The sequence below is a fragment of the Triturus cristatus genome, chromosome 12 (genome assembly GCF_964204655.1).
Source record: "Triturus cristatus chromosome 12, aTriCri1.1, whole genome shotgun sequence".
NCBI lineage: Eukaryota > Metazoa > Chordata > Amphibia > Caudata > Salamandridae > Triturus > Triturus cristatus.
The window spans coordinates 374,321,706-374,393,794 of NC_140595.1; the positions used below are offsets into that span (position 1 = coordinate 374,321,706).

At 44.0% G+C, this 72,089-nt stretch overlaps 2 long non-coding RNA genes across 4 annotated transcripts; one reads left to right on the forward strand and one right to left on the reverse strand.

Annotated features, from left to right (window-relative positions):
- Positions 1-18,804: 18,804 nt before the first annotated feature.
- Positions 18,805-20,890, reverse strand: LOC146775995 (uncharacterized). Its single transcript, XR_014971988.1, has 3 exons — positions 20,745-20,890; positions 19,316-20,412; positions 18,805-18,971 (listed from the first exon to the last, which is right to left on the reverse strand). It is a non-coding gene; the product is annotated as an uncharacterized LOC146775995 (long non-coding RNA).
- Positions 20,891-22,549: 1,659 nt separating this feature from the next.
- Positions 22,550-35,600, forward strand: LOC146775996 (uncharacterized). Of its 3 annotated transcripts, none has more exons than XR_014972141.1 (4): positions 22,550-22,705; positions 25,428-25,476; positions 26,321-26,518; positions 34,627-35,600. It is a non-coding gene; the product is annotated as an uncharacterized LOC146775996 (long non-coding RNA). The 3 variants fall into 3 exon arrangements; XR_014972140.1 differs by having other exon boundaries at positions 26,321-26,356; XR_014972142.1 differs by lacking the exons at positions 25,428-25,476; positions 26,321-26,518; positions 34,627-35,600 and adding an exon at positions 23,050-23,184.
- The last annotated feature ends 36,489 nt before the right edge of the window (positions 35,601-72,089 follow it).

Sequence of the window (72,089 nt, forward strand, 5' to 3'; positions counted from 1 at the left end):
GGTGCCAAGCGTCCAATTGCCTCGCAAACCTCTGCTAATGTGAATGGGACCGCCTTAGATTCATTACTTCCAGGATAAACAAAGTGCGATCTCACACCAGGGGGTGCGCTGTAGAGGGACTGGAAGTGATTCTTCCACATCAATGGGGAAATAATGGGCTCAATTGCAGAAGGCAATGCATCTGAGCCTGTGTTCACAAAGCGCCAGAATGCTCGGGAATCACGTCGTACCAGGGCATTCTTGAGGTTTTCCCATTTATCATGCTCCCACTCACTTTTTGCTTGACTAATCAGGCGCTTGTAGGCCGATATCCTGGCCCTAATCTCGTCGCGTGCCTTCCCCTCCTTGAGTGAGGCCAATAGATCCGATTTCGCCTGGCGACAAGTGGTATTGTACCAGGAGGGGCGCTGGGAGCATTGATTTACCCCTTTTGGGGTGGTGAAGAGACTTCCAGACACTGCCTGGATGAAGTCCTCATGAAGCGAACCCCAGAGTTTCAGAGTGTCCTGGGTAATGTCTTTGTTCCAATAATTCGCATGCTTTGGCAAGTGAGGGGGCAACACGGGCATAAAGCCTTGATAATTTCTCTGGATCAGATACTAGTCTCTCCCACTTGACTCGTCGTCGGTTACTGGTGAGAGATAGTCCCGTCTCGAGTAGTGGTAGCTGCACACACCTATCCTCAAGACCAGGGAGATTATAATCGAGTTCCAAAGCATCGTGGTCACTATCCCCCCTAGGGACTACACAAAAATCTCTGATGTGTGACCACGAGGCCATAGGAACAAGAATGTAATCAAGCCTGGATTCCCTACCCACTCTATTATATGTGTGTTTCGGAGGGATGTCTGACTTTATCCGACCATTGCAGGCCCGTATACCATATTTTAATGTCAAAGAAGTAATTTGGACAACTAAGGGTGTCCAATTTCTTGGGCCCGGTGCAATCAGTGGGGGTATAGACCAGAGCACATCCTCTTCGTGGGCTAATCCATCCAGTGGGCCGAGGAGTGGCTCATAGTGACAATTAAAGTCACCGCCGATTAGGAAGGGGGTGGCATCGGGGATTTCGCTTAATACGTCCGCAAGCTCCGCAATAGTGCGTGATTCTTGCATACCAGAGACTGGTCTGGAATAGACATTTATCAGCAAAAGCCTACTTGAGTTTTGCCATACCAGCAGGACAACTAAGATGTCCTCCTTATCAAAGGGAAGTAGGGTAGCCGTGCATCCCAGGTCGGTAGCCACCTAGATTGCAAGTCCTTCCGAGGGTCGTCCTTTGCCTCCCCATTTCGCATTATTGGAAAATGTGGCAAAGGCACTGTGTAGCACCTCCTCCCGAGCCCAAGTCTCCTGGAACAAACATATATCTTTAGCCTCGACATATGAGTTCCAGTCTGGGCAGTGGAGTTTATTAGACAGTCCCGCCACATTCCACAAGAGTAGCTTCAGTGACGGGGGACGAGCATTATTTGATGATGAATTTGAGGGTGAACCACTACTAACTTGAGAACCAGATGGGGTATTGGTGAGAATATTACCCCGGTGAGCCTTCTCCGACTCCTTATTAGAGGTTGGGAAGGGAACACCCAAAATTTCACTCTCACCAGGAATAGAGCTCTCCTCAATGGTGAGCACCGCTGTGAGAGGCATCGTGCAAATTTGGGATGGAGTTGGGGCCAGATCTTCATTCTGGTCTCCCCTGCCCATAATACTCAGTCAGTCTACCAGGTCTAGATTACTGTATCTGTTGTGGGTTGGGAAATAATCATCGTGACGCGTTCTCACATGGTGGGGGGTCCCAAGTTTCGTGTTGCCCCATTTGGCCCCTCTTCTATCTACTAATTCCCAGCCTTCTTCAGGGTGCTCTAATCTTGGCGGTGGATATAAAATCCCTGTTTCTCTAATGCTCCTTTTAGGCCTGTTTCTGTTTACTGGTTCCCATCCCTCTTCTACCTGCTCCAATCTAGGGGGTGGATAGAAGAAGGATAGCGGCAAGACTTGAATTTGGGTCCCTTTGTCACGGTATGGCCAACTGCAGATATAGGAGACAGTCCAAGGATCCCTGAAATTTACCAGGACACAGTCTCCAGGAATAGATTTCCTGGTTGAGCCAAGCCATGGTACTCTTCTTACCATGAGGACCTCACTCCATGCGCCTTCAGGAAGGGGTCTGTTTGTAGCGAGCCAGTTAATAACCTTGTTTTTAAGAGATTCCGCGGATTCTCGCGCGGATTGCTTTAATTCAGGGATGCCTGCCAGTATGATTATATATGGACTTGCCTCTGGTGGCAGGTTTAATATCCTTGAATTATTATCATTAGCATTACCCTGGGTTTCGCTTTCACAAGTATTTGCTACCGTATCGGAAGGTTGCAAATTGATGTTTTGACAAGGGAATTGGGTTTTAGTGTGGTTAACCACAGGGGCCGTTTCTTTAGCTATCGGGGCTGATTGATCTTTCAGAGTGGTAAGGCTCAGCCCTCTTTCTAATGTGTGGGTGTCTTGGGACCGGGTGACAGCTAGTTGTCCCAGTACTTTTTCAATCTTATTTAGGCAAGATTCCATCATTGTTAGTCGTGCTTCCAAGGGTTTAAGCACTACCCTCATCAATGCACGGATATCAGAAAGAGTGATATCCTCCTCCTCAGAGTTAATGTTAATGGTGGTATTAAGGGGGGTCTGCCTTGGTGTTTTGGGGATTGATGGTTTTTTTTGTACTGGCATTTTTTGCCCTTTCTTAGATTCACCCTTTTTCTTTCCATCATGCGGGGTGGGATTCTTACCGGGATTTGGCTTTCTCCCTCGAGAGCTTTGTGCCCTCTCTTTACTTTTTGGAATTGCTCCCTCCCTCTCTCTCTGCCTTATCTCCTTTTGCTGGTGAACCCTAGTCTCTATAGTTGCCTCCGTCAAAGGTGGGACAATATTTAATGGAGTTGGAGGCAAAGGGGCCATTAAAGAAGGTAGGGGTAATAAGGTGAGATTGACCGGGGCCGAAATGTCACACTCACTATGAGTAACAATAGAACTTGACAATCCAGCTATATCGCACATATCAACATCGTCGTTGTCCCTTTCCCCGCTATCTGGTAATATATGTTCAAGTCTTTGTACGGGGGTTGTTACATGGGCGAGAGGGCCCAGGGACGATCTCCTTACCCACTCTATATCTTGAGAAATTCGTCGTTCTAAGGTGGAAATTTCATTAATAAGGAGTGAACCAGCCTTAGCAAAATAAGTGTCTAAAGTACCTTGTGGCTTCCCTGTGGCCATCATGGTCTTACTTCTTGTTTCTCTTGTATTAATTTTCCAATTGCAGGCGTTAAATGAAACGGGACAGTGGAAACCAGGAACGGAGAACCGGAGCCGGTCGCGCCCGGTCTCGAACGGCCTCAAACGGCCCGCTCTTTGCCCGGTCTTCGCCCCGGGCTGCGTCCCGTGCGCGTCCCGCTAGCGCGTGTGGACGGGGGACTTGTAATGGTGGAAAATCAGAAGGGAGGCGGGGTCGGGAAGAGCAAACAGGTGTGCTGGATGAATTCAGCAGAAAGCACCCTGGTCCTCGCAGTCCCGGAAATCAAGGCCCCCACAGCGTCCCTTCAAAGCGCAGCACAAGCGTCCCCACAGGTCTGGCGACACGGACAAAGTAAGATCCCAGCTCCAATGTGTGAAGAGTCAGCGCCCACGAGCGGCTCCCGCGAAGCGGGGGCCGCGAGGCGTAGAGTAGCTGAGGGAGGCGGGGTCGGGAAGAGCAAACAGGTGTGCTGGATGAATTCAGCAGAGAGCACCCTGGTCCTCGCAGTCCCGGAAATCAAGGCCCCCACAGCGTCCCTTCAAAGCGCAGCACAAGCGTCCCCACAGGTCTGGCGACACGGACAAAGTAAGATCCCAGCTCCAATGTGTGAAGAGTCAGCGCCCACGAGCAGCTCCCGCGAAGCGGGGGCCGCGAGGCGTAGAGTAGCTGAGGGAGGCGGGGTCGGGAAGAGCAAACAGGTGTGCTGGATGAATTCAGCAGAGAGCACCCTGGTTCTCGCAGTCCCGGAAATCAAGGCCCCCACAGCGTCCCTTCAAAGCGCAGCACAAGCGTCCCCACAGGTCTGGCGACACGGACAAAGTAAGATCCCAGCTCCAATGTGTGAAGAGTCGGCGCCCACGAGCGGCTCCCGCGAAGCGGGGGCCGCGAGGTGTAGAGTAGCTGAGGGAGGCGGGGTCGGGAAGAGCAAACAGGTGTGCTGGATGAATTCAGCAGAGAGCACCCTGGTCCTCGCAGTCCCGGAAATCAAGGCCCCCACAGCGTCCCTTCAAAGCGCAGCACAAGCGTCCCCACAGGTCTGGCGACACGGACAAAGTAAGATCCCAGCTCCAATGTGTGAAGAGTCAGTGCCCACGAGCAGCTCCCACGAAACGGGGGCCGCGAGGTGTAGAGTAGCTGAGGGAGGCGGGGTCGGGAAGAGCAAACAGGTGTGCTGGATGAATTCAGCAGAGAGCACCCTGGTCCTCGCAGTTCATGAAATCAAGGCCCCCACAGCGTCCCTTCAAAGCGCAGCACAAGCGTCCCCACAGGTATGGCGACACGGGTTTGATGTGCTTTCTGTAGAAGAAGAGCAGGAGGACTGATGCTGCTACTGTTGTCCCCATTCCTTGGTCCCTCCTCTGCCAGTCGCACCAAAAAAAGTCTGCATGGTATGCTGGGTCATCTGTGAAGGCTGGTGTTGACAAAAGGTGACGCACCTGCAGTAGCAGACCTTCCTCTACTCGTGGTGGAATTGGTGGGCTATGGAAGACAAGCCTAAGTTCTCAATTGCTCACTCACTCAATCGGTGACTCTTCTGTACACTTTTTAGGTTGTGTAAATCACTATGGATAGACACCTGCCCATGTAGAGCATGGCTATCTGTTGAACCACTGTTAAGTAAATAGACAACGCTTTTAAAGTATACACAACCCCTATTTTGTTGTGTCCAAGTCTTCAATAAAGACTTTTGAAAAAGAGTACACGTTTTCAAGTAGTCCGCGTGTATTGCTAATGCTGCATGCACATATTTCTTTGAAGTAAGTACAGGTTAACAGTGAGTTGATGTGATACAAATAATCGCAGTATAAAAAAGTCCACAGTAGCAAATCTCAGTCCAGTTTGTACACCTGTCACAAAACAGCTGAGCAAAAATGTCAGATTCCTTCAAGGTCAGCACAAGGCCACATCCTTCCATCTATGCCTCTTGTTTGTCTGGTATAGAAATGTCAGCAGCTCCTAATAGCTGTTAATTCAAAAGAACGAAAAAGTAAAAAAAAGAATTGATAAAGGTATGAAAACAGACACATTCCTGTTACAGATATCAAATTGCTATTGATTTTTCAGTAGAAAGGTGTAGAATTGTATACATGGTGAAAACGCAAGTTTTGGACATTTCAGAGTAGAGGAAAGGCACGAGGCCCACCAACCGGTATTGAAAAGTTAAACTTACAAACTGTAAGTTCCTCATTTTACCTTCGAATATAAAAGCAGCATCTTCTCTTTAACTGATTTTAAATATGGCAGACTTGCTAAAATAAACACATGTTCAGCATCACAGGAATTGGTTTCCTTTTTATGAAATTTTTGATTCTTTAGATCAGTTCTTTTTCTCTTTCTTTTTTAAGGGCAGTAAACTTTGCGGTCAATAACATGGACTGCATAAAGTGTCGGAGGTATTTCAATTAAACATACTGCTAATACCTGTACTGCTTTTCGCTTGAGAGCTGTCATGATTGAGTTCATTACGTGCTCCCAGATTAGAGTGAGTCACAGATCTTGTCCTTTTCAAGATGGAGATTGACCCCTCATTTCTGAGACTGAACACATGGATGATCCGAGCTGAGCTCGGCAGTAAGTGCATTAACCCATTGACTTTTCAACATAATGAACGGAGCCTGTTGTCAAAGAGAAGACGAAAAGAGACTCCCGTGTTCTGATTTATTGTGAATACTGTGAACTTGTTTAACATTTGCATGTGCATACATTATTCTAATGAGAGTGTTTCATTATATAAGATGTGCCCCCTAATTAACACTTCCAAGGGGTTAATGAGTTAACCTGGTATTACACTTTTTTTTTTGGTTAAGTGGGATCAGTTTATACTTTGATGAATGTTAAATGACTAGGATGGGACTGTTTGCTGTAGCACACTTAGTTACTGTTTCCTACATCAGGCACAGATTCCCCTAGATCCCTAAATGTTTGCAAGCCACACATAGCAGGCTTGATTGGAACTCCGTTGGTTGAGTGAGATAATCCTACAGATTACCAAGGTGCCCTGGAGAATCTCCCGGGTTCTCCCCATACGGCTTTATCCCTGGACTCTTTAAAAATATACAGACCTGGATCAGATTTTTCCTGCCATGTGTGCCTCCCATTGCCATTGCATCGCTGTTTGGGGGAACGGAGCCATCAATCAATCAATCAATCAATCATTTGTAGAGCGCGCTACATACCCGCGAGGGTCTCAAGGCGCTGGGAGGGCCTCAGAGCCTGTTTGCCCCATACTTCCTGATGTGGCTAGTAACTCCTGTGGCATCACTAGCTACAATTATTATGGCTCCTGCGTTTTTCACCATAAAAGTTTACCTGATTAAATCAGGTAAAATCTCTGGTTGAATAAACAGCATGCATATCGCGATAAAAATGCAGAAATTGATGCAGGGAGCAACTTCCTGAATGCCATTGCCAATGTCACCAGGGCACTTTTGACCAGTATTCACACATCCCCGGAGTACAACTGCCTGATGCATCAATACTTCCAGGTGTGCTATGCTGTATTCCCACATGACTCAGCATGGGTGACCCTAGAGACAGATCTATACTGAGTTTATTCATGTTATTTCTGATTCACATACATTTCTGATGTATGTTTGGGAAAATCCTGCATGTTGTGGATTCCGCACTGAAGTGTATACTTAATGGATTTGCAGCTTTTTCTAAATTCTTTTGGTGTCCATCCTACATATTGCATTCAGTTTCCATGTAGAAGTCTAAGAAAATAAAAGTGTTATCTTCTGTGTATTATCACATACTTTTCCTACAATGTTAGCATTCTTTAAGTGAACATATCTTCCTTTTTAAATGAAAAATTTATATTCACGTTCGTACAACTTTTGCCCCACTTGTGCAACCTTACAGCTATAAGTTAAATGTGTAGAAAAGTGTGGGGAAGCCATTGTAAACATGAGGCACGACTCACAGCACTACATGTATGGTGATAAGCATGCCACTTTCATTACACTTCACTAAATATCCTTTATGACTTTATCCTGGGAATTCGCAATGGTCTAATGTAAGCTGAATCTAGATGACCAGTGAGCAGTTGTGTTACCTAGACTAAACACACTTAGATCCCACTTATTAATGGCAGTACAATTGCTATGCAGCTCTCTAAAGTGCAGTTTTCCTAAAGTGCTTAAAAGGATAACTGTTACTATTATTGAACTTAATCGTACTCTTTTTTACTAATTATGGCCCTTAATTTAGGTTAAGGACTATATTCCGACCCCTTTGCAAACAAGAGTTTAACAGGTTGGCAGAACTATGGGTTGCATGATAATTATCACATACTGGCAGTTTTCAGCGGACAGATTCTGACAGGTCACACCTCAATTTGTCTGAAGAAAAGGGCAGGATAAAATGCAAAACATGCAGAATTTGGTGTGTTAAAACCAACTTTACTTTTTATATCTTATATTCAAAAAGTGGCGGCCGGCACAGGTAATTGCATTGAGGCGAGGCTGGGCGCGGAAGTCGACAGACGACGGGATGAGTAAAATTAAATAAAAATAATAATAAAACCACTTACCTTGCATTTGCCACATCGCCAAGTCAGAAAGGTAAGTGTTTTATAAAATGTTATATTTCATTTTACTTATCCCGTTGTCTGTCGACTTCCCCGACCCCCTCCCCGTCCGCCACACCGCTCTTACCTGTGCCAGCCGCCACTATTTCCAATGTTGGAAACTCGCAATAGAGGATATTTACCACACATGGTAAATACCTCACCCTGGAGTAACTGTGTTTCCCATTTCTAGAACAATTCCACCCTATTTCAATCAACATGTAATGAAGACCTGTGAAAAAGGAAGGGCTGGGTGTGCCCTGCCTGGATCAAAACCTGCAATTTGCTGGTCACTCAGGAATGCCAATAAAAAGGGCAAACTTAGTGAGGAAATATATATTTATATATGTATTTATAGAGCATTCATATTTCTGCATTCAGCCAATACCAAGAGTCAAAGATATGGCATTATTCCCCTTTTAGCTACATAAAAAATACATTTTAAACATCACTTATTCAGCCTTAATTTTTTTTAAATGTTTTGAAACACATTTAGTGCACTTCAATGAAAGAGTTCAATGACTTCGATGTTTAAGCTTTGGTTTGCTGTTCCTTCCATTCAGTTACATTTTAGAAAATAGAAAGAATGTCTTTCCTTGTTTCATTTCGCTTTCAGATATCCATGCATAAACTGATGCGATGCCTGTTTCATGACTGTTTTAATAGGGAGATTTGGAGAGAATGTTGCTCACGTGCTTGCTTCACTCAGTGAATGTTGAATCAGTTGCATTCTAACATTTCCACACAGCACTAAATACGATAATTTCTATATACATTCAGCTCTTACCATGCATAATATATCTTGAAAATTGGTAATCAAATCTTATAATCAGCAGTTGTAATTTTGGAGTGTGTCAAATTCACTGTAATGATTGGTGTCCCTGCAATGTGGAAATTGTGGCATAAATCAAGTGTGCACGCAGCGGACTGAATATTAAACCAAATCCAGGGATTACGTTATTATGCGATATATTGCAGCATGCCAGCTGCATGTTGATAGGATTCATTCTTGGAATTGGGAAAGAGATGGCATTTAAATGGCAGAATTTCAATGTAGCCTTTGGATTTTTTCCGCAAACGTGCTTGTCCTCGTTTCTTTTGACTGAATCAAAATGCTTCAAGTAATTTGAGGCATAATGACTTCTTTGCTATGAAAGATCATTCCATTCATTTAGAAAGCTTCTCTGCTACTGCATGGAAGTACATTTTTATGCAGAAACTCATCCTTAAGGACATAACACTTCTAGGCTGGAATTTCTCCCTTCTCTGATTTGCAGAGCTCTCCACCCAGCACCATACTAACCGCCTTCAACACCACCTCCCGGATTCCTGCTCGACATCAAAGTCACAATTCATCTCCTTCATACATCTTTCCTACCCATCTTCTACTTCAAACTATATATTTAGCCACACCCTATATCTAAATAAGTAACCTTTCTAAAACACAAGCCACACAATTGTTTTATTTTCCACTTAATATGCCCATGATCCTTTTAATGTAGAGGTGGAGAGCAACAGGCATTGCAATATAAAATGAAGGAAGTTCTTCCCACAACCTTTGTTTTTTCCTGCCCCATTTAAAGTGTGGGGCAAGTAGCCTTCCCTATTACAGAGCTGCTGCTAACTTCGAAGTTTGTGATGATGCCAGGTGGTTGATATGCTACAAGAAGTGTCAGACCGGCATCCGAATTAAGGCCTGTCAGCTTTCCACGTGTTTGCCCAATCAACCTCTGGGCAATACATCAAGGTGGGCAAACCAACAAATGTATAGAGCAAGACCAGTCAGGTTTCTGACATGGCTCTAAGAATTAAAGTACAATTGAAGCCATCATAAACTTTGACACAATTCAAAATATTACAAAGAGGTTTTCTAATTTAAAAAAGTTGTTTCTTCAACTTTTCAGTTAGTATTCAGTACATAAGATTATTCCACTGCATGGAATGCCATTTATTAAATGCAAAAGTTGAAACAGAAAATCTCTTATCTGTTTTTGTCTTTTCAAAACTGCACTACAGATGGAAGGGGTCAGCAGCTTGGTGATCTTTACAGCTTGGGTTTTCTTTACTTTTGCCATAGTGCAAGGGTCCTGCTCAAGTCTTGCCTGTTTCTCCCACTGCTACTAAATCATGGCAGTATTCAAAGAAAATCTTTCAAATGGCCGCAATGTGAGTGGCCTAGTGTGGTATCCCATGGATTATTACTCTGGGCAACTCCAGATTTATGGAGTCTCCAGGTCTAGAATTAGCAGGTCCGCAAACTTCCAACCTGATCATTCCGGGACTGGAAACACATGACCCAGACCCTTGTGAGGAGGTGCAGAGGTTGCAGACAGATGCTGTATGTGGCCCTAAAAAACTATCATACTTCAGAATAGGGAAGAAGAAAAAGGTTCCCCTGGCAGACGTAAATGAGACATGGGCCAGGAAAGGCGAAGCTGGACCAAGTAGGGGCCCTGTGGGGAACACCTCCTAGGGACGTGAGCACCCAAGGGGAGAGAAAAGCCTGCGAAAAATGAACGCGCAGGGTTTGGGCGTGCCCTTTGAAACCCACAACCGCCCAATAGCAGAGATGGGGTGGAGCGGGGCAAAGAGATCAAAAGGGGACACCGCTCCCTCTTTGACCTCACACTCTGACCATCACCTCAGATTGGCCAGACACGGTGGTCATTAATCTAGGGGGCAATGAACTGGCAGACTTTGGGAGGAGAGAACTGCTGGAAAAAATTACTAACAGGTCACCGGGTTACCACTTGGAGGAAGAGGTACACTTGACCCGGGATAGGCATGGAAATGTTCCTACTCAACATAGAAGGGACTCTGGAACAGCTAGGTTACTTTTGAGCAAGGATAAAGACTGGACAAAGGTAGAACTGCCTCCGATTGGTAAACCGCCAGCAGCATGACAGAGGCAGCCCAGAAGAATACCCAGATGGGAGAGTAACATAGGTAGAAGAGCTGTTCAAACAGTGTCCTTGGGATGTCTCACGGCAGGGACACGGGGTGAGAGGCTGACAGCGCACAACCACTGCCAGAGCAGAGGAGCTGCTCAAACAGTGTCCTTGAGATGCCACACGGCAGGGGCACTGAGAGCAGGAGAATGACCAGCAAGGGTCCCGGCCAAGTGGAATGGCACTTGCAGCCTGGGCCGGATGGCCATCCACAGGGTCAGTAGCAAGGGAAGAGTGGAGCCTGCAGAACACTGAGAGACCTGCAAAGAGAGGGGCCCTCACGCAGGGTCAGTGCTGTCAACCAGAAACTGAGACAAACCATTGGGGTGGGCAATGTTTTACATGACAATGTAATGTGGAATAAGCATGGGTTGCGAATGACCAACCAGTAAGTTGTGAGATGTATAATCCATGTGTTGGAAATAACCTGTGGCCTTTGATGCACCATAATCAGTTGTCCCTTGAATGATTCAAGGTGGGATGGGATGCTGCATGACAAGCCTGACAAGGAGGGGGCAAACTTGCCGCCTGGGATGGGTTGAGACATGTGCCAGGTAAGGCAAAGCCGGACCAAGTAGGGCCAGTGGCGAATGCTTCCCTGGGACGGGAGCACCCGCGGGGACATAAAACCTCACGAAAAAGGGACGCACAAACTGCCCAATAGCAGAGAGGGGGCGGAGCAGGGAAAGGAGGTCAAAAGGGGACACTGGCTCCCCCTTTGACCTCACACTCCGACCATTGCCTCAGAACCCACCCACCCACACTGAAAAGGAGCGGTTGTCGCAGCCACATGGTCGATGGGAAAAGGGAGGTCGGAGGCACCCAGAAAGATACCCAGAGAGGAGAATAACATAGGTAAAAGAGCTGCTCAAACAGTGTCCTTGGGATGCCTCACAGCAGGGACACGGGGTGAGCAAGTGACAGCGCACAACCACAGCCAGAGTAGAAGAACTGCTCAGACAGTGTCCTTAGGATGCTTCACGGCAGGGACACAGGGTGAGCAAGTGACAGGGCACAACCACAGCCAGAGTAGAAAAACTGCTCAGACAGTGTCCTTGGGATGCCTCACGGCAGGGACACAGGGTGAGCAAGTGACAGCGCACAACCACAGCCAGAGTAGAAGAACTGCACAGACAGTGTCCTTAGGATGCTTCACGGCAGGGACACAGGGTGAGCAAGTGACAGGGCACAACCACAGCCAGAGTAGAAAAACTGCTCAGACAGTGTCCTTGGGATGCCTCACGGCAAGGACACAGGGTGAGCAAGTGACAGCGCACAACCACAGCCAGAGTAGAAGAACTGCACAGACAGTGTCTTTGGGATGCCTCATGGCAGGGAAATAGGGTGAGCAAGTGACAGCGCACAACCACAGCCAGAGTAGAAGAACTGCTCAGACAGTTACCTTGGGATGCCTCATGGCAGGGAAATAGGATGAGCAAGTGACAGTGCACAACCACAGCCAGAGTAGAAGAACTGCACAGACAGTGTCCTTGGGATGCCTCACGGCAGGGACACAGGGTGAGCAAGTGACAGGGCACAACCACAGCCAGAGTAGAAAAACTGCTCAGACAGTGTCCTTGGGATGCCTCACGGCAGGGACACAGGGTGAGCAAGTGACAGCGCACAACCACAGCCAGAGTAGAAGAACTGCACAGACAGTGTCCTTGGGATGCCTCACGGCAGGGACACAGGGTGAGCAAGTGACAGGGCACAACCACAGCCAGAGTAGAAAAACTGCTCAGACAGTGTCCTTGGGATGCCTCACGGCAGGGACACAGGGTGAGCAAGTCACAGCGCACAACCACAGCCAGAGTAGAAGAACTGCACAGACAGTGTCCTTAGGATGCTTCACGGCAGGGACACAGGGTGAGCAAGTGACAGGGCACAACCACAGCCAGAGTAGAAGAGCTGCTCAGACAGTGGCCTTAGGATGCCTCACTGCAGGGGCTCTAGGAGCAGGTAAGTGGTCAGCAAGGGTCCCGGGCAAGTGGAACGGCACTTGCAGCCCAGGCCAGGCCTGCAAATAAGGGGGCCCTCGCGCAGGGTCAGTGCTGTCAAACCATTGGGGTGGCCAATGTTTTACATGATAATGTAATGTGTAATGAGCATGGGTTGCAAATGATCAACCAGTAAGTTGCAAGATGTATAACCCATGTGTTGAAAATAAACTGCAGCTTTTAATACACCATAATCAGTTGTCCCTTGAATGATTCAAGGTGCGAGGGGATGCTGCATAACATTGCTGACATGGAGGGGGTGAACTCTCCATCTGGGAGGGGTTAAAACTCTGCCCTCCTATCACCCCATAACCCTTTAGCCCTGAAGGGCAAAAGCAAACGTAGCAGTAATATTTTCAACCAGCTCCAAGTAGGTAGTATATGTTTCTGGCTTTAGACCAGTTGTTTACCTAGAAAGTTAAAAAAAATATAAGGAATTGTTGCTGGCATCCTTGGTCTGTATGTCGTTCCCAATTCAGAGAAAAAAAACTTGCAATCCCGTTACCTCAGGGTAGAGATATCGTCCATTATCGCAAATTCTGGACCTGATATCTCCCAAAGAGATAACGGGATGCTTTAAATGAGGGCCTAAGTAAGTCAGCAAATTGAAAGGTACCCCTTCTTTGCGAGTACATTTCTGGTACCCACATGATGTGCATTAACCGTAAAATGTAAATATCTTGGAGCCTGTAGATCTCTCTGGAATGGGTTCATAAAATTCAAAATAATTATCATTAGTCAATTAACCAATATTTTCATGAACATTTGTAATAAAACATTCTCTAAAAAGAATGTGTTACAGTTTAAAGAAGCAGCAAATATCTGTGAAAACGAGTCGCACCTTCAAACGTCGTAAGCGATGAATGATGAATGCGTAGGCACAGACGGGTAAGAAAGAGGCTGCTATTGTTCGACAAAATGGAGATCTCTGTTTGCTGACAGCTCCTTGAAAACAAATTCAGGTCTCTGTGTTAGGGGCGTGCGGCACTTCTTCCCGTAAAAGCATTTTTGTTTTCAGAGAATGCCTTTGTTCTCCGGGCACGATTACCCCAGGAATTCTTGAAACCTGTCCCTTAACAAAAGCTGCGCCACGAGACTGAAACTGGGGCACTTTTCATTAAATGGACTAAAAGAAAGCACTAAACGGTTTGTCAACAGTTATGAGCTGGATGTATTCCTCTTTTTGAGAAATATATGGGAAATAAGCATTATTACACTCCATTTGTGCCTCTCACAGGTTCTTGAATTACTAATAGCATAACTGCCGTTGTATCTCAATGTAAGAGACACAAATATGAAACCTGTGTTTTTTTTATTTTCTATTTCTTTCTTTTGTTCCCGTAATACTTTTAACAAACTTAAAATGTAACATTACAACCCAGTGTTTCCTGACTTGTACATTTTAAAAGAATGATGGACCTGTGTAGCTTACAGCAATAGTGAATTGTCTAGTCTAACATCTTGTCTTGCTTAATAACAAGACAGCTCACAGCATGTCGTTACTCCTAGCATAGTGACAGGAGAGGATTTGCTTTCTTACTTTACTTACCTGGGAACCACAACCGGCCCTGGCAAAGTGCTCGGCCGGCCCACGGAGGGGGGAGGGGGTGCCGCCGAGCTCATTGCCAGGCCCGGTGTTCGGCCGATTTTGTTACAGGGCCGATGGGGCACAAAACCGGCCCCCACCCGTGCGGCGCACCGGGGGATTGCCCGGTGCCCGCTACGGCCAGTCCGGCTCTGTTACTTACCCATAATGTTTGTCACGTGGGATGTTTGCCACGTGCTGAAGTTGGGTTTAGGGGCTCGACAAATATCATAAGCCAGAGCATTTTGGTGCATATTATCAAGGACGGCGTTGAAAATTATCGCCGGTTTAGCGGCAGAAAACTGCCACTAAACCGGCGATAATGAGCTTGATAATATGCTCTATGGAATTCCCATAGAAGCCCATGTTCTGGTGTGAACATGGGCTTCTATGGGAATTCTCCAGGGCATATTATCAAGCCCATTATTGCCGGTTTAGCGGCAGAAAACTGCCGCTAAACCGGCGATAATGTTAACGCCGTCCTTGATAATATGCCCCTTTGTCTCTCACATCAGTGCTCATATCTTTCACAACCTACATACGGGCCCTGACTGACTGAGGCCTAGGTTCTGATTCCGAGGTGTGTATTAATGAACATCCATCTGATCTGTAGAGCAGGTGGTGAATTTTTCTTGGCTGTTTTTTTTCCACTGTGGAGTATGCTATGGCAGAAGTAACATTGCACACCAGTAGTACTGAGTAGGGTGTTTATCCAGAACCCTCCCAGCACAAGAAAATTCCTCAAGATGCAGATTGTCCTATTAGTTACTGATCCTCCTCATCCCTGTCCTGACTTGTGAGGCGTTTCCACCTCTGACAGAGATTTACACACTAGGAACAGGCGCGGTGCGTCCATTGAGGCGTAGCCCCCCCCCCGCCCGCAACTCCATCTGCATCTTTGAACTTAAGTAATCAGTTTACTTAAGTTCAAAGACGCCGAGGGAGAACTGACAATCATGTCAGTCAGCATGACGTCAGACCGCCCACCCCCTTCAGAGTCTGAAGGGGGTGGGCGATCTGGCGTCATGTTGACTGACATGATTGTCAGACCAGGGGCAACAGGCAGCAGGCAGCAGCACAAGTGCGCATGAGTGGGGAAGGTGGGTGAATTTTTCCGCCACGCCCAGTGATGCACACTAGTGTCTGCTCTGGCTGGCGCATGCCCATTAGGAGAGCGAAGGTTGAGCAAAGACTCAAACTTTGGTCTCCTAATGGGCAGCCGGGCGAGTAGTAACCGTGCCCTAAGCCAATCAGGATTGGCTGAGAGGGGTTGCCAGTCCACTCCAGTCAGTACCTTTCGTGGCAGCGCCAAGGGGAGCAGAGGTGGCGCGGACCGGCTGTGAGGTAAGTTTTCTGGTTTTTTATATTTAATTCCCCACGCCCGCGCGACCCTCCCCCGCAAGCCGCAAGTGAGCACTATACTAACTAAGCCAGTACAAGCTGCCATTGGTAAGATAGCTCTGGTGGCTCGGCGCATGCTGCAGACCTCTATGTTTCACAGCTTTGAATCCGGCTAGATCGTCCTTGTTTTTCATTATTTCAAGATTAGTAACTTAGCTGCTATTGCTGAGGTGGGGGAGGGGAGGGGGCAGGTTCACAAGCATCATTTACGTTTTTGCAAATCCAGTGGGTTTTCTTTAGACATTGGGTACAGGTTCCTGGTGCCGTGAAAGAACACAGGAACATGATGAGGTGAAGGTGGTTCACACTAGATGTATTTTCCCTTCTAAATGTGGCCTGGCCCTGCTTTCAGGAGCCGAAGCTGCTGTGTAAACTTGAGACCTGCATCCTTTGCAGCTGCATGGGAGAGGCGAGAGTGTTCTGGCTGACCGGATGCCCTCGCACCACCATGCACGCAGCCCTCGTGCACGGCCACATATAACAAAGGCTGGCGTTCCTTGCCATGTGTAGTGCTACTGCAGCACGTGGCAGGTCTGACAAACTTTGCAAGTGAGTGAGACTGGGCTAAATGTATGTTAATGTTACAGTGGTGTTGTAGAGCACATGTATCTATCACCAGAGAGGCCTCTCGGCGCTGCAGGACAGTTAACTATCCGGGGGGGGGGGGGCTGAAGTCCTTTGAGCCCAATGGGCGTTGCGCACCTGACTGGTGGACAGAAAGCTCTTAGGCGCTGGTCTTGTTCTGATGCTGTGAGTGGGATTGAACTACAGAGTATGTGCTCACTGGTAGCTGACAGAGCCTGTTGGGACTCACAGGGGCCTCATCAAGCCTACCATTTTTTTACAAGCAAAAATCAAGGCCGGGCACTCACTGGCAGCGGACTGAGTCTCGAACTCCAGTTGACTCGGCAGAAGCTGCAAGCACACACTCGTAGGCAGTGAGAACACATCAGAGGCTCGCAAGCTCGCAGCCGCCTGCGCCTAGAGTTTGTAGGCAGAGGCTGAGGCGCTGCCGCAGGCTGTAAGGCAGCCAAGTATTGACAGAGTCCAGCTTGGACCAGAGCTGAGATGGAGACAGCGGCGGACTTTTACTTCGCCGTGCCCTTCCTGTTCACTGTGCTGGCCGTCATCCTGACCTCGGTGTTCATGAAAATGAGGTCAGGCAAAGAGGCGGGGAAGAAGACAGACGAAGCGGCCACGGGAGAGGTGCAGGGAGAGGAGGATGGGAAAATGGTAGAAGAGGTGAAGAGGGCAGAAGAAGATCACAAGGCAGAAGGGGGGCAGAGCATAGACGGGGTGCATCAGACTGTAGAAGAGGAGCATAAGGCAAGAGAGGATTAGAGGGCTGAGGAGGTACGTAAAGCTGAGGAGGTATGTAAGGCAGAGGAGGCACGGAGGGTAGAAGAGGTACGGAAAGCAGAGGAGGCGCGGAGGGCCGAGGAAGTACAGAGGGTAGAAGAGGCACGTAAGGCTGAGGAGGCGCAGAGGGCAGAGGAGGCGCGGAGGGCAGAGGAGACACGTAAGGCAGAGGAGGCACCGAGGGTAGAAGAGGCACGTAGAGTAGAGGAGGCTCGTTTAGTGCTGTAAGATATGGGGTATTTTGTAATCTATTTGCATATTTCAAGTCTACACCTTCAAAATTGCTTTATAAACATTCTTGCCCTCTCAAATTTGCTGTAAAATGCTCCATTTGCACACACTTTGCAAGTCCCTCTCCCCTCGAGTCCCTCCTATGATAGTCAGCTCGCTACCTATCGACATAATACGTATCCTCAACTTTTACGCCTCACCAATTTCAAATGTCACCAGCCGCCCCGACTAGGAATTGTAGATTCCTTTAGCCTAAAGCTGTCTTTTACCTCTATGATAGAAGCATAAAGCCCCATCCCTCCAGCCCATTCTATTATATAATACCAAGCACTAGGAACACACGTGGAAGTGAACAAATAAGGGCAGAGGGAGGGATGTGGACTGGGACGAGGAGGACTCCGGTTTGGGGTAACAGACATTACCCCCTCACCTCCTTCCTCCTCATCACTGTCTTGACATGTGAGGACATACCAAGCAAGAAGCACACTGACAATTACACCATTGCCATTAGCAAAACAGATGTCCCAAAGGAACGCTCAGCCCCAGACAAATCAAGACGATAATGACGGGCAAAAGTTAGCTGTGAAGACCAATTTGCAGCACGACAGATCTCCTGACTAGAAGATTCCCCAGCCTCAGCTCAGGAAGCAGTACAAGTAGAATGCCCCTGAACCTCAGAAGGAGACTCATCGGCAGAAGCAGAAGCCTAAAGGATAGCCTGCTTCACCCATCTGCCAATAGATTGGGAAGAAACCTTGTTACCCAGAGTACCAGAACTAAAGGAGACAAACAAACTCGAGGACTTCCGAAGCTCACGGGTCCTAGACAAATAAACTGACAGGGCGCAGCCCACGTCCAAGAGGGATAGAACCCCTTCCACATACAGTGAGCACCTGGAGCTGGAGTGGCTGCAATAGCACCACATATCACCTTACACTCCTTAAACTCATAGAGCTCTGTAGCATGCAATTTTCCTACTTTCCTACCAACTACCTCTTTATTTCCTCCAGCCTGTATTGTGGCAAGATGAGAAAAGTGTCTAGAGATGTTTCAGGGCACAGCAAGAAGTCTCACATTGTACTGTTTTTGAATCACAAACTGGCCTTCATAATACTATATTTACACAACGTCTCTTATAGTGCTGCTATATAGCTGAATGCCCAATACATATGCCAGCTGAGTATTTTGACGGAATGCATGAGGTACATGCAGAATGGTTACTTGCAATAAAAGCGAAAAAATAGGGGACAAACTAGCGCACCCTCCTGTCGCACAGCTGAGTGGGAGTCTTCCCTCATAGTTACACATTCTTTTAGAAGTTGTCCATTTTCACCATTTTTAAGACCATCTTAAACTTCATGATTATGTGATTCGTTATTCTATTTTTCTTCCGAACTTCATAAACCACTGCTGAGACAGCGAAATTCAATCCTGTTTCTTTATTTCATTTTTTCAAATGTCCACTGAGTGCTCATAAGGCATTTCGCAGTAACACGTTAAAATAAAGTTCAGAATCAAACGTTGCAGTAAAGATGACTCATTTCTTATGCCCAATGCATTTCGAGCCTAACTGGCTCTTCGTCAGGGGTCTCTGTAACATAAAAGACACATCTAGCTTAACCATTCACTGCTGACAAACCATATTTAAACCTAACAAAACATAACGAGATGTTCAAGTGTTATTCCCTCTACCCTAGTTCCCCCTCCCCTTCTATCTCAAATACCTTAAAGTCCAAATGTTCCCAGACCCAGACAAATCCCTGTCCCTCCCACTCTCCCTCCTGACTACCTCGTTTCTTGCTGAAATAAAATGTGAACAACCATTTATGTAACCCTCAAAACAAATACCTTAGTTAGTACCCCAATTCAACTCATAATTCTCGCTTATGACCACTGTACTCCTCTCTCTTAGTTGATTAAGCACGTCTTGCCTACCTAATGCGAGTCTCCATCTGTAGCCTTAGCTTCATCGCGCTCCTCTCTCTTCCTGATGCCATTAACCATACTGCCGGTCAACCGTTGAATTTTATGAGATAAGAACCTCCCCCGTGTGTATCCAATCAAGTGTGAATCCTCTCAAAACCAAACCACATGACCCATGATTCCTGCAGCTGTACTAAATGATCTAACAACCTAACCTAAACTGCAGATTCCATAATGCCCTCCTCTACCGTATGGCTCACCTGAAACGAACCTTAATAAACAGAAACCCACCCAAAAAAATTCGGTGAACAAAAAATTACATAGTGAACAGAGAAATAAAAATGATAATAAATAACGTTACATTCATATTAAATTATGTGCAAAAAATCACTTGCTCTAACATCCAGTTCCCTCGAACGGAGAACAAAAATCCCACGTTAACAGTCCAATGCGTCCACTGTTGTGATGTGTTTATATGGATGTAATCATCTCTTCGTGAAATTCACTTCCTGCTTAGTCGCTGTCTCATTTGGTGATAGAAATTCCACTACCATTACTGTTGCTTTGTATTCCGTTTTTTCATGGGGTGCAAACCAAGTTGGGACGGTACATTTCTTGGAAAGAGATTACTTGATAGGAATGCACACCTTCCCTTGTGAAATTCTTTTGTAGCTTGTGATACAATCTATTCACTTACATAGATGCGTGCAGACAGCTTTTGTGAACCGCCCCGTTCACAGTTATGCTGAAGCGAAAAAATAGGGGACAAACTAGCGCACCCTCCTGTCGCACAGCTGAGTGGGAGTCTTCCCTCATAGTTACACATTCTTTTAGAAGTTGTCCATTTTCACCATTTTTAAGACCATCTTAAACTTCATGATTATGTGATTCGTTATTCTATTTTTCTTCCGAACTTCATAAACCACTGCTGAGACAGCGAAATTCAATCCTGTTTCTTTATTTCATTTTTTCAAATGTCCACTGAGTGCTCATAAGGCATTTCGCAGTAACACGTTAAAATAAAGTTCAGAATCAAACGTTGCAGTAAAGATGACTCATTTCTTATGCCCAATGCATTTCGAGCCTAACTGGCTCTTCGTCAGGGGTCTCTGTAACATAAAAGACACATCTAGCTTAACCATTCACTGCTGACAAACCATATTTAAACCTAACAAAACATAACGAGATGTTCAAGTGTTATTCCCTCTACCCTAGTTCCCCCTCCCCTTCTATCTCAAATACCTTAAAGTCCAAATGTTCCCAGACCCAGACAAATCCCTGTCCCTCCTGACTACCTCGTTTCTTGCTGAAATAAAATGTGAACAACCATTTATGTAACCCTCAAAACAAATACCTTAGTTAGTACCCCAATTCAACTCATAATTCTCGCTTATGTCCACTGTACTCCTCTCTCTTAGTTGATTAAGCACGTCTTGCCTACCTAATGCGAGTCTCCATCTGTAGCCTTAGCTTCATCGCGCTCCTCTCTCTTCCTGATGCCATTAACCATACTGCCGGTCAACCGTTGAATTTTATGAGATAAGAACCTCCCCCGTGTGTATCCAATCAAGTGTGAATCCTCTCAAAACCAAACCACATGACCCGTGATTCCTGCAGCTGTACTAAATGATCTAACAACCTAACCTAAACTGCAGATCCCATAATGCCCTCCTCTACCTTATGGCTCACCTGAAACGAATAGGTTCGTTTCAGGTGAGCCATAAGGTAGAGGAGGGCATTATGGGATCTGCAGTTTAGGTTAGGTTGTTAGATCATTTAGTACAGCTGCAGGAATCACGGGTCATGTGGTTTGGTTTTGAGAGGATTCACACTTGATTGGATACACACGGGGGAGGTTCTTATCTCATAAAATTCAACGGTTGACCGGCAGTATGGTTAATGGCATCAGGAAGAGAGAGGAGCGCGATGAAGCTAAGGCTACAGATGGAGACTCGCATTAGGTAGGCAAGACGTGCTTAATCAACTAAGAGAGAGGAGTACAGTGGTCATAAGCGAGAATTATGAGTTGAATTGGGGTACTAACTAAGGTATTTGTTTTGAGGGTTACATAAATGGTTGTTCACATTTTATTTCAGCAAGAAACGAGGTAGTCAGGAGGGAGAGTGGGAGGGACAGGGATTTGTCTGGGTCTGGGAACATTTGGACTTCAAGGTATTTGAGATAGAAGGGGAGGGGGAACTAGGGTAGAGGGAATAACACTTGAACATCTCTTTATGTTTTGTTAGGTTTAAATATGGTTTGTCAGCAGTGAATGGTTAAGCTAGATGTGTCTTTTATGTTAGAGAGACCCCTGACGAAGAGCCAGTTAGGCTCGAAATGCATTGGGCATAAGAAATGAGTCATCTTTACTGCAACGTTTGATTCTGAACTTTATTTTAACGTGTTACTGCGAAATGCCTTATGAGCACTCAGTGGACATTTGAAAAAATGAAATAAAGAAACAGGATTGAATTTCGCTGTCTCAGCAGTGGTTTATGAAGTTCGGAAGAAAAATAGAATAACGAATCACATAATCATGAAGTTTAAGATGGTCTTAAAAATGGTGAAAATGGACAACTTCTAAAAGAATGTGTAACTATGAGGGAAGACTCCCACTCAGCTGTGCGACAGGAGGGTGCGCTAGTTTGTCCCCTATTTTTTCGCTTCAGCATAACTGTGAACGGGGCGGTTCACAAAAGCTGTCTGCACCCATCTATGTAAGTGAATAGATTGTATCACAAGCTACAAAAGAATATCACAAGGGAAGGTGTGCATTCCTATCAAGTAATCTCTTTCCAAGAAATGTACCGTCCCAACTTGGTTTGCACCCCATGAAAAAACGGAATACAAAGCAACAGTAATGGTAGTGGAATTTCTATCACCAAATGAGACAGCGACTAAGCAGGAAGTGAATTTCACGAAGAGATGATTACATCCATATAAACACATCACAACAGTGGACGCATTGGACTGTTAACGTGGGATTTTTGTTCTCCGTTCGAGGGAACTGGGTGTTAGAGCAAGTGATTTTTTGCACATAATTTAATATGAATGTAACGTTATTTATTATCATTTTTATTTCTCTGTTCACTATGTAATTTTTTGTTCACCGAATTTTTTTGGGTGGGTTTCTGTTTATTAAGGTTTGTTTCAGGTGAGCCATAAGGTAGAGGAGGGCATTATGGGATCTGCAGTTTAGGTTAGGTTGTTAGATCATTTAGTACAGCTGCAGGAATCACGGGTCATGTGGTTTGGTTTTGAGAGGATTCACACTTGATTGGATACACACGGGGGAGGTTCTTATCTCATAAAATTCAACGGTTGACCGGCAGTATGGTTAATGGCATCAGGAAGAGAGAGGAGCGCGATGAAGCTAAGGCTACAGATGGAGACTCGCATTAGGTAGGCAAGACGTGCTTAATCAACTAAGAGAGAGGAGTACAGTGGTCATAAGCGAGAATTATGAGTTGAATTGGGGTACTAACTAAGGTATTTGTTTTGAGGGTTACATAAATGGTTGTTCACATTTTATTTCAGCAAGAAACGAGGTAGTCAGGAGGGAGAGTGGGAGGGACAGGGATTTGTCTGGGTCTGGGAACATTTGGACTTCAAGGTATTTGAGATAGAAGGGGAGGGGGAACTAGGGTAGAGGGAATAACACTTGAACATCTCGTTATGTTTTGTTAGGTTTAAATATGGTTTGTCAGCAGTGAATGGTTAAGCTAGATGTGTCTTTTATGTTAGAGAGACCCCTGACGAAGAGCCAGTTAGGCTCGAAATGCATTGGGCATAAGAAATGAGTCATCTTTACTGCAACGTTTGATTCTGAACTTTATTTTAACGTGTTACTGCGAAATGCCTTATGAGCACTCAGTGGACATTTGAAAAAAAGAAATAAAGAAACAGGATTGAATTTCGCTGTCTCAGCAGTGGTTTATGAAGTTCGGAAGAAAAATAGAATAACGAATCACATAATCATGAAGTTTAAGATGGTCTTAAAAATGGTGAAAATGGACAACTTCTAAAAGAATGTGTAACTATGAGGGAAGACTCCCACTCAGCTGTGCGACAGGAGGGTGCGCTAGTTTGTCCCCTATTTTTTCGCTTCAGCATAACTGTGAACGGGGCGGTTCACAAAAGCTGTCTGCACGCATCTATGTAAGTGAATAGATTGTATCACAAGCTACAAAAGAATATCACAAGGGAAGGTGTGCATTCCTATCATGTAATCTACTTGCAATAAAAGACATACACGAAAAGAAAGAGAAGAAGGAAGATATGCCAAAGTCTACCATAATATAGACAGCAAAGGAAATGCATATTTCAAAATCAGTTTTACCCATACCCATAGCAGCATCTATTGCTTCAGACATTGTTACAGAATTGCTGGAGATAGTAGATAAAGTAAATGATGCAGCTGAAGCGGCTGTATCAGAAGGAAACAGCATAGGAATTACTAAGTTAAAGGATAAGGATACCAGAATGCACCTTGAAATCTACATGCAATGAAGATCTACCAGGTCTACTTCCCTGCACTCATTCTGTCTCAGCACTAATCTGGGCCATCCTGTCACTCACCAGTCAAATAAGTGGTCCAAAGTACTACATCTACCACCACATTAGAACCAAATAAAATAGGCAATCACAAGCACTTTTGTATGCTCACACTACCTCCACTGGTGAGCTGGTGGTCGACAAAAAAAAACTTCACTCTTAATACATCTTATTACATGGAAAAACATCTCCTGCTATACCATATAACAACACTGTGGTGTCCTCATCTACCCACGAAGGGCAAACAAAACAAGCATGAAGAATGCTGGTCCATGCTGAGAATTTTTTTTCTGCATAGCGATTCAAACAACCTTTATTGCCCCTGGCCAAACTGGCACAAGAGAGTTATCCAGTCCTTTTGGTTCTAGCCTTATTAGGACTAGACTTGAAGGTGAAAGTTAGGCCTACCTTTGTTGTGACATCGGGTTGATCAAAAAGATCTCAGTGTGCTCTCAAATTGAACATGAACAACCTGTTAAGGAAGCGAAGCCTACACGTCTCTAAGTCAAACAACGGCAACCCCAAGGAACTCATTTGCTCAACAAAGGAGAAAAGCCTAGTCTGATCATAGTGCCCACAATCTCCAAAATATTTTTTTTCCAGAGTTTTATATAGCGCAAACTTGACCCAAAGGTATTGGGTATCAGAGCACTTTACATGAGCACCAGTTGCTTACAAAAGGACACATTCCTTTTTTTGATTAAGTGATTTGCCCAGAATCACAGGATGTTGAGCGTCATTGTCGAGACTCAAACCTGGTTCCCCAGATTTGACATTGAGCGCCCTAGCTGTTAGGCTACATCCTCTCCCCACATATGCAATGTGAGCTCATTTGGGAATATCCCCGAAAGTGCTAATATTTATTTAAGCATAAAATCACTATATCAAAAAAAAGATCTTGAGGATATTTTTGATAGTTTGAGTGAACAGTTCTCAAAGGGTTCTGCTGGTAGAAAGACTAACAAAAACTTGTCTTTCTCACTATCTGCAATGCATTTAGTTCTGATATGAGTAGAAAGGCATCAAGCCATTCGATTAATGACATAGATGTAAAACTTGATACGACATTTGTCTGGGCCAATGTCTACTCTTCATCAGGTCAATGTTCAATAAGAACAGACATTTAGCCAAAATAGTGTAACCTGAATTGAAATCCTTTTACCTCATATTTTCATAAGGAAACATCTTGGATGCGCACATTGATGCACATAATCTATATCAGGCATTCCTGAACTTATGTTAGAAATTCCAATTTCTGATAAGATTTAGCATATTAGGACTGCCATTTGACCACTTGTCAGGAGAGGTTCTTTGCCAGATTATTGCTAGAGTTCTGCCAGAGACGGTTGTGTCTTCTGCTAGCACACTTCACACTTCGCAACTTCACACATCTCGCCTGAAGTTTGAAGGTTATTGTCAGTCTGGGGATTTATTTTTACATCTGTAACAGCTCTCACAGTGAGGATAAGTATCTTTGTCTTTTAACAGGGTTCTTCCCCCCCAAAGATTGTCTGGAAGAGGTCTTGTGCTCACCCCTTCTTTTACTTTCCCTCTCGTCTTCCCTTTTCAGGTGGAGTTATCTCATCTGGGGTCCCTCAGAAAGAATACACAAAGCACAGGTTAGTACAATATATTTTGGTGTATTTTAATTAGCCTTTCTGTCTTCTCTCTGACCTCTACCTTCCTGAACTCTCCCTGTGCCTTCTCTTTGCTTCGTCCGGTGCCTAGTTAATTGACTCTTTCCTGTCCTAGTTTGTTTTTGGGTTCAACAGAGATCTTTTCTCCTTACAGATCCTGGCTATAGGGAGTTTCTTTGTTCCCTTCTACTATGTAGGACTTTGGTCATAATTTGGGTGAGGAGTACAGAGAAGAAACTTAAAGAACTCTACAAACACATTTAAAAAAAAGAAATTCCCAACTGAAATCATCTTGCCTTAATTTGCTTAGTTTATCTTAGCATTACCCGTTGTATCCTTTAGTTACAGAGCTCCAAGACATTTCTGACCCTGTCTCGAGGCTCTCGTTGCCTCATAGCTAAATTTTCCCTTACTCACTCTCCTTATAGAATTTTCTTCACCCCCTCTCTGATTAATTTTCGCAGCTAATTCCCCCATCTGCGCCCTTCACCCTTATCACCCTTATACCCTTACATACATCTGGGCTAGCCAGGCTCCTCCAGGAGTGTGGCAGGAGCGAGTGCCACTTTAGAGGTCTCTGTCCTCAGGAGACCCTTCGGTGAGCACAGCAAACTCCAGTTTGTTGTGCCATCTTTTTATTCCCTCCATAACCCAACCCAAACTTTGGCATCTCCCTCACGTCTTTCGGACTCCTTGCTCCTTCTGGCTCCTCCTCCTGTAGTTCTTCCTCTGCTTCACTGTCTCTTCCTGTAGGGAGTAGAGTTTTTTATTTCCTCTATGTATCCTTCTTCTGTCTCACCTACTATTACTTCTGTTTGCAATATAGGTTGGGAATCGGTTGCAAATTATTGTGGGAGCACCGGTAAGTCTCCATCAGTTACTTCTTCCTAGTGTACTACCTTGGGATTCTTAAAGAGCCAAATCCCCGAAGAAGACTGACTGCTACTGCAGCATTGGTTTGATCCTCACGGGGAACGCTGTCCTCACGCCTTCGCTGATAAAGACAGCTTTTGCCGTCAACAAGGTATGCAGTGCTTCACTTCTTCCTAAGAAAGTCTAGACCACAAATTGATCTGCCTTCCATGCTCTCTTTGTGTAGCTCATAGCAGTAGACTTGAGGGTGTTACGCTCTGGATGACATATTAAACATATAAGAAATGTTAATCTAATTCTCATTATTAATGTTGGGGAGAGGATGTGGCCTTACGGCTACAGCGATCGACCTCGAAGCTGGGGAACTGGGTTTGAGTCTTCGCAACGATGCTCAACGTCCTATGATTCACTTAATCTCCCCTTGCCTATTAAAAAATGAATGTGTCCATCTATAACAAAACTATTGCTCATGTAAAGTGCTCTGATACATGATTTCTTTGGGTCGAGTTCATGCTCTGTAAAACTCTATAATACCGTTTCTTCTTGTTCTTTTCATAATATTCTGTGTAGTTCTTTTAGATGTACCAAGAAACAGATCGTTCCTGAAGTAACAAATATTTTTTCTTAAAAGTGTTAATTCTTCTTAGTGCAGTGTAAATGTGATATTGTGAATAGTTTAATATGTTTGTTACTATTACCACAGAGCCCCTGATCCCTTTCTAGGGATTGCAACCCAAAAGCAATCACTCTATTTTAATAACACATTGATTAGTGTTCTGCAGGGCTACAATAACCTGTCTTTCACCTTCATCATTACAGAGACGTCAATAGTTATTATGGGGATAAGGGAGCCCCTATTTCCGTAGATTTGTCAGCTTGACTCATTAAAGGTTAAAGCCCTTTCTGTGGGTTTTCTAATTCTTTGATTCCAATTTTCAATTGAATCTATTCACTATGGCAGCACGCACTGTGATAGGGGTCAATTGCAGGGAAGCAGTCACTCAGCATCTCAAAGCTCAAGGTGTCCCACATGAGGGTGGTAGTTGCCTTTGTAACAGCTGCACATCCAGCATATGTCTTTGAGAACTTTTACTCATGGGTGGAGTTTGAGCCTATTAATGCTGCTTCAGGGTAGTTTAAAAAATTCACAGCCGTAGATCTACTGGCATATTATAGGGTATACCAAGATTTCGAAATACCTTTAACTTACAAAAAACACCAGAATTGGTTTAGTGATATATTGCCACATACACAGACATTTATGTTTGGGGCCTCTGAGACTATTAGCACTATCATGGGATAATAAACCACAATGGGTGATGAAATGGTTTTCTGGATTGATCTCAAGACCAATCAATTAGAAGCAGTGTATCCATGCACTACCCCCCAAGACAAACACAGAATACTGAATGTTTGTCTCTCTTGTTGAATGGTACCTACACCTGGGTTAGCATCTTTGCATGCATTTACACTAGTATGCATGGTAAGCCTTCATTGGCAGTCCTCCCTGATGTACTTAGACAGGTACAGAATGAGCTCAGAGCTGATCCAGCTCTAGACTTAAGAATGAAACAAATGTGCAACTTCTCTACAGTGTCCTCTATCATTCTAAGCAATATTGAGGGAGGGGCTTTAGCTCTGGCTATATGTCCAAGAATTAAAGCAATTCCAATTCAAGACTGTGAATGGCAACTACTAAAAATAATACCGTAAATGTATATCTCTGTAGACAGAGAACCTTAAGTGCTCGTCTAGTTAAGCCACATTTAAATCCTAAAATTAAACTGACAATTCCATTACAGAGAAATCTGAAATGGAAGGAATGAAAAAAGATGAAGATAAAGGACGAACTTGATCACATGTATCTCGGGATTCAGGCATGGGTGGTTATAGCTTAAGAAGCCACAAAAAACCACAACAAACCTGCAGTATTCCGATAGCTGCTCTTCACATTCTTTTTAGGACACTGACAGTAAAAGAACAGAGAAGGGGAACCGATCGAAGTACGGAAGAAAGGATGAGTACAGTAGGAAAAGTAAAGCAGGATGTGAGACTGACGTCAGCATAAAGAGGGAAGAGAAATGATTGGGCTCTAAAACCCCAGTAAAGAAAAAGAAAATAGCAGGACTTACTAAGAAATATGCCAGTCCAGCTAGAAGTCATGATAGTAAATTAGACTCTTTAGAGGTTTCTGGATGAGAATGATGATTTATACAGATTGAGACACCAGATAAACATTAATATACTCCTGATAGAGTTTACAATCTAAACATAGGGGGAACAACATTTACAACGCAACTTTTACAACGCACTACACTTACAACGCATTTTTTACAACGCAACATCCATTACAACGCATTCCATTACATAGCATGACACTACAACGCATTTTTAAAAACTACCTTTACAACGCATTCCAATACATCGCATACTACCTTTACAACGCATACCATTACAACGCATAATATTACACTACACTATCCAACACTTACCCTACTGTTGCACCCCCTGGAGTTAGAATAGTAATTTTTACCCCTATACTATCCAACACTTACCCTACTGTTGCACCCCCTGGAGTTAGAATAGTAATTTTTACCCCTGTACTATCCAACACTTACCCTACTGTTGCACCCCCTGGAGTTAGAATAGTAATTTTTACCCCTATACTATCCAACACTTACTCTACTGTTGCACCCCCTGGAGTTGGAATAGTAATTTTTACCCCTATACTATCCAACACTTTCCCTACTGTTGCACCCCCTGGAGTTAGAATAGTAATTTTTACCCCTATACTATCCAACACTTACCCTACTGTTGCACCCCCTGGAGTTAGAATAGCAATTTTTACCCCTATACTATCCAACACTTACCCTACTGTTGCACCCCCTGGAGTTAGAATAGTAATTTTTACCCCTATACTACCCAACACTTACCTTACTGTTGCACCCCCTGGAGTTAGAAAAGTAATTTTTACCCCTGTACTATCTAATACTTACCTTAAATGCAATTTAATATTATGCGTTGTAATGGTATGCGTTGTAAAGGTAGTATGCGATGTAATGGAATGCGTTGTAAAGGTAGTTTTTAAAAATGCGTTGTAGTGTCATGCTATGTAATGGAATGCGTTGTAATGGATGTTGCGTTGTAAAAAATGTGTTGTAAGTGCATGCGTTGTAAAAGTGTGCGTTGTAACGACATACATCCAAACATACACATTGAAGGGTACATCCCATGTATTATTAAAGCAGTCTTTTGGTCACAATAATCTGATGAATATGACATCATCCTAGCGGAAGAAGACGGGCCTCCAGTCTTTATTAGGTAAGCACCCTGGGAGGAGGAAGACACCCTTCTCTTCTATAGTACCAGAAGATTTCAGGTAAATTAAAGCCAGCGAATGGGCTGTGCGACAAGCTCCAGTCTTATATAGCAATCAAGTGGGATGGGATGAATACTCTAGTCCACATGTTCCCTTACACAGCAAATCAAAAGCACAATAACCTTTAAAGCCAAAAGAAAATGCTGTATAAAAGCAATATTAGTTCAGTTGCAGTACCAAGGCATAATAGTTCCTTACCTACCATCTCCAAATCAACAGTTCTTAATGGGTAGTCCTAGTCAATAGGAATTTGAATGTACATACACAAACTTATGCAATACAAAGCGCACATAGCACAGGTTTAATAACCAACCTGGTGATAAAAAAAAAAAATTGACCCTGTATATTTCCAATGGCTTTTTTAGTCAAAACATAGCTCATGGAAGTGAGTATCTAACCCCTTTGAGTTTTGATAAAGTGCTGTTTTCATTCCAGCATTTGCCCATGGGCTATAAGAACAGTCATGGCTTGTTCTCTGTACGAATACTGGAGATCTTCCACCAAGGTCCTGTCATATTGTCAAATATTGATGATATCTATCTTACTAATGACGATTTGTCTCTATACCTAGCCAAGGTAGACAGAATAGTGACCATATTGACCACACATGGTTACAAAACTAATTTAAAAAAAATCTAAGATTGCCTACCTCACGGTGACCTTCTTGGGATATGAGTTATCCAGTGAGAGTAAGCGTCTAGCTCCGGACTTTATTCAGAAGTGCACTTCCTTGCAGCCTCCTGAGAAACTAAAAAAGTTGCAATCCCTGTTAGAGTTTCTTAACTTTGGACGTACTTATCTGCCTCACTACACTAAGAGAGTAAAGCCCTTGCATGACCTGATTTCTCCCATGTTTTCTTCTAAACAATGGCTGAACACATATAGTGATATCTTGCGTGCTCTAAAAACAGACATGCTTGAGACTTAATATTTACTAACTAGGGACAATAATATCAACCTACTTATCAGACTCATTCCCAGTCACTATGGATACACCCATGTGACAGATTGTCCCTATTAAACACAAGCCTCCCTTTTATTCCTTGCCTGAAGCATGTTTTGCTTCCATCAAAATAATTCTGATGACTGTACAAACAGCTATTCTAAAGGAGCACCCTTTGGTGCACGTAAAATGTATCATTGTTTTTTTCTCCCGTACCAGTACTAGTAGCAGCTATCAATGCAAGCATTTCTATTGCTCCAGCCCTACAACCGAGATGGGTGCTGTGGGCCCCTTCCGTGAGTACAGTGGATGGAAAGCTTCAATATGAACCTTCTCTTCATACACAAGCTTTTCTCCAATAAGAAAATGATACTGCTCCAACTCCAAACACATTACCCATTGAATCTTACTAGAGCATGTTATATACAGATGGCCCTGCCCAACCTGCTGTTGTACATAAATAGAAATACTCTGCAGCCAGCGCAGCAGTACAAGTTGGTGGTGATTTTATCCCGCAGCGCACCCACACAAAAATATTAGGTGATAGTACTGAACAAAATGCAGAATTACATGCACTGCTACTTGCATTACAAAAGGCTGTCTCATCAGTTCCCACACTTATTGTGTCTGACTCGTCATTCTGTGTGCAAGGCTACAATGTCAGTTTGCAGCATTGGCAGATTAATGGTTTCAAGGATTCAAAGGGAACACCTTTCAAGAATAAACAGCTTTGGGGAAAGGTAGATGTTCCATTGGCTCATGTGATGCACACTTAGGAAAAAGAACAATTGATGGACAGAATGCCGCACAATGTCAAACATCACCCTTGAAGAGAGATCTGGGCCTAAATCCATCATTTGTTTTGCTCCCCATAACATTCCAGTTCAGACCCAGCCATATGCAAATCAGTTTTGACCCAGTTCCCCATGGGAGCAGTCCAGCCCGAACTGCCAAGCTAGGTCCTCCCTGAACTGGAAACAAGCATCCTGGGATTGGTTTTGGAGCATCACCCCTCATCAGCCAGACTAGCTTGACTTCAGGGCATGGAGAGCACAGGGCCCACGTATGGGCATACCTGTCTCACTCGGGGTGACAAAGGCAAAAAAAACAATTGATGTACAGAATGTTGCACAATGTCAAAAATTCAACCCAGTACAGAGATCTGGGCCTAAATTCATCATGTGTTTATGCTCCCCATGCCATTCCAGCTCAGACCCCACCATGTGCAAATCAGACTTGACCCTGTTCCCCATGGGAGCAGTCCAGCCTGAACTGCCAAGCCAGGTCCTCCCTGTACTGGAAATAAGCATCCTCTGACCGGTTTCGAGGCATCACCCCTCATCAGCCAAACTACCTTGACTCCAGTGGCATGGAGAGCACAGGTCCCACGTCTGGGCATACTCCTCCCACTCGGGGTGACAAATTCAAAAAGAACAATTGATGGACAGAATGCTGCACAATGTCAAACATCCACCCAAGTACAGAGATCAGGGCCTAAACCCATTTGTTTTGCTACCCACGCCATTCCAGTTCAGACCCAACCATATGCAAATCAGTCTTGACCCTGTTCCCCATGGGAGCAGTCCAGCCAAAACTGCCAAGCCAGATCCTCCCTGGTATGGAAACAAGCATCCTGTGACCCATTTCGGGGCATCACCCTTCATCCGCCAGACTAGCAAGACTCCAGTGGCATGAAGAGCACGGGACCCATGTCTGGGCATACCCGTCCCACTCAGGGTGACATATGCAAAAGGAACAATTGATTAACAGAATGCTGCACAATGTCAAAAATTCACCCCAGTACAGAGATCTGGGCCTAAATCCATCGTTTTTTTTGCTTTCCATGCAATTCCAGTTCAGAGCCAGCCATATGCAAATCAATGTTGACCCTTTTTCCCATGGAATCAGTTCAACCCACATTGCCAAGCCAGGTCCTCCCTGGACTAAAAACAAGCATCCTGGGACTGGTTTCGGGGCATCAACCCTCATCAGCCAGACTAGCTTGACTTCAGGGCATGGAGAGAACAGGGCCCACGTCTGGGCATACCCGTCCCACTCGAGGTGACAAATGCAAAAAGAATAATTGATGGACAGAATGCTGCACAATGTCAAAAAGTAACCCCAGTACAGATATCTGGGCATAAATTCATATTTTTTTTGCTCCCCATGCCATTCCAGTTCAGACACAGCCACATACAGACCAGTCTTGACCTTCTTCCCCATGGGAGCAGTCCAGCCCGAACGGCCGAGCCAGGTCCTCCCTTACTGGAAAAAACATCCTGGGACTGGTTTCGGGGCATCACCCCTTATCAGCCAGATTAGGTTGACTCCAGTGGCATGGCGAGCATGGAACCATTGTCTGGGCATACCGTCCCACTCGTAGTGACAAATGCAAAAAGAACAGTTAATGGACAGGATGCTGAACGATGTCAAACATTCACCCCAGTACAGAGATATGGGTCTAAATCCATTTGTTTTCATGCTCCACATGCCATTCCATTTCAGACCCACCATATGCAAATCAGTCTTGTCCCTATTCTCCGAGGGAGCATTCCAGCCTGGACTGCCAAGCCAGGTCCTACATGGACTGGAAACAAGCATCCTGGGACCGGTTTCGGGGCATCACCCCTCATCAGCCAGACTAGCTTGGTGGCATGGAGCGCACGGAACCCACCTCTGGGCATACCCTTCCCACTCGGGGTGACCAATGCAAAAAGAACAATTGATGGACAGAATTCTACTTTATGTCAAACATTCACCCCAGTACAGAGATCTGGGCCTAAATTCATCTTTTTTTTGCTCCCCATGCCATTCTAGCTCCGACCCAGCCATATGCAAATCAGTCTTGACCCTGTTCCCCATGGGAGCAGTCCAGCCCAAACTGCAAAGCCAGGTCCTCCCTGGACTGGAAACGAGCATGCTGGGACTGGTTTCGGGGCATCACCTCTCATCAGCCAGACTAGCTTGACTCCACAGCATACTTTGGGCCATCAGCATGATTCTATTCATGCTTAAGGGATCTGTGAAGCTGTCCTAGCGGCAAACGCTGCAATTCAGACTGTTAGAGTAGCAGTTCCAACCAGATCTCAAATAAAGATCAACACAGATATCTTAACAGCTATAAATGCAACTAACCAAGCTGGTAAACCTGCTGGAGGTTTTCCCCCTAAATACTCCTACACCCTTAACTCAGGTAACATTCCTGTAGTTACAACACCAGGAGAGGGAGGCAGAATAATACATAGTAGTCGGTCTAGAATAGATTTAAACAAAGAAGCCCTTGAGGGTTTGGCATGTACTCATGCACAAATTACCTGTAGTAATGCTACAGCAACACTACTGGTATCCCAGTTTGTATAAACAGACTAAGTACCATGTTAGGCACAGTGACATTTGTCAGCAAATTAAGCTCTCAATTGTCAAAAGGCCCTCCCCAACTTCCCTCATGATCTCAAATATCTCCTTTCGGGTGATTTAATTGGCTCACATCGGGCCCCTCCATTTAGCTAACTGACTCCTATAGGTCTGGCCACAGAGAAATGCAAGTGCTCCAGCAGTAGTAATAGATTTGTAGCGCCTAGTGAAAATTGAGGCAGTTCATTAATTTCTTTCTGATAATGGTCCTGTGTTCACCTCTAAGGCTTACAGGGATTTTATGTCTGCTCTGGGAGTTTGTCAGCAATTCAGCAACCCATCTAAAGCGTGCCAATGCCTGAAGAAACAAGCTTTTAAAGCTAGGGTGCAGGTCTTAGTTGTTACCCTAACCTGTTCAGAGCACAGAGAGCATTAAGTAACATGCCTAGTAAAAGTATTGGGAGTACGCACTACATGCGAGGTTCTCTTTGGAGTTCCAATGTATGTGCATGGCTTAGATAATTCTGGGATGGTGGTTGATGAAGATACATTTAACCTGAAAAAATGTTTGAATGTTTTACAGAATAACGAAGGAGTCAGAGATACGCTGTCTAACACAAACCACTCTGATGCCCCCACCTGTGAAGAGAAGGTTATCACTGCTGCTGACAGGTGGGTTCCAAATATGGGGTCCCTCCTCTAGAGAAAATCCATGACAAGCTAGCTATTGAACCATTCTACAGATCACCCGTCTCTCTTCTTGGGGTAAAAGGCAACAGAACTGTTATGCTTCCTCCTTTGCCTGGTTCAAGAAAAAACAGGCGTGTTTATCGCCCATGTTAAAAAGCACTACCAATCCCCTACAGTCAACTGCTGCAGAAACCAAGAATTATTCAGAGTAGTGCCTCCCAGACTTTCTTACTCTGAACACTCTACCCCTTGATTAAAGCTGTAACAATACTGGCTTTAGTTTCCAGCCAAGGAAATTTGAGTGAAACACGCTATGCAGAACATTGAGTGCAACAAGCACTGTTGATACTTCCAATATGACAGTGGCTACTTTCCAACACAATTCCATGGTTTACTATGAAATTCCACCTGACGCTACATCATGTAAACTGGTACCCTTTCGATAACAGTGACAATGACCTGGCTATTTCACAGGAGATTTTTCAACCCCTCTACAATCACTCACTGCAATAGATTGCTTCATGTTTGCCAATGGTTTAGTGACAAAATATATATGATTCCTCCATGGTCCTATGCCTGAATCGCTTTAGGAACTTTTACTCTCATCATATGGTTGTCAATGACACTCATCATTCTACTACTACTGAATGGACATTTCTTACTTGCAAGAAAAATTGCACTAACTGTGATTCATGAACTAAAGCCAAACTCTTCATCCCGCAGAGCCTGAAGAGGTCTCTACGCTGTGAACATTGCAGCTTATCCTGTGTCCGGGGAATAGCCTGGGAAAAGGTTACATAACCGATTATGGGAACCTCTGAGACATTGCAATTGCCTTATGTTGGAAAAGTTTCAATAAATTAGGTTTTACTACCTGGATCTATTGGGACATTGAGAGTATTAAAAGAATGATGTCTTGTTTACAGGCATATGCCTCTTTGAATAACATATATCCTTATTTGAATTTAGAAAATTATAAAGAAATGTATTGTTATAATCATCATGCACATTATTTCATACATAGGACTAGCTATCCTAAAGAAATCCATAATTACAGACAGTGGGAACATTGTTAGTCTCCGCCTCCTGACAGTGATTCAAATTTCTTGAAGAAATTCCCATACTTTCAAAGGGTTGACAGTTCACACCTTTTTTGCTTTTTATTTCATACAAAAGCCACAGCAGCTTCCAAAAACTCTAATCATAACAACCAAGCTAATTTACTGAGTTTAGTCAAAACCTAGCTATTCAACGGCATGAGCAAACGTTGATGGAAAAAGTATTCAGGGAGCCAAATTTTGGCAAATCATCAACTAGATAAATATTGTCCTAGTGTTGTGTTTGTCTTTGTCAAACTTTTTCCCAAATCCCCTTTCCCATCCATTTGTCAAACCCCTAATCCTCTTCCCCAGGGCTGTGTGATTTATTGAGGTGTGCCTTAATTTACATATTTCCCAATATAATAGGGGACCAGGAGCACTTAGAGCATACCTGCTCCAAATATAACTATAACATGAGAAGAAGGGTAAGCAGTTCCTATGCCAAACAGTTGGAAAATTATGAGCAGGTTAGTAAAGTCCAGGGAGTCAGCAGGGAGTGCTACTTCTCAAGGGCAAGAGCCCTCACACACCCAGGTGCGTGTCATGCTTCATCATTGCGCGAGCTCCACGTCGGGCACCCACAAGGTGTCCCTTTACCAAGGTCTTTTCTGTATGGTGTTTGTGATTTTTTGAGAAGGCTAGGTGTGGGGCTAGGTAGTGTAGAGTGGTGTAACAATTATTTAGACATGTGTATCAAAGAAGTGCCAGTTAAAATTAGGTCAAGAGGTCCTCCAAAAAGGGTTAAATAGATGAATTCCCTTGCCTAGCTTAAAAACGTCTTTGCTATCATCAGAAATGATGATCAATGATAGATGGTGGGTCAACATGTTTCATGCCCTAATCAGTCAGCTCAGGATGTGATGGCAATTCCTCAGAACTAGTATATCCTAATCTACACTGTGACTGGAATGGTGAAGAACCATATAATATAATTTTCCAATCACGAGATAACTGCCTAAATATATATAAATATCTTTCAGTGTATAAGAAACTACCTGCAATAGAAATAGGCAAATTGAAAATACACACAATGAAAATTCATAGGTGTGGCATGCATTGCATTGCAAATCATGCCATTACACTGTGCACATTTACATGTTGCTAAAAATATTTTGAACAGGGAAATTTAATGTGACAAACACCACTGTGCCCCCAAGGGTTGAACTCTCGCTATTGCAATGCAGTTGGACTTCGACAAGTCAAAGCAGAGCTGCATGCTAACCATGTGTGCTGTATAACAAACAGAAAAGTATCTATAGGATTAGCATGATGGACAAATATGTGATCCATCTTCTAAAAAGGTGTAAGGGTCAGGGACGCCTCTGTGGTCAGTCAGTACTTACAATGTCCATAGCAAATATGTGCGGGATGACCTAAGCATGCTCAGCTCTCTCGAAGTGGGGGAGCAAGCCGGGTAGTGTTCTCATGTACTGTGGCACCTGAAATCAATTGGAACCAGGTGTGGTTAGCCAGAGGCAGCTAGAACGCGAGCTGTCTCTGGGAGATTCTCAGCATGGCACCATTTTATCCTAATAGTATGAACAACGGGGAGTGATATTAAATCCACCCATACAAAACGAGAATTATGTTATAAACTATATATTAAAAACAGACCCAGATAAAATATACAAGCTAGCAAATCGTGTCACCTCCAATAAGTGGGTGACAAGGTGACCCTGATCAAAAACTTAATTGTCCAGTGTATTTTTGGTCTGTCTGACAAAGGATTGCAGAGCCATACATAATCTGAACAGGTATAAAAAAAATCTGTTATGGCAAATCATGAAATATATTTTGGAATCACTTCACATGACAATAAATTGTGGTACATGCCAAGATTGGAATTTTAAATTTTTTGGTAGGCTGGGACAGAAGAAATTAGGAAAGAATAAAGGAGTGAAGCACTAAGAGGTGACTGAGTAGACAAAAGGAAATACACCTTGTGTGTTCGGTTTCAAATTCATTGAAAACTTTATAAATGCCACATCAACTGAAGCAGACGCACATTGCAAAGCCAACACTGTAGTCAGGAATTCGAACCATACTGCACTTCGGTCATGGCTAGTGAAATGCCATGGGCAGGGAGGGCGTTGATGAATGATGAGGGTGTGATACATATCTGCCTTGCTTAACAAATACAGTCAGTCAAGGGAGTAGAACAAAAATAAAAAAATTACTCCCACTTTGAACCATAGCTTTGAAAAGGATAAAAAAAAGTATGCGAAGTAGGTGAGCAGCATGCTCCTTTTCAGAAGATCTCCCCTGCTCATTCATCCAAGCAATCCAAATATACATTCATCCTTTCTTTCTTCTATAATCACCCATAGCCACCATGATTTACACTTTACTTTCTCTCATCCAGTCATTCACTACATTTTTTAATTCGCTATCTATCCATTTAGTATAAACCTTTTCTTTCAATCATCCTTTCACCCAAGCATCCCTTTACCCACCCACACATCCTTTCACTCATATACCATTTCACCCATCCTTTCTTTTAACCTTCCGTTCTTTCCCGTTTCCCTCAAGTCATCATTTTGCACATTCCCTATGTGAGCTTTTCAGGAGTTGCAGATAAAAGAGGCCATAACTCAACCACCCATGCAGCTGGTAAAACAGGGAGTTTATGATCATTAGTCATGACGATGCCCTTGTAGCTAGTGAGTATAAGGGTAATTGTCAATAGGCAAGCAATGTAACTTACCACTGCCTGTCCCTGCCACCGCTTCTCCCCCTCTAACTGACTCTCCTCCTGCATTGTTACTTGAGACAGCGTCACTGGCACTCTGAGTGGCTAGAAAAAAAAAACAGTATTAGTTTTTAGATGCCAGATACGCCTCCCCTAAAAAATATTAATCAAAAAACGCAATACATCACTACGGTTCTGTTAGCACTACAGTATCTTCTAACTAAAATATCACTCTGGGAATTTTTTTGTTAGTTGACAATGTTAGAAAGCCAGGTAGTGAAGTTAACAAAAATCTTTTTGTAAGCGAGGGGAAGAGCTATCGCGTATGATGATCATGATGACTGAGTCATTGAAGCACAATGAAAGGGTGGGCTAATGGTCAATGAAAGACATAAAGGGGCTGATTATGATGTTGTGCAGAAGTACTTCTGCGGTCTTGTTGGAGTTGGTCGGTCCACTCAATGTAGCGTCCGAAGCGATCACTTTGCCCGCACGATTATGATACATTGGAATACATTGCTTACTGTCCGACGTGGTCCTTCCACCTCCAACAGGAAATTCCAAATGTGTAGCTCTAGGAAAGGACCAATGAAGCCCAGCAGTAGTGGTCCCACCATGGAACCGCCTGCCCTATTACGATGCGTGTTACCGATATGCCATCTGTGTTTGTGCAACTGTCTCATCAGAACTGGCGGAAGGGTAGTTTATTAGGCCAAATCTCACCACTACACAGTTTCACACTTCCTGTGCAGCTATGGACCCATTGCGCATGTCATCCCTCTTTTGTACCTACTCGATGACCAGCAAAATCAGAACCTCCGCAGACGTCACCACCGTTAAGAGACCACAAAGCCAAGGTGCACCTATGTGAAACTGCCCTGTAGCATGGTGAGCATGATGAAGGGGCACATTTCAGCATCAGTTGACCAGAGTTCGATCGGAAAATACGGGGATGAGCCCAACATAAAGGTAGGACTTCAAATGCCCATAGACCGATATATGAATATATATATGTATAGTGAGCTCACTGCTGCTATATGTGCCACATGTCATGGCAACATAACATCAATGCACATATATAAGAATATATGACAATGATGCCAATACACTGGCACACAGCATTCTCCCTGAACCCTATTACTACTGCTGGGAGCAAAGACAGAGGGTCCAGCTCACTTTCCAAACTGCACTGTGAAGAGCCCTATGTATTGAAGTTAGACTTGTGTCTCCAAAGTGAATTGAAAATAACAGCCTTTGCCAATAACAAACACTCTGACATCTTAAGTACAATGTAAGGTGTGCATTCACCTATCTTCATCTTGTCACAAGCCAGAAATATCCACATACCAAATATGTACCACTAAGTGAAAAGCACACTCATGTGGCTCACATGGCTGTGCAATGTGGCCACATAGACATGATACACATCCACATGAGTCCCCACCCTCAGTCCCTGTTAAATGAAACCACTCAAACTCATGTTGTGATGAACAAGATAAAGTAGTCACAATGCAAACATCACTAGAATGATTCCCTCTACCATAATCCAGAAGTCCTAAAGCTTGTGTAACTACAACTGTTTGCAGGTGACACATATTATCTGGACATAGCACACACTCCACAGCACTTGACACACAATCACTCCTTGTCAACCGTGACCCACACTTTGCAACAAAAATTACCCTCTGATAGCACATTCATTCCCTTGGAGGTTTGAAACCATGGTAAAGTATAGTGAATTTCATCCCTGGATATGAAAAAAATTGTGGGGCCATGTGTGCACCAATACAGAATATAAAGCCACATCACTTCAGCATGATGTGCCCTATGTCCAGTTTACTGATAATGTCCATGCACAGACTGACATACTATAACTGTGAGTTTAGCCCAGAAGATGATGTACATTTATGTGCAATGAAGTGTACTTCAAGACATTCACACCATAATTGAACAAGCTATCAACCCATTCCTGCACCATAAGCTAGGTCCTCATGAAACTAACACATACATATGTAGGGAATATCAAAATAGACAAACACAGCTTAACTTACAAAGCACTGTTATGGACCCACATACATCAACCACATGAAATAGGCAAGTAAAGTGAATTGCATTACAACCATCTAAGTATCACAACATCAAGAGGCCACAGTGCATAGACACCTTCCACAAAATGCTTCTCAAATTTAGGGGAGTCCAGGACACAGTCTGATTTGAAGCTACTTCACAGTCTCCATGTGGACAGGACAGTGAGTATTAGTCTCAACTGGGATTAATCGGTATTGAACACAAAGTGACATCCACATGTGGCAAATGTGTTATTGGAAGTTTATTACAACATCCACAGAAGAAATAACAGTTGGTCAATATCTAGTAAGACATAATTTGCAATTGACACATTGCTTTGTGTACATGTGTATCTAAAGTACCTATCATGTATGAAGAGACAAAACGCCTCCAAGTGTGTTGACAAGAATATTCACTTTGTACACATAAAATACATATGCAGCATACATCTCCTTCAGTTCTGTCCATTGACGAACTTGAAAGACTGGACAAAGAAAGCTGCAAAAACTTTGAATGCATAGAATGTCCAATGCAAGGTTTGGCCATTAACCCCACACCCCTCCAGATACATCATGTAGACAATGACACCCAGCCACTATAGGTACATAATTTCACACAAAAAACAAATATGTTTACCTACTACATGAACCATATACTATCATGGTTAAACAAACACAATTGTAGTGTTGGCTGGGTCAGTGGAAGGGCCGGATTCAGTCATGGGGGCTAGGTTTCAACAGATTTGGGATTGTATATCCCTGATGGGTGGTGAAAGGAATAGGGAGGGGGGTGGGGCTTTTTTGATTTAGTTTTCTTCCCCTGTGGAAGTACTGGGGTAGGACGGGGAAGATGATCTTCTGGGTTTAGGAGTGGGTGGGGTGGTGGCAGGGCAGGGAGATTTTCTCTTTTGGGTTCCTTGGGGTTTTGTTTGGGTCTCAGTAGGGGGCTGGGGGTCTGAAGTGGAAGGGTATGGCAGGGGTGAAAAAAGTATGTGGTTTAGGTTTGGGGGGAGGTTGGGCAGTTTGGGTAGGGAAGAGGTCAAGGGCAATGAGGATGAGTTTTTGGCAGCATGGGTACCAGAATAGGCAAGGGTATGAGTTGTGGAGGAAGAGGGTTGTGAAGTATGTGGTACATCTATGTCTGCTGGTGTGGTGTCTATCATGGCTGTGTGTGATGCTGTGCTGTCTGTCTGTCTATCCGTTTGTGAGCCCTGTTGTGTAGTGGGTGTTGTGTCTGCCTGCGTGTCCGTGGAAGTGAGGGTATCTTGTGTCTGCTGAGTGTGTGTGTGCTTGTCTTTGGCCCTACGTCTGTGTACTTTTATACTGCATGTGGATGTTGAGGTGGATACAAGTTCAGGTTTGCGTGTACTTTGGGCATGTATGGGAATAGGGACTGTGGATGGGGAAGAGGCAAGCATAGGGCTCGAACATTGGATTTTGGATAAGGCTGCCGTGAGTGGGGAGGCTAAAGCCTGACTGGATTTCTGTAGGGAAGACATGTCAGAGTGAATGCCCTCAAGGAAAGATACCATCTGTGTCAGCTGATTGGTATGTACATTGGTATGTACCTGGAGGCCATTCAGCACTGCTGTCTGACCCACAGAGATCTTCCTCGGAAGGTCAATGGCCTCTACTCTCAGGGCAGCAGGGGAGACAGAGGCAGGGGGTCAGGTGGCTGGTGCAAAGGAGACTCCTCCCCTCTTAGGGGAACGGCACATAAATGTTTAGTTGTTACTTACCAGACTCCAATCCTTCAGGTATTCCAAACAAGCTCTCCGGTGGAAAGATGTAAGCCTGGGCAAAGCACTACGCTATGCTTGCGTAGTTTGTGAAGTTCGCGCTACTTCGCACTAGGCGAATTGCACGTAGCACAGTGCGAACACGCGTAGCATAGTGTTGCGTAGTGCTGCGGTCATTTTTTGCTTGCTCGCGGTCCTCAACGTCAAGTTGGCGACCGCGAGCAAGCAAAATGACACCCCGGCGAGACTTTTTCCTTGTTCGCGATCAGCAACTTCAAGTTGGCGATCGGGAGCATGGAAAATAAACCTCCCGGCGAGATTCCCAACGCGAGGAGGTCAGGTTTCTCATTGCGAGTGGTCGCGTATGCTCGCGACCGCTCGTGATGAGAAACTACCAGTTCGCGTTGAGAAAGCTGCCGCTCGAGTAAAAATCTACTCGAGCAGCAGAAAACTACAGCTCGCACTGTGCAAGATGCCATTTTCAATGATTGCACAGTGACGGTTGCTTGTCTGCACTGTGCAATCATTGAAAACGACATCTGGCACAGTGCGAACAAGGTACTACGCAGTTTGCGAAGTGCTATGCGTAGCTCGTGTAGTGCGAATTGCACTTTGCGTAGCTTCGCGAAGTGCTACTTCGCGAACTACGCCTGAAGTACTGGGTATTTTAAGCCCAGCGGTGCAGGGGAACACACCCTATGACTTCGGGGTTCTTCCTGTTTCAGACCTACAGAAACACAGAGTCTTCTGGGTGAAGTCAAAGATCAGTTTATTGGCTGCAGACCAATTACAGGCGTCCTAGAAGTACAACAGCGTGTATGTTCTCAGGAGACTGCTAAAAATCACAGAAACGGGCTTCTCCTTAAATACAGATTTTCCTGCCTCAGGCATACATTCTTTAGTTTATGATATGGCCATTACACGTATACATTACAAAACGAAAAGGCAGAGTCATGATGACCATCCCACATTCCAGTGAAACCAGCCCGCAATTATTTACACAGTAAAGCTCAGATCCCACATCAGATATCGATAGGCCCCAATAAACATGAGCATCTCCTGTTTTGGGAAACAAGCCATAAAGCAGGAACAGCAATATGTGAAAGAAAATAGCCGGAGGCTTGTGTAGGATGAAAAGACTTTATGGTGTGTCAAGCCCTGATGCTAATCACAGGTGGCCAGAGGACGGGGAACTCGTGAGACCAGTTTGACCTGGGGCAGCGGAGCCAAGCTGCCCAGGTCACAGAAAAGTCAAAGAAAGCCACATGTGCCTTAAAAGGCTCGTATTCGCTTCACACTACATAGCCTATGTGAGGGCAACCATAAGATGGCCACCGATACAAAATGGAACCCACGCAGTGATGTAAAATAGCGTATACACAGTGCATTCATAGCTAAAACGTTACAGAAAGCACTCGTACATACCGCATTAACCATTCGCGGTTCACTATTACCGAGATAGACAGGGGTAGGGCCCTATCTCCTACGCGGTCCCAAATTCTAAAGTACGACAGACCCTCCTTTTGCCCTTACATAGGCAATAACTATACTCATTTCAATCCGAGTCTAGGTCAATATTCACGAAGTCATGGAGATGTTGCTGTAGCATCATCCTATTACTTAGCTCGTCCCTCGATACAGGTTTCCTTACACATAATGTAGCACAGAGGCCACATATCGCAGGAGCACACTGTATGCACAAACAGAACAGGAAAAGGATGGCTAAGATCATTCCAATGACCATCAGAACTTTCCAACCCCAGGCAGATATCAGTTCCCAGAACCACCCCACCAGTGACCAATCTCCTTTATCCACGTGTATGGACTAAGATATTTTATGCAGTTTGGAGATGGCTTGATAGACTGTTGGAGCGTTATCTGGTATGGAAATGCAACAACTGGATTGGATAACCTTACATACCCCACCACGGTCTGCAAGTATGACGTCTAGAACCATGCGGTTCTGCAAAGTCATGAGGCGATCCGCTTGGAGCTCAGCTGTCAAATTACCAAGGGCACCAGCCGTAACATTAACAGTGGATTCAACCACACGAGTCAGTTGTCTCAGGTTCCTACTATTAACCATAGGTCCCCAAAACGGCAGGAAACCCAAAAAGAAATCTCCCGCTTCCTGACCGGCAGTATCCTCCTTACTAATCACGCCTCTCACAACTCTGGCCTTGTGATAGTCGGAGGCGGCAGTAAATGTTGGCGGTAGCAGATTTGCAATATAACATGTGCCCGAGAAATCAGGGGGCAACCATGTATATGCTCGGTCATCGCAGATAAAATATGTACCCTTGGCAGCCAAAAACGCAGGGGAAAACTGTGACGGAAAAGTGTACGTTTCAGTACAGTCACTTCTTCCCAGTTGAGCTCTAGGATTCTGACCATTACCTTGCAAACAGAACCGACCTATGTGGGGTACGACCCAGATTGGGGATGAGATTTTCCACTGTCTTTCACCCAGACTAATACTATACCTCGTCGCGTTCCACTCTACATAAGCTATCAGCTCTTCTTTGGGAATGGATGAGTATGCATCGATATCTCTACTGATATCGGCAATTCCTTTCACTAAAGCTTTGTTATTGGTGCTAGGTCTGATGGAACGCGGTTGTCGCGGGGAGTATACTTCTAGTGCATAGAGAAACATGGTCTGGAATGCCCATGACGATCCATTGTAACTATACGGCAGCACTAGATAGGGAATACCCTTATTAATGGTATGTGGCATTAAACCACACACCCAACAATTGGTTGTATTCATAACTAGTTGGTGCTGGTGCAGTAGATGTATAAACGAGTTGTTCACAAATTCTGACCGTCTGGCTTGTTCATGTTCAGGCAGAGGGTGAAAAGAGTGTGAGGAGATAGTAGGAGGAGGCATAGACTGTACAGTGGGTGCGATAGGCTCTTGAGAGGAGAAGAATACAAATCCTACAGTAAACATTATCATACTACACAATACAAACAGGCATAATAATACAAAACGTTTGCGTGTCATGATTTTACACATTCTTGTTTTAAAGTTCATTTCCTCAGTGAGTCTCTCCATCTTACAAAACTCCATCCTCTAATCGTGCCGCTCGCGGCGGGTGAGTTTCTTCTGCTAAGGAGTACGCCTGTCAGTCCAGGGAACGCCCTAGACCAACCAGAACCGTCGACCTAACGTCTTCGGCCTGTACCCCAAAGTCTTGGCACCGCGACCCTGCGGCTGAACCCGGATGGTGGTTCGAAAAACAAAAATCAAGAAAGTCCTTCAGATGGGAGAGCTCTGGTTATCAAAAAATAAAAAGGTAAAAGAAAAAGAATATTTATTTGTCCGTGGGCCTTGGCCTCAGACTGTAACGAAAACGGCCAGGCACTGTTTGATCTTGAAACAAGAGTTGAGGCTCTGCAGTGTCCAATCGAATTGACGGTGGTACAGCTTCTTGCAAAATATCGTCACTTTCCTGCACTGAAGCTGTGCCTTTTATGCGTGCATCACTGAACGGCACAAAACGTGGTACAGTGTCTGTTTCAGAGTCAGCGATACCCTCCTGGACCCACTGGTCATACGGCAGAGGCAAAGGAATCCTTTTCACGTGAGCGCCGTGGATCCAGTTTTTCTTCCCCTTTACTCGAACCGCTGATCTTGTCGACAGCAGCACGAGGTGAGGGCCAATCCAGCGGGGCTCCTCATTGGTTTTCCTCTAAAAATTCTTCACGAGGATCCACGTGCCTGGTTCGATAGGGTGTCCAGGAGCTTCAGAAGCCGGGGGGAGAGTATCATGCACCTGTTGGTGTAAAACACGCAGTTTAACTGTCAATTCGTGCAATTAATCAAGTAACACTGGATGCTTGATCTCACTGAATTTCATCGGTCTTGGCACACCCCATACATTGGCCGGGCGGCCAAAAACGACCTCGTAAGGACTAAGTCCCACTCGTGAGTGTACGGTCATTCTGGTGGACAGGAGTGCTAGAGGCAGAGCGTCAGGCCATTTAAGACCTGAGCTCGCTTGGATTTTGGCCAGTTTAAGTTTTAGAGCGCCGTTGTAGCGCTCTACTAATCCAGCTGATTGGGGGTGATTTCCAGCATGAAACTTCTGCCTTATACCTAGTCCCTCACACACATTCTTCATCACTTGACCCACAAACTCACTTCCATTATCACTCCACACCATTCTTGGCATTCCAAACCTAGGGAAAAATTCCTTCACAAGGGCTTTGGCTGTGGATAGAGCAGTGTTATCTTTTAGAGGGTAGGCCTCTATCCATTTTGAGAAAGCGCAAACAACCACCAATACATATTTCAGGTTGTTGCATCTTTCCATGTGGATAAAATCCAGCTGCAAAACTTCAAATGGATATGATGGAGGCGCCAAATGACCAGCTGGAGTTGGGGTTCCCCTACCAGGGTTGTACTTCAAGCATACCATACAATTCTTGACCACATTCTCTGCACACTTAGGAATTCCAGCATTCTGCCATACTGGAGCCAACAACTTACAGATTCCTTTCGTACTGATGTGTGCCATTCCATGTGCCATAGTAACTACTGGAAGCACATATGCATCAGGTAACAACCATCGCCTATGTTCTGACAAATCAATCCAACAACCATTCTCATCCAACTTACCCATACTTTCTCTCCACTTGCTCAACTCTTTCTCTGAGGCTTCAGATTGAAGGGACTTTACACTCTCTATTGTGTTTTCACACATTCCAACATCACCAACCCATCTGGCAGGGCCTGCAACATACATTCGAGTCTTCACATCTCTTGCTGTTTCTTTTGCGACTTCATCAGCAAACGCATTACCACGACCAACATCATCAGTGATTTTCTTGTGCGCACTGCATTTCATAATCGCAACTTGTAACGGTAGGGTCAGCGACTCAAGGAGATCATTCACCAACTTGCCATTTTGAATCTTAGCTCCATGCGAAGTCAGGAACCCACGTTCCTTCCACAATCGCCCAAAACTATGAGCCACGCCAAAGGCGTACTGGCTGTCTGTATATGTATTCACTCTCATTCCTTCTGACAACACGCATGCTCTCGTAAGGGCAATCAATTATGCTGCTTGAGCCAAATTTTGTGGCACACACGCAGTTTCCACAATCGTGTGCAAAGTCGTGATAGCATATGCAGCAGTCATATCACCATTCGGAAGCTTGAAACACGAACCATCCACCCATAAGGTACCATCACACTCAGTCAGGGGAGTATCTTTGAGATCTACTCTCCCTTTCGTCTCTTCTTCTGTTCTGAACAGACAATCATGTTGCTCAATCTCATCTAGGTCTGCTGGAATTGGTAATAATGTAGCTGGATTCAATGTGTTGCATCTCTTTATGTGTATGTGATTTGCTAACAGTGTCAGCTCATAGCCAGATAATCGCGCACTAGTTAAGTGTTGTGTCTTGGTCCTGTTTAACAATGTGTCCACAGCATGTGGAACCATAACAATCAATGTATTATCCATTACTAGTCCAGCAGACTGTCGAATAGACATAGCTGCAGCGGCTGTGGCTCTCAGACAACTTGGCAATGCCCTCGCTACAGGGTCCAAGGTTGACGAAAAATACGCGCATGGACGCGGTCTGTCGCCAAAAGGCTGTGTTAACACTGATAATGCACAACCATCTTTCTCGTGAACATACAATGTAAAAGGCTTGCTGTAGTCAGGGGTACCCAACACAGGAGCTGAACACAATGCATTACGCAATTCCAAAAAACTCTTCTGACACTCTTCAGACCATGGGATAGGATTCGGTGTGTCTTTGCAAGTCAATGCTAACAAAGGTTTTGCCAACAAAGAAAAATTAGGAATCCAATGCCTACAGTATGAAGTAATGCCCAAGAAAGCACGCACTTCTCTCTGTGTTCTTGGCACACTCAACTGTGCAATGGCTTGAATTCTTTCTGGGGTCAGTCTCCTTCCCTCCTTCGATAAGAGATGACCTAAGTAGGTCACCTCTTGTCGACAATATTGCAGCTTTCAGAGAGACACTTTGTGATGGAAGGCAGACAGATGACGCAACAATGACAAGGTAGCATTTTTGCAAATCTTTTCAGTATCCGCGGCGATCAGTAAATCGTCGACGTACTGAATGAGGATAGCGCCATTGGGTAAAACCAGTGCATCAAGCTGCGCTTTCAAAGCCTGACTGTATATTGATGGACTTTCACAGTAGCCCTGGGGAGCGCGTTTAAAGCGGAAGCTTCGACCTCCTAAACTAAAGCCAAAAATGTCTCTGCTCTCCTCTGCAATTGGGATGCTAAAGAAAGCATTCTTTAGATCGATCACTGAGAACCATGCGGCGGAGGCTGGAATCATGGTTAACAAGGCAGTTATATCAGGGACAACTGGAAACTGTGGTACAACAATCTTATTAACCTCTCTAAGATCAATCACAAATCTGTAAACAGGTGGCTGTGAAGGGTCCGTTCATTTTAAGACAGGTAAAACAGGACTATTGCAAACGTTTCCTCTTGTCTCTTCAATCACACCCTTTTTAATCAAATCGCTGACAATTTCTAACAACGCTTTCTGACCTTCATTGGAGATCTTATACTGGGGAATGCGTGGCAATCTGACATTGGCTTTTAAAGTGACCACATATGGCGGTATTTCCAAAAGACCCACATCATTGGGACCAGTAGCCCAAAGGACATCCGGAAGGGATGACAATTCAGGTGGCATTGCATTTTTAGACAAATACATTGGGGAAATCACTTTCTTGCCTAATGTAAGTTGTACTCCCGAAGGAGAACAATACAGCGTGGCATGCAATCTTTTTAGCAAATCTAATCCTAGCAAATTTTCACCACAACCTGTTGTTAGAATGAGGGGTGCTTTCAGCTCGCAAGGTCCAACAGAAAGTGACATAGGACTAGAAATTGGGTTCCTAACTGGGGCGCCAGAAAAACCTACTGAGACATTCATTTCGCCAGACAAAGGCGCGCCAGGGAGTTTTGAATGCATGATTGAACTCTTTGCAGCACCAGTATCCAGCAGAAAGGGCTCCGTTACATTTGCTGTAGCTACTTTAACATAAGGTCCGCTCTGATCCACTGGCACTGAAACAACTCCCTCTCTCTGTCTACGGCTGTCCTAGTAATCATCATCTTCTACATTGTCATCTTCCGCATAATAATCATTATTGTAGTACTGAGCTGTATTACCAGTCGCGTTGGCTTGCTGATCAAAGCTATTTATGGTATTTTGAGGCGGAAGAGGACGCGCGTTCTGGGTAATATTTCCACGCCCTCTGCCTCTAGGAGCTTGCTGACCACCTCTACCTCTTGCGCCATACGCATTACTGTTACGCTGCATTAATTTAGGGCAACTATATTTGAAATGACCTTCCTCTTTGCAATATGAACATTGGTTGGGACCTACAGGGATTCGTGGTTGATAATACCCATTCATTTGCTGATTATTCTGAAACTGTTGGGGCTGCTGATAGATACCTTGTGTTTGCCTATAATTATTCTGTCCTCCACGTGGCGGATAGGCCTGCTGCAAAAGGACCTTTGTCTTTAGTTCCTTCGTTTTCTTATCTGTTCTATCCTTCTCATCTTTGTCTCTATTCTCATAATACTGTGCAGTAGCCAGTATTTGCGCTGATGAGGAAACAGCCCAAGAACTTTCTGAATCTTTTAAATTTTTTACACAACTCGGGGAGTAGATTCTGCACAAATTTATCAACAAATAACCGTTGGCCACCTTCAGTGCTCATGTCTTGACCACTGTGGTCGATAAACGTTTCTTCAAACCTGGTAAAGAAATCAGACACTGTCTCATCTTTCTTTTGCTTGCATGCAGATAGTTTGTCCCAATTTACGCGCATCGCAGGCATTATAGTTTTCATATAGGTAATAATTCTACCAGGGAGCGCTGCTATGAGGGGCTCAGGTTTCGCACCACCAACTTGTCTAGCGTCTGCAGCAACAATATTAGCCCATGTGTCACCTAGTTCTGCAGCGTGATCTACATTACGAATGGATCCCCATAAAGGCTGTGGAACCACATTCCCAAACAGCATATCAATGTCGGCCAAATTCATGACACACGACTCTGCAGTTTGGGATAACTCCTTATACTAACCGGTAGGGTTTTTACGGGGGTCAGGCAATGTCTGTTTAAGTGCTAACACCTCAGATCTCTTCCATAGGACATGTACCCAAACACGCTGAAAATGTGCTAAGACAGGTGGATTAGCATTTGGATCAGCAGGTCTCCAAACTGGGGGAACCTCACGCATCGGATATTGGCGCGCTTTTACCTCCTTCCCCACAGGGAAATCCTGGTCAAACAATGACTGCTGACAATCGCCATTTCTGAGGGACAGTAAAGTCGCAACTGCTTTATCTACATTGGGGCCCACAATTACACCTGTTCCGAAATCAAATCGCACTCGACACAATTCCTGTGGGTTTGGGTTTGCACCCTTATCCTCCAATTCCTCACAGAGGAATTCACACATTTTATCAAAAACATACCTCTGTTTTGGGGCATCCCATTGGTGAAAAACATTAACAACCGATTCCACATCATAGCATGAAAGGAAACCAATCCACCTACGCGCCAGATGATCTAACACCTCTTTCTCTTCGGGACCAGGTAGCTGACTACGCAATTGCTTACGCTGTAAACCAGGAGTCGCACTAGATGACCCAAAGAGAAGCGACATTAAACTAGTAACTACATTAGCTAGTCGTTGTCGTGCTGAAGGAGAAGTTGAGGCGAAAACAGGGGGATAGACAGAGGGAAGAAAAACAGACTCAGATACAGGTACCGGGGTAGTGTAAGAAGGAGCGCCAGGGGAAGCCGCTGGCGTGCTAGGCAAAGTGGCAGAAAGCGCGGGGGTAACAGGTAGCAAAACTGGCGGCCCTTGAGAGGGCTGCACTGCAGGGATAGGAGCCAGCTGAAGAGGAGCTGGCGGCTGCGGGAAGGCTTGCGGCATATTTACTGGAGGTTGCGCATTTACAAGCTGTGGAGGTGCGGTGGCATTTTGCGCATATGGGGGTGGCGAACTTAACAAGTGGGACATTAGGGAATCTTTCTCTTTCTCCTTTGTCTCATCTTGCACAAGGGGTGACAAAACAGGGTAACATTTATCGATCCCTAATTTGCGCTGTCTGTGCAACTGTTCATTCCTTTGTTCTTCCTCATTATCTTTAAATTGCACAGCTGCTTGCATCACTGACATACCTCTCTCTCTCTTATCTCTTTTCGCTAGCTTAATTTCCCTCTGTTTGGCTTCCTTTCGCCATAGGCGGAAAGAATCAAACATCGCCGGCCGGGCTTTCTTTTTAAACAATTTAACTTCCAAATTATCTAAGATATCTGTATCGAAACTACCATTTTGGGGCCATTTTAAAACACTGTCCTTTCTGGTGTATCGGATCCATATTTCATTATATGCAATGGGGCCCACGCCATGTTTTACATAAAGCTCATAAGTTGGAGTTCCAATTGGAGGAACTGGACATGAATCCTCTAACTGGAAATCCCTTCCACAACCCAAACAAAACAATCTACAAAATACACTAGAACCAGGCATCTTCGCTCACTAGTCTAGTTTCAAAACGTCAAAGGATTATCGAATACAATAGTCTCGTGAATACACGAGTCCTCTGGCTTTGGGACTTGCAAGCACCAAATCAAAATGATCCCGAAGGATACCAAATTCAAACTGGGAGACGCTCCACTTATACTTAACTGAATATTGATGATCGATGGCGTCACCAGAAGACTCTCTCGATTGTTTCGCTCTACCAAACTCGTCAAGGGTCCAAAACAGGGCGATTAATCAGGGCAGCAGTCCTTCGTAGCCGTCGGGACGTGGAGAACCTCGCAGAAAAGACCTTCGAACCACGTCGACATGCAGGGGTAGATGAAGTGGCGGCCTTCCTCCAGAATTTCCAAACAAAGCTCCTCACGAACCTCTGGCTTGGACCGGTACCGCTGAAATCGCCCCAAGTTGGGCGCCAACTGAAGTACTGGGTATTTTAAGCCCAGCGGTGCAGGGGAACACACCCTATGACTTCGGGGTTCTTCCTGTTTCAGACCTACAGAAACACAGAGTCTTCTGGGTGAAGTCAAAGATCAGTTTATTGGCTGCAGACCAATTACAGGCGTCCTAGAAGTACAACAGCGTGTATGTTCTCAGGCGACTGCTAAAAATCACAGAAACGGGCTTCTCCTTAAATACAGATTTTCCTGCCTCAGGCATACATTCTTTAGTTTATGATATGGCCATTACACGTATACATTACAAAACGAAAAGGCAGAGTCATGATGACCATCCCACATTCCAGTGAAACCAGCCCGCAATTATTTACACAGTAAAGCTCAGATCCCACATCAGATATCGATAGGCCTCAATAAACATGAGCATCTCCTGTTTTGGGAAACAAGCCATAAAGCAGGAACAGCAATATGTGAAAGAGATTAGCCGGAGGCTTGTGTAGGATGAAAAGACTTTATGGTGTGTCAAGCCCTGATGCTAATCACAGGTGGCCAGAGGATGGGGAACTCGTGAGACCAGTTTGACCTGGGGCAGCGGAGCCAAGCTGCCCAGGTCACAGAAAAGTCAAAGAAAGCCACATGTGCCTTAAAAGGCTCATATTCGCTTCACACTACATAGCCTATGTGAGGGCAACCATAAGATGGCCACCGATACAAAATGGAACCCACGCAGTGATGTAAAATAGCGTATACACAGTGCATTCATAGCTAAAACGTTACAGAAAGCACTCGTACATACCGCATTAACCATTCGCGGTTCACTATTACCGAGATAGACAGGGGTAGGGCCCTATCTCCTACGCAGTCCCAAATTCTAAAGTACGACACGCCCAGGGTTAGAAAGATGGCAAGCCCCTTCTCCTCCCAGGCAGTGAGGTTACTGGTGGCACGGGAGGGCCACCAGTAGTCTGTTGTGTGGCCAGGTGATTTCTTCTGGCAAAGGCCTTGGCTCTCCTCTTGATATCGTACCACGTCTTCCTGATATCCTTCAATTGTGCGCAGGTTGGTGGCTACTGCATTCACCTTGTTGACTCTCTTGTCCCACATCAGGTTTTTCTGGGTGATGGATGTGTGTTGGACTAGGGCCACAAATAACTGTGGCTCAACTCTTAGGATTTCATCCACAAGCACTGTCAACTCCTCATCTGAAAAACGTGGCTACTTCTTTTTGCCCATTGTGTGTAAGTGAATTAGTGAGTGTGAGTGTGATTGTGAAATTGAAGGGGGTGTACAATAAATGAAAAAAAAGAATTGTGATATATGCAGTGAATGGTGCTATTACAGTGGCTGGGTGTGATAAGGGCTGGCTGCAGTGTGACAGGAGACAGTAATGATCTAGAGTCTGCCTCTGCAGGATTGGAATAGCAAAGGATCATGGTCTGGTAAGGATTTTTATTTTATAGGTGGATTGGTAGGTGTGTCTACTCTGTCAATTGACAGTATTGTGAACACATACTATGGTTGGTGTTGTGATAGTTAGCCGAAGTTTCCCACATTCACACTTGCCATGTGGCCTACAAGCCGCCATGGAACCACCAAAGTGTCAGAGACATCATAATCGGCACGGTGGTACAATTGATGCATTTGCAGAATCGGAATCCCTATAGAATAGCCTTTCTAACCATCGCGGTTGTGTCGGTGTCGTTGCCAACTGACCCAGTCATGTCGGAGTTGTCTCCAACTGATGTGGTCGAGAATTTATTAGTATACATCATAATATGGTGCTCAGTCGATCGGAACCTCACTGCTGACATGTCAATTGGACGGTCATTCCAACCAACATCATAATTCCCAGCCATGCTGCACTGTCATGGAAACTGCTGGTATACTTTATAAATGAATTATTTACATAACACAACATTAGGGGGGTGAGGGAGGGTCAATGACCATGGTCACTCTCTCCTTAACTATTAGAGCGTGAGCAAGGAAAAGAAAGCCTTCTTAACAAACACTATCTTACTTGGGCCTGCAATCTTCACAGTAGACAGTAGAGTACCAAACATCTATTCTTAGCCTTACAGTACCACAAGATATATAGGGAAGAGGGAAAGATTACTAACAAAGCAGACGATTAGTGAACTAGAGACTAGTATAGATCAGAAAAAGTCAGCTACCCAAAAACAAAACACAAAATAAGGAAATAAAAAGATAATGCAGGGATATAGTATAAAAAGTAATCATGGCAAAATTGAAAAGTAGCATAGTGGACAGAGGTAAATGAGCTAATCCATTGTGATTTGCATGCGTGGGTTCGTATCCCATCCTCATCGCCATGTGAAAGGAAGATGGCAGGTAAGGGTGTCAGAGCAACTTTATTTCTGGCCAGACACACCAGGCTCCAGGCAGCAACTTATGTCCTGGAATCCAGCACCAACATTCCAATACCCCAAGATTTTACCCTAAGCTTACAAAAATCATAAAACCCAACATTGGGGAAATAATAATAATAAATAATTTGATTTACTAGGTTGAGCAGAGTCCTCAGCAGTGGCGCTGGTAATTGTTGCCTCCTCTGTAGCTCTTCCCCGACCCGCCTCTGCACTGCCCCTCTTCTTGCCCTTAGGTGCTGCTGGAGGAAATGTAGAAGATAAAAAAAATAGATGAGTGGTACAGTTAATCTCCACAAAATTATAATGACAGGCATGCACAGTCACATTGTACTCATCTAACACAGATCGACTATAGTACTAGTATCAAGTCTATCAACTATTGGTGCTTTGGCAATACTAATCCTAAAATCCCTATTCCAGATTTCCTTAACACAAACTACATTTGGAACTAATGCATTGCAATGAATGATCTTTGTTTCTATTCTCATTTCTCAACCACCTTCATGGACCAACTTAGTCTCTCTTTTTTTGCAATGCATAGGTGCATCCTATACCGCACTGTGAAATAACTTTGCACTGTACGAGCTACACAAAGAAAGTCACAGAGAATGCTAACTCACTGATTCACTATGGTGACAGGAGGACAGGAGTGTCTGCAATGGCTTTTCAATTAATCAGCCAAAGCGAGCACCAATGCTTATGATTAGGTAGCAACAATCACCTGCCTAGCTGAAACTGGATCACATAATAATATTATTCTAAGCGTAAACTTAACGTAACTTACCTCTGATTACGAGCAGCATGCTATTTGAATTTTTTTTAGCATTGTAGAACACAAACACAACAAATAATTGACACTTACTGAGTCCTGGAATCTCCACACCGAGCAAGTCTTACAATTCCGGCTCCCGGTCTAGGATACCTGCCCAGCTGCTGTATGGTTCACTGAACCTGGCTGGTGTGTCGCACACACCTGCGCACCCTTCCCCATTGCAGAGGAGAGGTGGTGCTGCATGAAAAAACACTAGTAATGCCAACTCCACCTCACTAAAAATAGCCCAAGACTGCACACCTTGGTGATGCCGCCATCCACAGGGTATGCAGCTGCTTGTATTTCATAGGAGCCTGGCGACTCTGTTGCCTTGCTCGCCCTGCTTTGACATGGCACTGGGTGGGGAGAAAAAAAAGAAAAACAGGGGAAGGAAGGAAGAAAAACAATACAAAGGAAGTAAAGGAAAAATGTTAAAATGTACAAAAAGTCACCCAAAATAAAATTGAAAAAATTCACTATAGAAAGACACAAAAGCACATACTAATATAATAAATGTTAATTTAAAATTAGGGGTAGAATAATTAGAAGTGCGGAGGATTGAAAAGATTAACAACAGATTCAAAAATAGGCCCAGCACCATGAACAGAACAGAGAAAACAAGATGGTTGTGCCCATGTGAACCGAGTGGTGCCGTTCGCATGTGAATTCCAAACCCGAAGACACACTGCGCGTTGCGTATGATGTAGAAACGCAACACAAACGGGCACACTGGGAATCTCTGCCCACTCGCAGAACTTCATGTAGTGTGATGGAGTTCTGTGAACACTTTGCGGAGTTCAGCGTAGCGTGATTCAGAGAACTCTGCCCAGGCTTTGTGAGAACATGGGTTTTTCTGACTTTCTTCTGGGTCCACATCCTAAAAAAGTTAAAGATTCTATGCCATAGGAATATATGGAATATATATTGGTTAAAACTAATTTTCTGAGAATGTACAGAAAGAATTAGGCAACTAGATCAAAAAAACATGCAAACAGTTTTTAAAGTGATCGACAATGAAATGCACCCACTTTCTAAAATAGCGTACTCATTAAGTCAAATTTTGTCCTCAGCTTTAGAACTCCTGAAAGGAGAACTGCATTTATACCAACATGGTCAAGCTCAGTTAATAGCAATGATACAATTAAATTGGGTACAACAAAGACTAAGATCAGGTTTCGGTCCTTGGCAACTTCTTAATGAAACAGCCCTGTTTGAACCACCTAATTAGATAATCACTCAAAAACCAATGGCCAAGAGAGAATCTATGTACACCCTATTAAGCACAGAACACATTGAAGACACACCATGTACAGTCAGTGACACTCACATATTACCTGATTATTGTTTCATTGCCCATCGTTTCATTTTCATGCCTATCAAAAGTGTAAATCCATTAGTTGGTATGAAACTCTGTACAATTCACAATTTTTCCATTCATGGAAGTTTCCCTTTTCCCACATCTGGTTGACTGAAAATGAAGATTGCCCTGTGTATATCAGTACAGCAAGTTCCAGAACTCCCCTTTTACAATCCCTTCTATGTGACATGATTTCATTACAGAGAATGTGTAATGCTTTGAGCCAGGCTTATCCGTTTCCCCCATTGCTTCCATTCCCACATATCATGAAACTTATGAATAACGGTTCTCATTTATTTCATGTTATTTGCTGTGTGTTGGAACCTGACCAGCCATTCCTGATAGCAGTTTTGGAAACAATACAATGTTGTGGAAGGACCTTGTGTCCTTGCCTCGAAATAGCATCAGGAACGCTCCTTGTCCTAGTATAAACATGAAAATCTGAGCACGCTATTGTCCGTTTTCTTGCGAAATGAAGTCCCTTTGACTTCAGCACTTGAAGTTTATAGTACTCCGCAGATAGCCCACACTGTTTCAGAAATGCAGAGGCTGTTACATACACAATACCCAACACATGTTGCAGATATCATACAAACAATATTCATCTGTAACAACAGGTTTTGTGCATCTTTTTAAGAACATTGTATCTGGTTTGGTGACTGGATTTTTGCTGTATTTGGACTGATTCAGCCATTTTTTCATTGTTTGTTCTCCAGCCTTTCTGGAGGAATTACAATTATCATATTGCTAATTGGCTGTGGTATCATCACCTTTCTTCTTTTCTGACAATAAACAACATGGAGTATATGTACCCAGCTGAACAAAGCTGCAGAGAGAGTCTAGCATGCTACATGGGACAAGCTTGGCTATCTGAACTCACTGAGTATTGGATGCTCACATTTCGCAAAATGAATGCCACACTAGTGAAACCTGTGGTCTGGTACATAAACTGTCTGACTGAGATCATTCTGGACTTACAGTTAGAACAGTAACCAGTGGCTTATCATTCAACCTCTCCACAAACACCTGAGACAAGGTCGAGCAATGCATCTTTCTCTTCTACAGAACACTTCTAATGACAGAGGAATATCACCAATGGCACTTTTCGGATCAGCTCTTGATGAGTGGCTTGGCTTATAGTTTTTATCCTTGTGATCACCATTGATTGCCTCAGGCAAGCAACCTATTGCTGGTCCATCAAATATGGGGGAGAGGATGTGGCCTTACGGCTAGAGTGGTCGACCTTGAAGCTGGGGAAACGGATTAGATTTTAAGCAGTGACGCTCAACGTCCTGTGATTCTTGGCAAATCACTTATTCCTGTGTCCAACAAAAATGAATGTGTCCATCTGTAACGCAAATGGTGCTCATGTAAAGCGCTCTGATAACTTCGGGTCAAGTTTGTGCTATATAAAACTCTGGATAAAAAAGAAACAAATGATGATGTCGACATGTTCTCTGATGAGGAGCAAACTCAACATGAGTCAACCAACAAACCACTATATTTTCTTTTTCCCACATACACCAAAAACATTCAACTGAAGAAACTTTTTTCTTTTTAAAATATTATATTTCTTTTTTGCTTTTTATATATATGGCCTATTTATAATCTGGCCTAGTTTCATATTTTCACTGGTACGTTTTATCAGCAATTTGCATAAAATCCTTTAGATAGTTTGCTATATATATTTGCATCAATTATTTGAAGCTATGCTAGGCTTAAACATATTCATTCTTTATTATGCTTATTTTATTTGTCATTTTTGCCATTTAAACATGTAATGTATTGATTGACTTTGTTCCTATATAACAAATATATTATGTTTAGATATGTATTTTATTCTAGATATGTTAAATCCCAGTAGCTCGAGAACATGGATTTCCTCACATGTTAGCTAAATCCTTACTGGTTACACACGCCACTATGATGTCACATTCAGGCGTACAGCTGGTATGACAAATGGCCCCTAAGGTCCTTCTATATGTTATTGTGGAAATGTGGATTTTCCTGATCAGTTATGTCCCCTATCTTGGACCCCAACGGTTCTATATGCATGTTACAAGTACATGTATGTTCCCTCCAGTTCCAGTTTCTAAGACGCAAACATATGTGTGTCTACCGTCGACATGTTCTCTGTCAGATCCGCCATCAATGGGCTGGATATTCGATTCCTAAGCATGAAAGGCCACCGACTTTATATGGCTAAGTTACTCCATTTTTACAGTTCAGGCAAGTAGGCCCGATTCTGTCCTCAAAGCCTTTCCCTGCTCTCTGTCTCTGACAGCTTCAGCTTGAGCTCGCATCTGTATCCATGAACTTTGTCCTACTCCCTGTGCAGCTAACGGTGCCTGCCTCGGCCAGTTTTCGCCTGCCTGCCAAGAAGCTGTATTTCACCTTCGAATTATCTATTTTGCTCTTCAGCCGATGCATTCCTGTCTAGTGATTTAGGTAAACATTTCCTTTAGCTCACAAGCAAAGGACTCAGCCTTTCCGTCCTCCTGCAAGTGATTCATAGCCCTGTTGCCATGGAAAGTTTTCTGCCCCTCGCATCTCATATAGACACTTAGACGCTTGTACACGCACACAGTCAGTATAGACTAGATTCTGTCCGAGAGTCCTTCCTTGTGGATAACATAGTTCTCTAAACATAGGATGTTAGATATGATTTGGGATTAGGTTGACTTGACCCCCCAGACTTCTCGTCTCCACATGTAGAGCTAAATGTCAAGTCCCTTCACCCCCTAGTTGCACGTCACTCACACGTCATGCTGCTGCGCGCGCATCTATGCCAAGTATTATCTTATAGATCCACCTATGTCTGATAATCCTAACCAATCATGTTTCTTTTATTCCTTATTACGCCTAGTTTCGATTACGTACCTGTTTTGTCACTTTTCTTATCAAATGTTACGCCTTCTACATTCGTTTCATTGTAATGTACTTATTATAAAAATGCATGTCTGTCAATAAAGTATTGTACTTCACTTCCTGAACCCTCGTGGTGACGGAACCTGAAGGCCGCGACTCGAGTCGGCCATTTTGAGTGGAATAAAGCCCATTTAGAAAACCTCTTATACCACGGATTCTGCCTCTTGTTATTTTGAGCTATTTTACTTTATTTTAAGATTCCGTATGAAATTCAGTCCGGTAAAAAAGATTTTATTTACCACATAATGGCGCCCGAACAGGGACACTTTCTCATCTCACGCGCCGGCGGTGCGTTGCAGGCCCGGTCTCCTGCCATAGCTGGACGGACCATAAACGCGTACCAGCAGGATTTCCTGTAAGCTCCCTCCGGTCAAGCGGGGGCGACTGAGGCTGCGATCAACCCAGACGAGGCGGTGAGAAGTGCGAAGTATCCCGACCAGAGCCTAGCTGAGAGAGCAAGATCCGAGGTATACAGAGGCCCACCAGGTTTTTCGAAATCCCGATGTCCAGAGGGTCCGCTGTCCGCAGTCATCGAGTCCTGTCCATTCTCTGAGGCCTTCCGTTTCAAGGAGCTACTCGGTGAGTACCATCGCCGGGGAGGCGTGTTGACGCGCACATAGGTTGTGCCGGTCAAGACGGATTTGGGTACACAAATCCGGTCTGCACTGTTTAGCAGTGTATATGTACTGTTTAGCAGTATATCAAGTATTCCGAAGTATTCAGTTACTGTCAAGAATTCAGCGTGGTGATTAGTTAGGCAGACTGTCATCATTGTCGGTCATTGTTAAATGTTTAATGTTTAATGTTTTCAGAAATGTCTTGCATATTGTGGTATGAATGATTGTTCATTGTACACTGTTCATTATTGGGGTTTTTTTCGTATTAAGTAAGTTCAAGAGTAAGTATCAGATCAGTTGTCAATATGCCGCTCTTCTCGAAGTTAAGACAGATTACTACCAGAAAAGGGGTGCTTGAAGAAGCAGTTCCTATTCCTCCTAGGGACACTCCAGGGCATTTTATGTACCATAAGCATGGCTTAGATGCCATATTGTTTCTTGATCTATGGGTAGATTATACCAAGGGATTGCCGGAAAGTCAAAGGTGGCCCGTAGCGGGAACCTGGGATGCAGAGTGCATCATGAAAGTGGAGGAAGAGTTATGGAAAAGAAAGGTCAGACAGTCACAGAAAGACGCTGTTGAGTTATGGCGTAAAGAATCTCATAGACGTACAGAAAAAGCACGTAGACAAGAAGAGAGGAGTAAAGAAAGTTCAAATAAAGTTCAAGAAAATCTATTAATTAAGGAAGGTATCCGAGTGAAATCAGAACAAGTAAATAGACAAAGAAATGCTCTTATGAATGGTATGTATCCCCTTCTAGCCGAAGGACTACCTAAGGCTGTTACAGAGATGCCAAAAGACTTGCCACCCCCATTATTTCCAATTAAGGTACATCCAAAAGGGCATCCCAGAACCGCAGAAGATGTTTTTCTTTCCTCATATCTAGACGATGCAGCTCCCGAGTATGCTAACGCCACACCACATAGACCGTCTGGCGGAGGGGTTCAACGTCAGGATCAGGTATCTGTACCCGTGCAACAGCAAGTCCCGACGCAAGCGTCGGCAAGCACATCTGTTTCCGCATCTGTCTCCGCAGTCGATTCTACAGGGGTGTCGACGCCCATAGTTGCTGTGTCACGTTCAACGAACCCATTCACACCCGACGCCCCAGACGGGGCCACGGGAGGTGCTAGCAGTACCTTTACACCACCCAGAATAAATAAACTTGTTTTTCAAGAGTCAGCGCATTCTCGTACACCTAAATTCGTGAGTGAACGTACGCTTAAAGAACTCCTTGTAAATTGTAGATATGACCCGGTGGTTGGTAAAGAGGATGAAATGGTCCTGGCATCATTACGTATCAGGCGAGCCGCAGAGTATTTAGCGAGGTTACCAGGGATGATTACGCATCTAGATAACATATATCATCTTGTTCAAACAGGACGAGATCCAGGATGTATTAACAGAGCTATGGAATTCCAGAAAGTAGAGATACAGGGGGAACTGTTACGTTTCCTCATAAACTGTGTGATCAGAAATCAAGACCGCCCGGGGGTAGACCCGAATGCAATGCTTATTCTTACAAGATGGAGTCAGAATATATCAGAAGGGAGACACGATAAGCAAAATTGTATAATAGCCATGTGCCGAAAAATCCGTAAAGAAATAGAGCGTATTCATGAAGAAAGATTGGGAACAGACGAGTTTGAGCAAGATGAAGTGTCCGAATCAGGGAATTCCGCAAGACAGTCAGAGACCATAGCCTATGTAGGCAGAGGAGGGTCCTGTGATAATGCTAGATGTTTTTCTGATCCCATACACTCAGTATGCCCAAATAATAGCAGAACGTATCCGACGCCTATAATAAATCTGAAGTCTCCTGAACATTCGTTTCAAGCCGCAGATAAAATACTACGAGAACGAAGGGGTTACCACCTCCTCGATTCCATGGATGAGCAAGAATTAGCCAGATCAGCCGTTCACTGGATTGACAGTCCTGAAAAATACGGTGATGAGACCGTAGCACACACGTTTTTTAATCTCAGTACAGATGAACAACGTTTAGCTGGAATCTATATGATTCAGCAACTCCTCATATTATATAAGAGCCAACATGCTGACCCTGGTCCTTTACCTGATATATTAACGGAACTACTCACGAACAGATGGAGAGGTTCTAGTAACAAGCTAATTAAAGAGATATTAGTGTCACGTAAGCAGTATGTCCTTTTTGTAAGTCCGGATTCTCTCTCGCTGCCCCGCAGAGAAAGAGCGCCGTACTATATGGATAGACAAAATCCTTTACGAGAAGTGCACCCAATAAAAGGCGAAGACAATGAGTTTCACCGTGTATTTGTTTACACACCCATATCAAAAATGGAATTATTGGAAATGAAGAAAGTAGTACCTAGTCATGACAAAGACCCAGCGGGTTTCCACCGAGAAATTAAAGACATGTTACTAATGGGAGAGTACACCTTTCCTGATATTATGACGATATTAAAGGTGCTTTTGCCTGCTGGCATTTATGAAAAACTGAAAGAAAAAGAGTGGGAAGTGGGAGACCAAAAGATAGACTGGACAGCATTAGCAGAGGAAGAAAGGGGCCGAACTGCAGGTTCAGGGCTCGGGGATAAAGTTAAACTGTTACCAGGTTTACTAGTACAGGTACTGCCACGTTTATTAACTACAAAAAAGGAAGATTGGGGTGCAATCACAGCCTGCAAACAAAAGCAAGATGAAGACACAAGCGATTATTATGCTCGATTTGAAAAATGTTTTGGTATAAATAGTGGTATAAAAGCAAGTAGTGACTCATATCCACATTTATTTGTGACAAAATTAGTGGAAAATGCATTGCCTCCAGTAAAGAATAGAATATTGAAATTCGAGAGTACCTGGCAAAGTAACACTCCGTCGCAAATGCTACAAATGTTACAGTATCATCACAATAGAATTAGGGATGAACAAGAACACGAGCATAGACGCATGAAGGATACAAAAATGAAAATGCTAGTTTCTCAGACAGTACCAGCAGATGGTCACAAAAAGGGTGTGACACATTCTGGTGATTCTGCAGTTCCTGTAAAGGGAACCTGCAATTACTGTAAACAACTGGGCCATTATGTACACGATTGTCCAGTCCTGAAACGTAATATAGCTACAGGTATTGCAAAGGAGAGACCACGATTAGTTAGACAAGATCAGAATGAACAAGGAGCTATGCAGCATGGACAGTCCATGCCAGTTCAACAACAGTCCATGCCAGCCTCACAGCAACCCATACAGTTTGTGCCAGCTGCACCACCGTTGCCTGCTACTGCCACACAAACCACAACACGACAAATGTATCAGACTGCACAGTATGAATACCCTGAGTATCAGCGTTACGCATGAACCAGCCTAGAGAGGGAAGTTGACTTACCGCTTATCGAGATTCCTGTAGATCAAGAAGGACCTTATGTACATAGTGAATTATTAGGTCAGGATAGAAAATTCTTACTCGATACAGGGGCAAGTCGAACAACCATAAAACGTAGTGAAGTTCCAGGGGCACCCCTCTCAGGCTCTCAAAATGTTTCCCTTGGTTTTTCGGGAAAACCTATTGTTAATGAAGTATCACAGCCTCTACCACTTACGATAGGACCTTTGACACGAACTACAGATTTATTGCTTACTAAATCATGCCCAGAAAATCTGTTAGGAATTAAAACTCTGAAAGCACTAGGAGCCATAATATGTTGTTCTCCGGAAGGAGTAAGGTTGTTTTTGCGTGATTTTAAAGGTCACTATGTGTCTAGAGACATGGATCCCCGACTACAGACTTTACCAGTACATCTATGGGCACAAGGCCCTACGGATGTTGGCTGCATGAACATTACACCCTATCGAGTCACACTGAAAGCAGGAGTGATACTACCACGAATGCGACAATACAAGTTACCGCATGATGCTGTAGTGGCTTTGCTGAAAATCATTGATGAGCTGATTGCCCAGGGAGTAGTTGTAGAAACAGACTCCAATGTATGTAATTCACCGATAATTCCGATTCTTAAACGAACTGATCCTACTGCCCCACCAGTGTACCGATTGGTTATTGATTTGCGTGAACTAAACAAGTGCATTGTACCACAATTCCCTGTGGTCCCTGATATATCATCATTGTTGACAGCAATTGATTCCGAAGCAACATTCTTTACTGTAATCGATCTCAAGAATGCCTTTTTCAGCGTCCCAATAGATCCGGAAAGCCAATACTTGTTCGGATTCAGTTTAAATGGGCGCAGCTTTAAATTCTCACGCGCTCCCCAAGGATTCACAGAAAGCCCCAGCATCTACAGCCAAGCACTGAAACGAGAACTTGACAGTATCCACATGCCAGTCAATACTGCACTGCTTCAATATGTCGATGATCTGCTGATCACAGCGAGAAGCGAGCCAGAATGTGAAAAAGCTTCTCTGACAGTTTTACATTTCCTAGCCGACAAGGGGCACAAGGTGTCTCCTTCTAAGCTGCAATTCTGTGTCCAGCGAGTTATTTATCTTGGTCACTCGCTGTCCAAGGAGGGAAGGCAGCTTACACCAGATCGCATCCAGTTAATTGCTAACATGTCAATACCCCAGACACAAAAGGAGGTGCGGGCTTTCATAGGCCTCACTTCATATTGTAGGCAGTGGATCCCTCAGTACGCATTTCTAGCAAAACCACTCATTCAGTTAACCACACAGGAGGCAGCCACATCGACTGTTCTCCCTTGGACTCAGGAACATACACAAGCTTTTGAAAGCCTAAAGGAAGCTTTATGTCAAGCACCTGTTTTAGCAACACCATGTTATAGCAAACATTTTACACTCTTTGTCACAGAACGCGAAGGTACTGCCTTGTCAGTACTCACTCAGGATCAAGCAGGATCACGCAAGCCATGTGCTTATTTTTCCAGTACATTAGATCCCGTAGCTCAGGCTTTGCCTGCATGCCTGAAATCAGTGGCAGCGACAGCTTTAGCAATCAGACAAAGCGATGCCATAGTATTAGGACACCCATTGACAGTACAAGTACCACATGCAGTAGAGGTTCTTGTGAACCGAACACAAACACAACACTTGACCATAGCAAGACTTACCGGTTATGAACTGACATTGTTTCAACCACACATAGAGATCCGACGGTGTAATACATTGAATCCTGCTACACTATTACCTGTAATTGGAACAGACCCACTAGCTCATGATTGTGTTGAAATCATTGAAATAAAGACGAAACCTAGACAAGACTTGACAGACGTTCCATTGTTAGATCCAGACCTGACGTTGTATGTAGACGGATCGTGCATGAGAACAAGTACAGGAGATTTAGTGGCCGCGTATGCAGTCACAACAGACACTGAAGTTATTGAGACAAATTGTATAGATACTTTGTCAGCCCAAGCAGCAGAACTTATTGCTCTAACACAAGCCTGTATTCAAGCCACAAATAAGAAAGTTAATATATACACTGACTCACGTTATGCATTCGGAGTTGTACACGACTTCGGCGTGCTGTGGCGAGAGAGAGGTTATTTAACCTCCCATGGTGCCCACATTCAGCACGGACCCCTCATTCATGCCTTGTTAGACGCAATACATCTACCCACTGCTATATCAATTATGAAATGTAAAGCACACACGAAGGTTACTGATATCATTTCTCAAGGCAATGATTTAGCTGACAGAACAGCTAAACAGACTGCTCAGAATCGCACATTAGACATGACAAAGCCAATAGTTCAGACACCAACACAGTGTATGACAATTAAGGATCCCGCACTTGACGTAATTGACATACAGACACATGCCACAGCAGAAGAAATAAAGAAGTGGACTGAACTAGGAGGGATCCAGACAGATCAAGGATGGATGACGAAGGAGAAATCTGTATGGTTTCTCCCTGATTCCATGGTTCAAGCCATTATAGCTACAGTTCACAGTCCAGCACATTTAGGAGAGAAGGCTATGCTAGACAGCATTCAGCACATTTGGTTCAACAAACATTTACGAGCAGCAGCTAAACAAAAAGTTCGTACCTGTATGATATGTTGTCAGTTTAATCCAGGAAAGAGTGTTCCCGTAGAGCAGGGTGGATTTCAGCCTCCTGACCATCCTTTTGAAGTCCTCCAGATGGATTATATTCAGATGGAACGTTGTCGAGGATTCAAATATGTTCTCGTAGTTGTCTGCGCTCTCTCCCGTTGGACAGAGGCGTATCCCGTATCAGATTACACTGCCCCGACTACTGCCAAGCAGCTAGTTCGAGAATTCTTCCCACGGTACGGTTTACCACGTGTTGTATATTCAGATAACGGCCAGCCTTTCTCATCCGAATTAATGAAACATGTCTCACTTTTGTTGGGATATCAGTGGAAATTCCACTGTGTCCGACACCCCGAGGCAGCAGGTCTCGTGGAACGACATAATCAACTTTTAAAAATCAGATTGTCTAAAATATGTCAGGAAAAAGGGGTGGACTGGATAGTAGCCTTACCAGTTGCGCTATTTTACATGAGAATGGTAGCACACTCTCGAACAGGGCTATCCCCTTATGAGGTGATCTTTGGTAGACCACCGAATATGTGGGGGACGCCTATACCCCGTAAAATAACTGATGTTGACTGTAATATGCTGACAGATTACCTGGCTTCCTTGATGTCTGCACTACAATCTTGTCGTTCACAGGTAGTCGCAGCTTTTCCCGACAACACCGAGGTGAAACCTCATGATGTAATTCCCGGCGATTATGTTCTCGTCAGGAATTTCGATCGGAAAACCCAACTGGAGCCAAGGTGGAGGCTTCCTAAGTTGGTCCTGCTGACGACCAGAACAGCTGTGAAGATCGAAGGGAGAAAAGGCTGGGTGCATTCCAGCCATATCAAGAAATTTCATGGACTTCCTCCTGACACAAACAGTACTCCCCGTGTGTCTTCCCCCATTGACTCAAAGCTACCCTTGGCTGAGGCCAGTAGCACCGAACTCTATAAGCAGAAACTCAGGTCCAGATCCAAACTGTCGGACGATTTGATTGTTTAAGTCCTCTCCAAGGTGAAGCGGTTGAATCTGTCCCGACATGTATCCCTTAGGTCTGAATGATGTAGAGTCCAGAATCATAATGAAACGACATGCTTATTGTAAATTACTGCGTAGCCACTGTATTGTGACTTTATTAATTTTGTTTTCCTTGAGTTTTTTAATAGTTACTGCAAGCATATTGTTGCATATGTATTATCCTGTTTCTAAACGTGCTTTCAATATAACTGATGAACATTCTTTTAGTGAATTACCCCCACATGAGTTGTCCTATAGACTTGCGCTGCGCAATAACACATTCATTAGTATGTTACATCATTCCCATCAGACTAGTAATGCCACCAATTGTTGGGTGTGTGGCCGACTCCCTCCCTATCAGAATAACAAAGGAGTTCTGCCTTTCTTTCCACATCCGTTCACACACAATGGCTCCTGTGGAGCATGGTTTAGTTTATTAAATTCCATAGACCCAGACACAGCAGTTTATCAACAACATTGGATATGGGGAAATCTGAATCTAGTTTTATTCAAAGTCTGTCACCCTAATAAGGAGGGTCACCCCAGTAGAACAGGAACTGATTTAGAAAATGAAGTGTATAAATTAGGTAATTTTACGCCTAATCTTATGATTTTGAATGTCAAAACCGAAGTTGAACTAATTCTGCCCACTATGTCAGTATTTCCAGTTAAGGGTGAATTATGTGTAAGAAAAGTTGGTTCCATACACATGGGCCATAGCCAATGCGTTACTACAGTAGAATATAGTGATCAAGGTAAATCTTCATTTAGAGCTTCTCGCCATTCTTACTTTATATGTGGTCAGACTGCATATATGCGTCTGCCTCTAGATTGGGATGGTACCTGTTACATAGCATTCCTTTTGCCACCTGTTTTTCTAGCTCCCCCTGATTATTATCGAAATGTTCATTTAGTACACAAAAGAGAGCGTAGAGATCTCCCAGTTGTCGATTATACTGAGACGGCATGGGACAAGTATGTAGATTTCAATAAAGGTATCTTTCCCTATATAGGTACCATATCAAATAGTAAGCTGATACGCAGACTCACCAAGACTCTTGAAGCTGTAGTAAACGAGACTATAGCCGCCCTAGGCAATCTGACAGAAGAACAATCAGTGATGAGAATTGTTGTTCTCCAGAATCGTCTTGTCCTTGACGTCATCCTGGCCGATAGGGGCGGAGCTTGCAGGGTCATCGGATCCAGCTGCTGCATATTCATACCAGAAAATTCGCCATCTGTATATAAAGCTATAACACGCCTTCATAAGATTGTGAGCCAGATACACGAGAATCCAGGCACTTGGACGTGGTCCGGGTGGTTTTGGAGTGTGATATCAGCCTGGGGATGGAGAGTTCTATCCTTCCTAGGTATTGGCCTTCTTATGCTCTTCAGTTGTTGTTTATGCCTGCAATGTGGACCAGCAATTTGTGGTCTGTGTGCCACATCATGCATTCCATATCACAGTTCTCGTTCAAAATACCGGAAGAAGAAGGAAGAAGAAATGATGCTCCATGAGCAAATCGATGGAATGATGAAGATTGATATCTCTTGAAGGGCAAGTAGGGGACAAGGAGGGAATGTGGAAATGTGGATTTTCCTGATCAGTTATGTCCCCTATCTTGGACCCCAACGGTTCTATATGCATGTTACAAGTACATGTATGTTCCCTCCAGTTCCAGTTTCTAAGACGCAAACATATGTGTGTCTACCGTCGACATGTTCTCTGTCAGATCCGCCATCAATGGGCTGGATATTCGATTCCTAAGCATGAAAGGCCACCGACTTTATATGGCTAAGTTACTCCATTTTTACAGTTCAGGCAAGTAGGCCCGATTCTGTCCTCAAAGCCTTTCCCTGCTCTCTGTCTCTGACAGCTTCAGCTTGAGCTCGCATCTGTATCCATGAACTTTGTCCTACTCCCTGTGCAGCTAACGGTGCCTGCCTCGGCCAGTTTTCGCCTGCCTGCCAAGAAGCTGTATTTCACCTTCGAATTATCTATTTTGCTCTTCAGCCGATGCATTCCTGTCTAGTGATTTAGGTAAACATTTCCTTTAGCTCACAAGCAAAGGACTCAGCCTTTCCGTCCTCCTGCAAGTGATTCATAGCCCTGTTGCCATGGAAAGTTTTCTGCCCCTCGCATCTCATATAGACACTTAGACGCTTGTACACGCACACAGTCAGTATAGACTAGATTCTGTCCGAGAGTCCTTCCTTGTGGATAACATAGTTCTCTAAACATAGGATGTTAGATATGATTTGGGATTAGGTTGACTTGACCCCCCAGACTTCTCGTCTCCACATGTAGAGCTAAATGTCAAGTCCCTTCACCCCCTAGTTGCACGTCACTCACACGTCATGCTGCTGCGCGCGCATCTATGCCAAGTATTATCTTATAGATCCACCTATGTCTGATAATCCTAACCAATCATGTTTCTTTTATTCCTTATTACGCCTAGTTTCGATTACGTACCTGTTTTGTCACTTTTCTTATCAAATGTTACGCCTTCTACATTCGTTTCATTGTAATGTACTTATTATAAAAATGCATGTCTGTCAATAAAGTATTGTACTTCACTTCCTGAACCCTCGTGGTGACGGAACCTGAAGGCCGCGACTCGAGTCGGCCATTTTGAGTGGAATAAAGCCCATTTAGAAAACCTCTTATACCACGGATTCTGCCTCTTGTTATTTTGAGCTATTTTACTTTATTTTAAGATTCCGTATGAAATTCAGTCCGGTAAAAAAGATTTTATTTACCACTGACTCCATCTTACTTAATGGAGGTTGCCATCTTCCCTATCTTAGACAATGGTATTCACCATATTCCCTGATTTGTGCAGAATCATTTTCATGTCTGCCCTTAGACGCCGATGTCGCCAGAACTTATCTTTCTTAGAACTGTGAAAGCATCAAACCATTCAATTAATGACATAGATACAATACTTGACGCAATATTCGTCTGGGTCAAATGTCTACTCTTTATCAGGTCATAGTTCAATAAGAACACACACCAACATTTAGCCGAAACAGTGTAGTCATTATTGACGTCCTTTTACCTTATATGTTCATAAGTAATTATCTGGAACTTACACCTTGATGCGCATTATGTATGTCAGACATTCCTAAACTTATGCAAGAAATTCCAATTTCTGATAAGATTTAGTATATAAGGACTGCCACTTGACCACTTGTCAGGAGAGGTCCTTCGCCCAGATTATTCCAAGAGATTCTTACAGAGACGGTCTTACCTACCTACAGCACACTTCGTAGATGCTACATCTTGCCTGAAGCTGATAGAGACGAGTGCCTATGGAAGACCGACTGCTAAAACAGCATTAGTTGCCCTTCACATGGAACACTGTCTTCATGCCTCCACTCATAAAGACAGCCCTTGCTGTCAACAAGGAATGCAGTGCATCTCTTCTCCCTAAGAAACTCTAGATTGCAAGTTACTCTGCCTTCCATGTCTTTTAGTGCAGCGCATTAAAGTAGACATTAGGGTGTTAGGGTCTAGATGATATTTTAACCATGTTAGAAATTTTCATTTTATTCTCATTATTAATAACATTCCTTCTTGCTGTTTTTATAATATTCTGTGTAGTTGTTATATATGTACTGAGAAACAGATTGTTCTTGTTGCAATAAATACTTTTACTTAAAAGTGTTCATTCTTCTGAGTGCAGTGTGTGTGTGTGATATTGTGAATAACAAAAAAGGTTTGTTACTGTTACCACAGTGCCTCTGATCTCTTAATACTTACCATTAGTAACCCAAAATCAATAACTCTTTTTAAAAACACATTGATTAGTGTTCTGCAAGTCTACAATAACCTGTCTTTCATATTCACCGTTGGTGCATGGAACCAAGTTCACCTGTGTCACCCATGGGTGGGAAAGCACACCTTGTAGAGACATGCCAAGGTCATAGCTTACGCAACAGTATGATAGTCAATCAAAAGATATTACTGGAAACAGAGTTGCTTCTTGAAAATATGACATGACATCCATTCGCTGTAATGTTTGTGAGGTGTTGCTGGACCTCATATTTAGACTTGAGAACAAAAAGAGAATTAGAGATAGATCTGCTGCCAGTACTGATGAAAGTATCTCAACATCCCTTAACCATAATTTTGAAAATATACTAAACTAGTAATCCAAAAGTAGGTATCACCAAAAACATGTGAAAAAAAGCGGGAGCTAAGCCAGACCGTCATACATGATGAAATTGTTCATGTAAGAAGAATCAAAGGACAACAAAGAACCAGAACACCTGTGGCCAACCCATACCTTATGTAAGCCCTAATCCAGAAATAATTATTCATAAAGAGCATAAAAATGAAAACATGAACCAGTCATGTTCACCTTAGGTTCATCCTATGTTCACGAATAACAATGCTCAAGGGTACAGAATAAGTTATAACTTGCAGACTTATATAAATAAAGATGAAGGAAATCGATTAGACATCACTCATGTCCCATTGTTTGTGAGACATAGGCAAACACCTGCAAGTCTTGTAAGAAGCCTGACTAAACTACGCCATGCATCTCTGTCATGGGCATAGCTTGCGCCTCAATGAGGCATTCCAGTTTTTGGATGTCACTTTATGTTGGATTTTGCTGAGAATTTTCTAAGACAAGTCAGGTGTGCTCTTGGTAGTGGAATTGTTTCC